This window comes from Acipenser ruthenus, chromosome 47 (assembly GCF_902713425.1).
Source record: "Acipenser ruthenus chromosome 47, fAciRut3.2 maternal haplotype, whole genome shotgun sequence".
NCBI classification, from domain to species: Eukaryota; Metazoa; Chordata; class Actinopteri; order Acipenseriformes; family Acipenseridae; genus Acipenser; species Acipenser ruthenus.
The window spans coordinates 5,035,684-5,097,500 of NC_081235.1; the positions used below are offsets into that span (position 1 = coordinate 5,035,684).

General features: G+C 42.4%; 8 protein-coding genes across 13 annotated transcripts in view; 3 read left to right on the forward strand and 5 right to left on the reverse strand.

Annotated features, from left to right (window-relative positions):
• Window positions 1-2,199: 2,199 nt before the first annotated feature.
• On the reverse strand, window positions 2,200-6,682 carry LOC117966169 (uncharacterized). The gene is made up of 7 exons (XM_059014141.1): window positions 6,579-6,682; window positions 5,516-5,599; window positions 4,416-4,641; window positions 3,666-3,811; window positions 3,273-3,407; window positions 3,050-3,104; window positions 2,200-2,777 (listed from the first exon to the last, which is right to left on the reverse strand). The coding sequence occupies exons 1-6, from the start codon at window positions 6,636-6,638 to the stop codon at window positions 3,054-3,056; spliced, it is 702 nt and encodes a 233-aa protein (XP_058870124.1). The 5' UTR covers window positions 6,639-6,682; the 3' UTR covers window positions 2,200-2,777; window positions 3,050-3,053.
• Window positions 6,683-15,818: 9,136 nt separating this feature from the next.
• Window positions 15,819-21,900, reverse strand: LOC117401354 (hydroxysteroid 11-beta-dehydrogenase 1-like protein). The gene is made up of 7 exons (XM_034001962.3): window positions 21,533-21,900; window positions 19,875-20,005; window positions 19,085-19,196; window positions 18,633-18,724; window positions 17,941-18,034; window positions 17,413-17,578; window positions 15,819-16,871 (listed from the first exon to the last, which is right to left on the reverse strand). The coding sequence occupies exons 1-7, from the start codon at window positions 21,621-21,623 to the stop codon at window positions 16,667-16,669; spliced, it is 891 nt and encodes a 296-aa protein (XP_033857853.1). The 5' UTR covers window positions 21,624-21,900; the 3' UTR covers window positions 15,819-16,666.
• Window positions 21,901-22,668: 768 nt separating this feature from the next.
• Window positions 22,669-26,554, forward strand: LOC117401437 (MICOS complex subunit MIC13-like). The gene is made up of 4 exons (XM_034002152.3): window positions 22,669-22,878; window positions 23,950-24,106; window positions 24,785-24,836; window positions 25,724-26,554. The coding sequence occupies exons 1-4, from the start codon at window positions 22,850-22,852 to the stop codon at window positions 25,819-25,821; spliced, it is 336 nt and encodes a 111-aa protein (XP_033858043.2). The 5' UTR covers window positions 22,669-22,849; the 3' UTR covers window positions 25,822-26,554.
• A 628-nt stretch (window positions 26,555-27,182) lies between these two features.
• Window positions 27,183-37,951, reverse strand: LOC117401435 (spindlin-W-like). Of its 6 annotated transcripts, none has more exons than XM_059014137.1 (5): window positions 37,828-37,951; window positions 33,451-33,492; window positions 32,844-33,091; window positions 31,439-31,672; window positions 27,183-30,444 (listed from the first exon to the last, which is right to left on the reverse strand). In XM_059014137.1, exons 2-5 carry the CDS (start codon window positions 33,468-33,470, stop codon window positions 30,239-30,241), a joined length of 708 nt encoding a protein of 235 aa, XP_058870120.1. In that variant the 5' UTR covers window positions 33,471-33,492; window positions 37,828-37,951; the 3' UTR covers window positions 27,183-30,238. The 6 variants fall into 6 exon arrangements, with proteins under 6 accessions (XP_058870120.1, XP_058870121.1, XP_058870123.1 ...); XM_059014138.1 differs by having other exon boundaries at window positions 37,860-37,949; XM_059014140.1 differs by having other exon boundaries at window positions 37,880-37,903.
• Window positions 37,952-39,589: 1,638 nt separating this feature from the next.
• Window positions 39,590-44,015, reverse strand: LOC131721056 (mast cell protease 1A-like). The gene is made up of 5 exons (XM_059014134.1): window positions 43,857-44,015; window positions 43,129-43,276; window positions 41,727-41,862; window positions 40,733-40,993; window positions 39,590-40,517 (listed from the first exon to the last, which is right to left on the reverse strand). Exons 1-5 carry the CDS (start codon window positions 43,909-43,911, stop codon window positions 40,365-40,367), a joined length of 753 nt encoding a protein of 250 aa, XP_058870117.1. The 5' UTR covers window positions 43,912-44,015; the 3' UTR covers window positions 39,590-40,364.
• A 1,864-nt stretch (window positions 44,016-45,879) lies between these two features.
• On the reverse strand, window positions 45,880-53,458 carry LOC117401270 (transmembrane protease serine 9-like). The gene is made up of 10 exons (XM_059013932.1): window positions 53,051-53,458; window positions 52,143-52,293; window positions 51,543-51,684; window positions 50,445-50,702; window positions 49,757-49,918; window positions 47,922-48,042; window positions 47,684-47,834; window positions 47,410-47,548; window positions 46,644-46,910; window positions 45,880-46,191 (listed from the first exon to the last, which is right to left on the reverse strand). Exons 1-10 carry the CDS (start codon window positions 53,109-53,111, stop codon window positions 46,033-46,035), a joined length of 1,611 nt encoding a protein of 536 aa, XP_058869915.1. The 5' UTR covers window positions 53,112-53,458; the 3' UTR covers window positions 45,880-46,032.
• Window positions 53,459-54,964: 1,506 nt separating this feature from the next.
• LOC117966222 (mast cell protease 1A-like) lies at window positions 54,965-58,385 on the forward strand. Its single transcript, XM_034911922.2, has 5 exons — window positions 54,965-55,118; window positions 55,228-55,387; window positions 56,072-56,201; window positions 57,145-57,399; window positions 57,923-58,385. The coding sequence occupies exons 1-5, from the start codon at window positions 55,064-55,066 to the stop codon at window positions 58,067-58,069; spliced, it is 747 nt and encodes a 248-aa protein (XP_034767813.2). The 5' UTR covers window positions 54,965-55,063; the 3' UTR covers window positions 58,070-58,385.
• Window positions 58,386-60,480: 2,095 nt separating this feature from the next.
• The window catches only part of LOC117428840 (mast cell protease 1A-like), a 5,973-nt gene continuing 4,636 nt past the window's right edge, over window positions 60,481-61,817 (forward strand). The window contains exon 1 of the mRNA XM_034911921.2: window positions 60,481-61,595. Within this exon, the coding sequence (XP_034767812.2) occupies window positions 61,520-61,595 (76 nt within the window). The 5' untranslated portion in view covers window positions 60,481-61,519. The remainder of the gene's footprint in view (window positions 61,596-61,817) is intronic.

The following is a 61,817-nucleotide window of genomic DNA, read 5'->3' on the forward strand; positions in this document are numbered from 1 at the left end:
CCAGATGGGTGGGTAGAGAAAAATGGTGCCTATCTCACTGAGCCACTGGATGCACTGCAGTACTTGATTCTCCATCACAGTGACGAGGCTTTTGAGAGTCAGCAAGATCAGACTCAGAGGAAGCGAACACTGGAAGATTAGTGCTGCGAGTCTGGCTTTCCCTGACCCAGAGTGGATGGGTGCTCTCCTCTCTGTCTGCCTGCCTACCTCCTGTCTAGTTCATGAATCAACGTGATGCACCGACACATGAACAGCAGCACAGGCCCTCAATAACCACCCACAATCCGCTTTCACTGAGAGGCAAGCGGTAGAGAGGAATAATGTAATTGCACTGCTTTGGTCTTGCATTCTTCTAGCACGTGCTATTGTTCAAGCCTTGCAGAGTCACTTTAGGGGAGCGTGGGTGGGCACAATAGCCACGGATATTACCACGATCATGCACCGATAGTTTAAATCGAGCAACGTGTTCTATTTGTTACCCTTCCAAAGCAACCAGAGGGAGCCAGTAAGCATTAAACACGAGTAAATATTCAATTTGGGGGTGGGATAAATGCACCACTAAAATATCTAGCATTGTGCTACTAATTATAAAGTGTCTCGCCTTGCTGATAACCTTGGTCTCCTGAATGATTATTTTTTAATAATGTGAAAAAAAAAAAGGAATAGAAATCAGGGCTGGATGTAATCCTCAGCACTGAATCATGCCGGATGTACAATAAAAGCGATGCTGTGTGTTCAGCAGAACAGGAAATCAAACAGAGACACTTCAACCCACCAGCATTAACGCAAATGAACTGATCGTCATCTAGTTAAGCCGTCACTAAACCTTGAACCGTGCTGCAGAGGCGCTTGATAAACAATGCGCGACATCGAATCAATCGGGAATGTTGTTTGCCCCACCATGTTTAATTCATGAACATGACAAAAGGACTTCCCACAAATGTCCTGCTGTTATTGTGCGTTCACAACAGAAAATGAAGTGTTTTACATGGGGCAGAAGGTACACTGCTATAATACTGTTCAACCGGCAGGAATAATGAGGAGTAATTTACACTGTTTCCTGTACATACGGTACTGAGGGAGAGGAATGGGCAGCACAGTAGATTAACCATGTTCTTTTGTTGGCCCCCGCGCAGTGGAATTTACTTACTTAACCTACATTTCCATATTTAGGGCAGAGGAGGGCACACTGTGATATTAACCTACTTTCTTTCCCCCGATGCTGGGAAGCCACTTGGGGCTCCGACTGACTTTGGGAAGTTGACGGTTCTTTGAAAAACATAAAAAGTTAATCGCGGTTTACCCTCTTGTTCCGCATTAGGGTCTCTCCTGGATAATGGGTATTCATTTATTTTTTTTGCATCTAGAAGGACCAAGTCGTAAAAAGCTTTGCCTGATCTTTTTTTCTAACGAGTAATGCAAATGCAAAGTACCACCACATGCATCGTGATGATACACGCAGTTTGTAATTTTCTTAAGCACCCTGCTGCTCTTCTAAATGAAAAGCACAACTGCTATGAACATTTTTAAGTAGGTTAATGTTACAAGTAGAAGTCTATATGCCCCATATCAGTTCCAGCAATGGAGAGAAAGATCTTACTGTAGATACACCAGAGCTTGTAACAAACTGTTTTTAGCCAAGCATAATAAAACCTGGAATAGATCAAACTGCTATGCAATGGGAGTCCTACCGCACCTGAATTCAAGAACATGCGTCACACAGAGGTCCTTCTCCCTGGTGGGAACTACCCACTGCTCATTTCCCTTCACCCGCATCGTTCAGTACATCCTACACCCGTGTCCGTTGTCCTTTTTTAGCCAAGCCCCGGAGCTGTAGTCTGGAACAATCTCACTGCCACCTTAACAGGGGCTAGGACTATGATTCAATGTCACTTTCACACAGCAAGACTAGCTTCAGGGGGAGGGAGAGCTGCTCAAACAAGCATGACTCATTCTCTACAGCTTTTAACTGTACTTCAAATTTCTCTCTCACACACACACACACTCTACAAGGCTTAAGTTTTGTTTTACTGCCTGCACTCCGAGATCATGCAGTTGTCCTTGTCGACTGCTATTGTGATTGTGTTAAATCCAGTAAATAAATGGTTGTTGATGTTTTTGAAATGTTCATGTGTGCCATTTCCCCATTTTGCAATCCCTTGGTCCCCAATAGAAACCCTTATATTTGTCTCCTTAAAATCCTAATGTATGAATCCTCCTAAAATAATAAGTTGAGCTATACTGTATTCATTAAACACCATATTCCGATATAAATTCAAGCATATCAGTGTGCAGATGCCCCCTTGCTTTCCTTTAGAACAAAGACAGTGCTACACTGCCCTCTAGAGGCAGCACTGTGCATTCTTCATTACTGATGGCAACTGCATTGGGAATCAATATGGAAAGGTATGCAGACCAGACAAACTCTACAAGAAAAAAAAAAAAAAAGAAGTAGTTTGCTTTACATAGGCTGAGCAATACCAATGTATTAAAGGTGCGACTAAGATAGTCTCCAAGGCTCTAGTTGCTGAACACTGTCTTTTACATCTACCTCCCCCCACCCCCCTTTTCTTTGTCAATAAATAAATTTAGACATGAAAATTGTTTATTATTGAAGCGTAATCTGCAAAACTGGGGGGGGGGGGGACGGGGACGACGACCCCCAAGACATTTCACACAATGGACTACATTAAGAAATCTTCTCTTCACATCAAATTCAAGGCACAACAGACAGGATGCAACAGAATTGGGGAGATGGAGTCGGTCAGACACAGCTCCTATAAATCGGGGGGAGGAGGAAATAATTACTTTTAAATAGGTGGGGGGGGGGGGGGGGGGGGGGTGCTTTTGGAATGTTGTCAGAACCAATAAAAGTAGAACACCAGTTACATCCTCATGGAGGGCTGAAAGTCCCTCTTTCAGTATTATATAAACACACTATTCCCACACCTAACATTCAAAATAAAGTGCCCCTCTGGGATTTTAGTCTGTAATTTCTGATTAAAACGTACTTAAGTGAAAGGAGCTATAGAAATGTAATTTGCTGCACCTGATCACGATTGCTGCTCTGAGTGTGCTCTGTTCTGTATCCCAGCAGAACCACCCTGAAACACAAGAGGGCAGTGTCACCACCAGCAACACTTTCCTACATACACCCAGAACACCAAAACAATTAAGATACATTTCAGGTTTACTTTATATGCCCATGTCTGCTCAGAGTTTGTTAAATGGCTTCATTTTTATTACATTTCTTTGTTAATTCTCGTCCCTACCTCGGTGGATGCTTTCTTAGCTGCGTCCAACTCTTTGATAATGGCTTTGCCCTCTTCTGCCACCTCCTCTATGTCACTCTCTGTATCATTGCGAGTCCTGTTCTCCTCGCTGTCACTCTCACCATCGCTGCTCGGCTGTTTAAAAGCCGTGTAATAAAGCAGACTCATCATACACACTACAGATGTTAATAGTTAACAGCTAATGCGTTAATCAAGTGTTTAGAATGTTGCATAAACGTTTGTTACAAATGTGTGTTTAATATAGGTTTTAGCCTTTGAGTATACATAGTTATGAGTGTTAGTCAATGTCATATTCAATATTCAGCTTTTTACAGATTCTATTAAAAGGCCGTAGACATACCAAACCCTTTCCGTCACATCCCGTACCCTTACCTCATAAGTGGGATCCCCCTCGCTGTCCTCATCCCCCAACTCCTTGTTCAGGGCCTCCACCCAGGACTGGTGTTCCTCCTCATCCACATCTTCCTGTTTACGCTTGTTACCCTTCCCAGAGGGCTTGGTGGGGGAGCAGCGCACTTCTGCAACAAAGCAGGGCTCTTTACACCAGGGTAGCATTGCACAAACAACCCCCACAAAGAAAATACAAACACACACCAAGAAATGGAACAGGCAAGAATTTCCCCAATGCTGATGGTAGTTCCTCATCTGTTTTTTTGTGGAACACACATTTAATCTTACACGACTAAAGACTGCACTATCATGACATGACTAAAGTTTAAATAAAAAAATAAAAAAAAAAACACAACAAAACAGTACTTGTTTGGTTGAAAGGAATGGATGGTTTATCCTCGTTTTCAGAGTACAGCACTTAATACTGACATTTAATTGCATGTATGTGTGTGTCATAAGGGCTGTTTCAAAATCTAAAATTTGTTTTTTTTCAAAAGGTTAAGTACCCATGTGGACAAGCCAAGATCATAAACAACGTTTCAACACTGCCCCCGCTTTCAGCGAGAACACTGTGAAATAATTGACAATGCTCATTATAAAACCACTGCATACAGGCACGGGGATGTGTCAAGTTGTTGACAACTCTGAATAAAACTAGCTAAGGCTTGCATTAAAAATAAATACATCTGGTTTACTGGCTGATGAGAACAAGCAACCACTCGGTCCCTTTACCTTCCGAGACGGCTGTCTTGCCGATGCTGCTGGGGACAGGGTAGCCGAGCACACTCTGTAGCCGGTAGGGGATATAGGAGAGCAGCACACGCGTGACTCTGCGCAGCCGCTTCTTCCCGGTGCGACAGTGCCGAACCAGGGCCGGCGTGTGGGCTTCGGCTGCGCCCAGATCCTCCACCGGACAAGAGAGACCCGCCAGCCACGACAGATTACGCAGCACACTCACCTACAGACAAAAACACAGAGCAGTCACCGCCAAACAAACAGGACTGCTTATAAACAATATAAAAACAAAAAGGGATATAAAACCAGCATGGCAACAATTGTTAAACACATACAGAACATAAGTAACAAAAAAAAAAAAAAAAAAGGTCTGAAATCAGATGAATCTACACACTGAAACCATGTAAAGAGAACAGAGGAGAATGTGGCCACGATATAATGAAACAGAGCAACCTCAATTTATTTTGTTAAGCCACTTTCACATTGGCGCTCCTACCCGGGTCCCAGCTACCACAGCCCCGACCCGGTTCTGGATACCCGGGTCACAATCCTGCGTAGTGTGAATCCATGTACCCAGGTTGACAGCAACCCACCTCAGGACGTGGGTCGACACACTTTGACCAGGGTTGAGCGAGACAAAATGCATGATGGCTATTCGTAAGCAACAAACAGCCATGCCTGCGTGAAGGCTTCACTCCCGTAAGAAACATTTCTGTTTAGCCATATTTTTGTTGACCGAGACACGCCGCGAGCCAGATTGCAACAGGAATGATGCATCTGCAACAAACTACTTCCAGGGCATTGCGTACGTGCATTTACCTGCTTAAATCACCTGGGTCAACCCGGCTAATTCAAAAAACAGTGTGAAATCTCGTAGCCGACCCTCATGATACTGGTTTGCGACCCGGGTAGAGCATGCCAGTGCGAAACGGGGCTTTAGTGTAACATTTCGGGACCCTACAGTTTCAAGTTGTTACACAGCTTTCTGTTGTGAAACAAACACAGCAGAGAGGGGACCAGCACATCACATTTATACTAAATTAATTGCAGCTTAATTACAAGAAAAAAAAAACAACAGAACACTCCCTCTCACTTACCATAAATTTCAGAGGACCAAAGTGCGAGAGCCGGATGAAGAACACTCTCAAAACACCTTTTTTCTTCTTTATCACTTGCTTGTCCTGTCAACAAAAACAACATCAGCGAACAAGGAGCGTTACCGTGATTTCAATGAACACCATCTATCACTAACTGGTATTCGTTTTTCATTTAGTTATTGTGTTACCCAGGAGTCTCCATCCTGCGGTTCACGGACAGTAAATCCCAGAACACTTTTTTTTTTTAAATTCTCAATACAAAAGGCACCTTGAATAAGCTGCCCGCTATCTAGGAGGCAAATTAAAATAATTAAAACAAACTGACACGCCTGATGTAACAATGTCATCATGTATTTTAATTATGTTGCAAATATTCTTAAGGAGTCAGAGACTTGTAGATCGCTTGATCTACTATGCACTGGACTTACCTGACCTACAGGTAAACACCACGTTACTGGATTCTCAGCTGATGCGCCATCCTTGCGCTATTACACTACTAAGTCAATAACTCACTGTAGTCCCAACTTGTTGCATCCTACTTTAGTAGTATTTGCACTTTCTGTAAAATAGACTATTTAAATATTAATCTTGCATTGTACTATCTGTAAGTTGCCTTGGATAAAACAGGCGTCTGCCAAATAAATAAATACTAATCATAGTAACTACATAACAAAATACACTGCATATAGCGATACACAGTTACCTTCAAAATCAATATTTTTTTAAATATGAACTTTATTAGGAAACAACAGCAGCGTCCTGTCCATAACAAAATTGATGACCACTACCCAACATTTTTTTATTAACCATTAATTTATTAATGATGAAAACGACCGCTAGAAAGAAACGCTTAACGTGGTTTCGATGCGTCTTTCACCTAGTCACACCCCCCCTCCTTAACTACAGACTTGACGTAAATACGCTGAACAAGTTCAAAAAAAGGTATGGTAACAATATAAAACAGCGACGGACCCGCTGTTTGTATGAAAAATCAACGTGTGGGTTTCTCGCCTGCCCCAGTACTACAATAATTACTTGTGTATATCTTTCTGTTTTTCTTTACCTCAGTCTTGTTTTCCCGCTCGCGGGTAACAACTGGCGCCTTCTCAGCCAGAGACTCCATTGTGTGGGCGGGCGGATAACGGCGAGCGTGCGAGGCTAGGCAGACAAGTAACCCGTCAGCCGCACAGCTGCGCCAATCAGGATGCGGCACTCAACCAATCGTCCAATTAAATTCAAATTAATTCAATAATCAGTTAACGCTCAATTTTCTTTAACCGAATTCCGGAATGGCGGACTGTAATGCGATGAAGTGCTGCCCACTTTGTAGTAAAAATTAAAGAAGTCCATTAAAATAAATAAATAAATAAATAAATAAATAAATAAATGTTTATGGTAAAGAAGTTTCAAAGCTTTTATATTTAATCGTGACGCGAGGGACCCAGTACCACTAGGCCAGTGTCTTGGTAAGCAAATTCTTATTTGTGTTTTTTAGTTAAGGTCAATTTGACCTCAAACATATATTAAATGTGTTTCTAAATATGTGTAAATTACTCAAAGTAGGGGGTGGAATTAATTTAGGTTAAGGTGGTTTAAATTGGCTAGTGAAATATATACAAACAGTATGTAGCATTGACTGTTAAAATTCAAATGAAATGTATAGAAATACATACTAATTACTTCATTAGTGTATTGTAGTTAGTCGATTTAATATTAAGCCTATGGTGTTTTGTTATACAGACAGTAGTCAATTGTTTTCTTTATCTGTTGCAAAGTTAATGAACTATTATGATCTGCTAGAAGAGAATATATGATATGCTAACATGTATACCACATACTGCCCTATGTCATTACAATTATTACAATTATTGCAGTTATTTGAAATAATCGGAATAGCAGCAATTGTACTTAAAAGGACAGTTTGTATATAGTTTCTAGTACAGTATTAAGTACCAATTCTGGTCCCATCTTGATAAAGGTTGAGTACCACTCAAATATTAGACATTTTCATGTCTTGTTACTAAATTTATGTTTAATTTATACAGGTCAAGGACTAGCTAAATATTTCCATGTACAGACTACAATTATGTGTGTTTTACTTACTGAATAGCTCAAGGTTATTGTGGTGTGCTGCAGCAATAAGTGCTCTTGTAAATAAAGAACACATCTCATTCCTTCTGAAACCTGGTAAATTCGTATGGCTGAATTCACTCTGCATTACCCATTGCCATGGAGACCAATCTGTGTAACCATGGGAGAGGCATTCAGAAATCACGACGCACACAACTAAAAAAAAAACCCAGAAACTTACAGAAAAATTCCACTTGCTATAGATGTGTTATATTTATAATTAATGTAGAAGGATTAATACATTGATTTATTTAGTACATTTTTTATGCATCAAATGCTAATGTCTCACAGGCCTGTTGAAACTGCAGTAGATTGTTGTTATTCTAAACAGATGAGAGCCTCTTAATCTTAATGGGAAGAAAAATGCAGACTTTATGACCAAAAAGTTTGTTGCTATAAAGAAAGAAAACGCTGTGGTTTTTTTGGCTTTTTTTCCCCTCCTGTTGGTATTTGTCTGTTTCAGTGTAAGCCACTGTAGAATGAGAGTTCTGGCCATCTGCAGTAAGGTAATGATTGCTGCTCTGTGCTGTGAAGGGCCGAGATACAGAAGAGATATTATACCAAGATTATTGAGAGTCAAGGGGAGAGGAATAAACAAAACAAAGAGACCAAGAGGAACAGGAGTAAAGTAGACAAAAGAGTTAACTAGATGGATATAATGAGAGACTGACAGACACACACAAACACTGACACACACAACCCCCCCACACACAAACCCCCCCACAATAACTAACAAACACACACCCACACGCACAGATTTCCAGTGTAAAGCCCATTCCGATCCTCGTCACTGATGCTGAGATAATGATGAGTGTCTCCTCTCGTCATCGTTGTAATCGGCTGCGTCAGGGGGCTTGCCGAAGCAAATCAGGCAGGGGCTGATAGTATAAATACTGTCTGTGCGAGTTCCCTTTTCAGACAGTGTGCATGCAGAGAGTGACAGAAACTGACAAGCCAACATGAACAGAATGATGAGCAACACAAGCAGCATGAGCAGCGACAGCAACCTCAGCATTAGCAGCTCCACTCCGGCTACCGAACAGGTGCCTGCCAGGAGAAACAGCATCCCTGGGATCAAGATGCCCATGTGGGGCAACACCAGGTCCCAGAGCAGCCCGGCGACAGCCAAAACAGGCAAGGACATCTTTACTTTCGTGGTGACCCCGGACCGCGTCCCGCAGTTCATTATCCCTCCTCTGGATATCCAGGAAGACCAGCGGTTCTTTAACAAGGAACGGGCAGCCGGCTGGCAGCAGCAGAAACAGCAGCACATCTGCTTTAGCCAGGAAGACAATTATACATCCCGAGTCGCACCCTCCTCTTCACTTGACTGTCCCCCAACGCAGAGCCGGAGAGCCCGCAGAAGCAGCTCGGATCCCTTTACCAAGGGCTATGGGCCACCCCGAAAGAACTCATTCCCCTGCCCTTTCCCCGAAACGGACATCCCAGATCCAGTCACAAGGGCTGCGCTGTCCCTGCCTCACCTCTCCAAGATCACAACCCCCTACGGCTTCCTAACCCTGGGGGAGAGCCCGCAAGTGACCAACCAAGAGGCTCTGTTCTTCCAGGGGCATGTCCCCCGGCCATGTGGGGAGGGAGAGGCCAGGGCAGAGGGGTTGGGGCGCAGGAGGAGCCGAGAGGAGCAAGGGGTAGGATGCTCTTCACTGGACCTGAAAAACAACAGCAGTCAGGGCAGGTCGATCCAAGAAGAGCCGTTGGGGGAGAAGCCCAGGAAGGGGGTTCTCAAACACAGCAGGTTCTATGGCATAGACAGGAGCGCCTGGTTAAGGGGTCTCCCTGACACGGAGATTGAGGAAGAGGCTTCAGAGAGCCAGCCCCCCACACCACAGAACCCAGACAATGGAGGTTCGTCCAAGGACCCCAGCCCTCCACAGAGGAGGTCCCGCAAGATCAGCTTCCGGGGGCTTCTCAAGAAGCACTTTGCCAGCCTAAAGGAGATGAGGTTTGGGCTTAGTCACCACTCGGCAGCCAGTAGACCCACTGCTTCCAGTCACTAAATTGCTCAAAATTTTTTTTTTGTTTTATGTACAGTAAATTGATCCTCTTAATATCAGAACTGCCCTGGTGGACATTGAGAAAAGTATATGGGAGCGTTTAGATGAAGGGGAGTTTTATTTTGGACAAAGGGGTGTCCAATAATGCTGTAAATATGTTTGGTTTTTTTAAACGTGGACTTCCATTGACTCTTTTTATAACCCTTTTTTCTCTTATTTGAGAACAATTGTATTCAAATACTTATTTTGTCTGTCTGAAAAGTACACAAGACAAGTGTATATGCCTTCAATACTTTTTTGAAATGAAATATATAATAAGCAACACAAACTATTTTTATTCCATAGATATATACTGTTTTAAAGAACAGTTGAAGTCATGACCCATTTGATCAACTTGAATGTTCTTGTACAATATGCTTAAAGGATGTATGCTTATGTATGTTTGCATGGAAAATAAAATTATATTATTAAAAACAAAAAAAAATTGTCAAATGTATTTCAGAGTGGTATATAAAGTGTTTACTTTTTACAGCGCCACTTTAAAAATGTGCTGTATGCTTGGACTCAGTAAAGTGTTATTCAAAGTAAAAGGTTAAACATGGTAAACATTGGAAAACTTATGAAAGTGTGGTAAACCATAGAAAACATGGCAAAGCCACATTACAGTTCATCGCTAACTTCAAAACACTCAAACGTTTGACTATTTGACTTTTTGATATAATGAAAATGTTTACCATGGGGCTAATTCTTTGCAATCTTGGGACATACAATATATGCACTCTGACTGGATGATGTGTATAGTTAACTGTTAATGGCAGTAGCTTTGCAAGGAATTAAATGGCATTGGTTGTCATCCCACACGCAAAAATCAATCCACTTCTCCATTAAGCTAAACAGCGCCACCACATTCAGAACACTGTTTGGAGATGCTGCTGTATCCACCAGGAAAGAACAGTAGCCTGGGGGGTGGGGGGGCATGGCAATTACACTGGGTGACAAAATGTAAATAAAGTCTTATTTTTTTGTTTAGCTTTGCCTACCCCGTGCCCAATCACATCACAGCATTGTTTCAGAACATGAAATATGGGGGCCGTAAGATTTATCTAAACAGTGGCGGATCTAAATATCGCCACTGTTTGAATACCCTGTATAGCACTGTAAGTGGTCGACCTCTGTTTAATTACGCACAACCTGATTGACTTCATCTTTACATGGTCACCGAGACAGTTGTTAGCATTAAAAAAGAATAGAAGTGAGATGCTTTTTCATCCCCCTCTACATTACCCAAACTGCTAGCAGCACAATAAGGTGGACCACTTGACAGTCTGTTATTATTAAGACGTGACTCTACAGGAACTACAATTGTTTAAGCAAAATGTGTTTAACAGAACACATGTTTATTTAGAGCAGGAGGGCTGCAGCGGGATTCCTTGAGAGAGAAAGACAAAACACAGAAAGAAACTCTCCTGAGGTCAAGGAAAACATAACACTGATGCCACAGCCACAGTTCACGTCAATTTACCCTAGTTTTTCTCTTACTTGTGCACGTGTCTCCCTTCCAACACAATGCTTGTACAGTCACTTTGGGACTAAGGCATTTGTGTCTTTTAGATCTTTAAAATAGACCCCAAGGTCTTAGTATACCAGAACCCAGAAGACACATTTAAAGATTCTAACAGTCTAGGACTAAGTCTTCCTCATTCAAATCGGATCATGCAATCATTCAACCTACTCTCTGTGTCTATCGGTATATGGAGAGTAGATGGGGCTTGCCTAGTTGAAAAGCAGAATTCAAGTCACATTTGCACAAATGCTTGACATGTTGCAGAGACCTAGAACCAGGAATTGACTAATCCCCCTTCTCCCTCTCTCCTCAAAGAATCCTGAGTGGCCACTTCCTGTACGCAAGCGACCGTAGTTTCGTAATGCCGCCACTTCGTGTGCGTGAGAGGTTAAGTGGCGTCCGATAGCGTAATCAGTGCGGCATACTTACGCATGACAAGACACAGCTGTGCGCACAGGCAGAACAACCTTGCCCCCCCCCCTCACTATCACCATTATCATCAAGGCTCGGTAAGTACCCTGCTTTAGTTAGTTAAATCAGAGGGGTAAAGCTTTGTTCAATGATCTTTATTGATAGGAGAAAAAGGATGCCGAGTGGGTGACATTTGCATAAGATGTAAACAGTTATTGTTGTTGCGTTGGTCCCATTTGCTGAACGGATCTGAGGTGATCTGTAATGATGCTGCTGGCATTTAAACGCACTCTCTTTCTCTCTGTGATGCAGAGACGAGGCAAGGACAGCCAGCCTCACATGTCTTCTGTCCATCTTTCTGCTGCTAGCTACAGAATCACACTTTTCTCCCAAGTTGTAACATCTAAGACACACTGGGGACTATTAAATTGATCCAAACTGTGGTAGATCTGAGTATAGCCACCGTTTTATATCAGTAGACGATGGGGAAATTTGTGAACACCAACGTCTCTAACTGTGTGAGGAGTGTTTTTTGAAGAGTGTTTATAAACATTCTTTTAGGTTAAGATGTCCTTTGAAAAAAGAGTATACATTTATTAACTAATCTTTAAAACCGTATAAAACAGGAACTACAATCTTTATTAAATTAAAACAGCCCTGAACAAAACATTCTTTAAAACAGTCCTTAAAGTTTTGTGATTAGGACCCAGTATTTTTAAAATGTACCACAATTGAGAGTGTTTTATAGTTCTGGTCGGTTGAAATATCTTTAGCAGTACAAGAAGAAAGGACTGCATCATTGCAGAGAAGGAGTCCGAGAGGAGGACATGTGTAATGTCGGGCACGTGAAAGCAGTGCACAGTGATTCAGAGATGAGTGGCATTGAAACTTAAAAGAGCGCTTTGCTTTATCATTGTTGTGAGTCAGAGACAGAAAGAGAGAGAGAGACAAACAAATCTCAAAGCTCATCTCCCTCCATTGTGATGGACCCTCAATTTGCTTTTAAGTCTACACTGGAATGCGTGCTCACGTGTAGGGGGGAGAGGTCAGGGGAAAAAAGAAGGAAGGCAAGGAAGGATCTTAATAAAATAAGATGATCCTTGCAGGTACACAGAGAAGGTCAGTCACATAGTTGCAGTAAATAATTCACAATAACAGACTGTACAGAGTTACTTGTATTCCTGATCATTTCAGCTGTAATAAAAGGCACTTGCAGAAAAGTACAATACTCAGCATCCCAAAATCATTCTTTAGGAGGGGTGTGACAGATGGAAGGGCAGAATAGTGTCACACAAACTAAGATACTTTTAAGCACAGGGTTGCACACTTTTATCTACAAACTTTTAAACAGACACAAAAACGTTTTGTTACAAAGCTATGCAAGGACACCACCTACTGCCTTCTCCTCATGAGTTCCCTCCCTGAACTTACTGTACCATAACAGTCAAACCCCAGTGCGTTTATATGTGTGGCCAGGTTAAATATGCAGTCAGTCATCCAATTTAATTAAATTCTCCACCAATTAAGTCAGGCCTCCCATTCAAAGCAACACGTTTTCACATGTTTGGTTGGCCTTTCCAATTGGGGCGGGGGGTGGGGGTCTTTGCTAAAACAATACAATACATACTGTACATTTGTTTGCAAAGGTAAATAAGTCAGCAAGAGAACTTGCCTGCAGACCCATGGGTTCTAACTAGTCTAAGATGATGTAACTGTGTCTTAGTAAAACTTTTTTTATATATTTTTTTAGAATCTTTTTTTTTTAGGAGTTACATAACGTATCGTGCGGCAATGTGATTTCAGTTTAGTAATAGCAGTACACCCACAGTTGCGTAGGCAGAAGTATTGAGTGCTCTTCATAACCAGTTTCATCTGGCTCTATGGCAGTGATAGCTGATATAGAAAAGAGAATAACTTGTACCAGGTTTATTTTCAAACAAGGAGATATTCTAAAGAAAATTGCAAGTATGCATTCAGATGGTCCTATGACGCATTCTATTATAGCAGACCCTCTGGATCAGTGGTCTAAAGATCTGGAACACCTGTTAATCTTGACTAATTAAGCCAATAATTGGTGCAATTAAGTAACTGAGAGCTCAGTTGAAATGAAAACCAGCAGACCCAGCAGATCTCCAGGACCAGGGTTGGATACCCCTACTCTGGATATTAAGAGACTTGGGTCATATGCCCACATACTGAACGACTGCCTCCCTCGACACCTTAGGGAAAGGGTGCTCCCTCCAGGCCTGGGCTAGCTTGAGGCATGGAGACTGTACTGTGCCATTGCACAAGTGGGCCTACAGAGTATTTAATACACATGGGAAATAGAAAAGAACGTGGCAATAGACAAGTTATACCCCCTATGGTAGTTCCATTAAAGGTGAAACAACTTACATTGTAATTATTAGATATGTTGATATCTCTTGTAGGCAAAACTCCCATCTAATAGACCCTTGTACTTTGCCATGGTTTAGGTTTGTAAGGGATGGAACAAGATAACCAGTATGGACTAAAACAGTGGTACTCAACTCTGGCCCTTGAGTTTGATTCCAGTCCTGGTCTTTATTCCAACCAGGTCCTAAAATAGTTAATTGCCTCATAACAGCTTCAGTTAATTACATTAGAACCTGCTTGGAGTAAAAATCTGAACTGGATTGGATCTTGAGGGCCAGAGTTGAGTACCACTGGGCTAAACTATAGTGTTGGAAGATGCAGTGCTTGGTAAAATCTCTACAGTAGAAATCAAATAGCCTTTTCAAGCCAGTAAAAAAGAAAGTTAATGCACAAACAATTTATCAAGCCATGGTTTGTTTTTTTTACATCAGGGTCATGACCTGTGCTGGAGTTGTGAGTCAGCAAATGAATCATCAGAATTAAAGGTATGAGAGCAGCTGTGAATTAATCCTTAACGACTCGTTTTTATAATATGTATAAATACGATATATAGCTATGTAAGAACATCTCTATAATCTCATAAATCATCCATGCGGAAACTTAATACAGTATATGGTGGGTATTATGGGACACAGAAAGGCAATGTTTTTTTTTCCAAGTAGCCTCTGGCTTGTTAAGTGGCCTTTTTAATGCAAGACGCTCGTCTGAAAGAGCGTTTGCCCTGTTACTTACCAAAATCCAGGGTCAGCCCCTCCAACAATGGTCCCAATCTGCAAATAATTCAAAACTAAATGCTGTCTAGGTAGGGAAGATGTGGGCTGTCTGGGGCTAATGACCTCTCAGACAAGCAATTGCCCATTAAATATGATAGAGAGGGTGACCATAAGGCTCACTAGGACAATAAGACAAGTTGTTTTTTTAACTCTTATCCCAATGCATATAGGTACCTAGCTACTGTGCTACAGCACATCATAACTAGGGATGCTAACCCTGCAAAAAATGGGAAATCCAAACAGAATCCCTGAATAAATTGAAGTTATGCTATGTGCTTTTTGCAGAAATACTGGGCTATAGATTTACCACGCTGTTTGCACCACTTTTCTTGAAAAAAAACAGCTTATTTTTAGAAGGCTTCTACTTTCATATGCGCTTAACTAGTGGAAAATGAACAGTTTTTTTTTAATCCCCTTTACAATAAGCGGGGGGAAACTTTGCGTTGGAACAATGGCTTAGTAAATCAGGAATCTTGTATCTTCGTTCATCTATTCAGGAAGCAAAAGTTTGTGCTCATCACACTGGCATTGTGCTGTTGCGCTCAGTGTGTCTGGAGGGAGGTGGGTGCAGCTGCTAAAGGATGTGGGCGATCTCTTACGCAAATGTCGTGCCACACATACAATTAGATTATTCTCAAGCCTTGTAGAGTCGTTTGTTCCAGAACAAACTTACCAAATTAGCCAAGGAGTCAAACTGATTTACGACGAGTTCAAAGTAGAAATTACTTACTGTATTGCTGATGAGTGCCTACATATTGAAAAAGTTTAATTAAAACTCTTATGTAATCACCAAAATGTGTCTGAAATGTGCCAATGCACGGGGTGGGGACCCTTGTGCAGTGCCATGCCATGCCACATGTGGCAGAAAATGAGGATTGTTTTGGAACATCAAAACACACCGACAGGTGGAAACTCCAAATAAAGGGAAAGTACTTCTCAGAGCATTGAATATTAATGAACCTGGCATTTACTGTGCATCATTAGGCTGTTCTCACCAGCAGGCACTGTGGGTGGAATTGTCAGCAGATCAGCAATGATGCATCCTGGCATTTTCCCCAGGTGGCGGAGCCCCCTAAGGAGATTAAAGGGAGGCATGGTGCTGTGGAAAGATCTCCTGCTTTGGGCATGGAATCCTCTCTGGGGTGGCCGTGGGTGGTCAGAGTAGCTGTGTGTGTGTGTGTGTGTGTGTGTGTGTGTGTTTGCGAGGGTGGGAGGCATACACAGTCTACTCCAGCGTGACTCAAGCGATTGTTAACTGCATTTCATACAGAGGTGGTTTTTAATGCGGAAAGGTCAGCGACTTGCGGGGGTGAGTGTTTAGACATAAGGGGGATCTGTTATTTGTTTGAATACACGCAACAAAATACTTTATAAACATTTTCAGCAAAAAAAGTAATGGGACAAAAATGGTTGTGAAAGAAAGCTTGGTAGAGCACAGGCAAGGGGTAAATTTGTGGTAAAGCATGGTAAAACAAAAAACATGATTAAGCCCATACGCTGCATTTCCAAAGTTTAAAAAAAAAACAACAAAAAAAAAAAACTTTTTATGTTTAACAGACTAGTACTTATAAGTTGTGTCTAGGCCCTTATAAAAATTCCCTAAGTACAACAAATTGTAATAAAAAATAATAAAGTTTAGATTAGCATTGAAAAGCCCAGAGAAGTATGTTGAAGCATATTTAAAAAAAACTACTGTAAAGGCATAGCAAATAGAGTCTCTTACTATAATACTATAATATATCATTTTGTACACTTTGACCAGCCAGAAGCCCTAAAAGCCAACGCACTACCTTATATAATACAGGCATGGAAAAAGTGGTGGTTAAAGATCATCTCTAACTAGAATAAAAGTCTGAAAGCTGTGCTATGTGGTTGTTGTTTGTGTAACTGCTTTGTAGTTGTAGGTGCTCTGTATGACTCTATCCCTCATGCCAGGAAACCAGTCCCTTATGAGACACACCGGCTGCCAGAAGCCTGGGTAATACACCTCCCTCTGCCTCGTCGCACCTCCCTTGATAATCGCAAGAGCTGCTTCGGAGGCTGGGTATGCCTTCGCCTCCACGATGCCCCTGCGGGAAAAAAAGCTTATGAGGGAATCGGATACGGACACAGAATTTTTATTTTTATTATTATTTACAATATCATTGTTCGCATTGTTATTATGTTTGTTATTTGTATTATTAGTAGTTGTAATATTAGCATTTTATCATTATCCTCATTATCATTATTATAACCCCGAAAACTGTTTTTTCAATTGTTACGGTCAAGACTGGTACAACAGTTGAACTGAACAACACAAACGTCCCTCTGGCTAGCTGTGCAAAGTTGGTGATCTTCACTGGGGATTTCACAGGTAGTGTCTCCTTTTCACGCTACAGTGGCCCTTAGTGGCCAGTAGCTCAACTACATTCGCGATCAAACTCCTGGGTGTAAGCAGACAACTGGCTTAGTCATGGGATCGGAGGACACCCACTGAGCATCAGTTCTCCTGAGCTGTTGTGAGAACATACTTGGATGCTCGTAATTCAAATTAGAGACAGAAGGGGGCTAAGTGCACCTCGTCGGTGTCCCAGTTGTACAGCCACACAGAGCAGCCAGAGGGAAGCTTACCTGACTTGACTCAAGGCAGAGTCGGTGTCGATCAGCCCCAGAATGCAGACTGTGATGGAGATGCTCTCCTGCTTCATCGACAGCTCCTGCCGCAGAATTCCGAAGAAGCCGCTGAGAGCAAACTTGGTCGCCGAGTAGGGAGCTGTGAATGGAGTGGGAATCATTCCTGTGGAGGCAAACAGGGTTCAGGAATCAGAGTCGTGGACAGAGCCGGTGGAAGACTGAGAAAGATCTCCAAAGACTTAGGAGTGTTTCAAATGTGAGTGTTAATCAAGGGATATGCCATTTTTATTTTTATATAAAAAAAAACAGTATGGAATGCAGTGAAAATATGACCTTTTCATAAATTCTTTTTATCCCTTAAAAATAAAATATTTCCCCACTATTGAAAAAGCATGGGCCCTGTTTTGCATTCAGTTTGCTCAGCTGCTATTTCAACCTCCCCCTTCCCTGCCATCACCCACAGAAGATAAACAAGGCATGAGGCATGCTTCCTGTCCATACATTAAGACAGCATATTGTACTGACCTGCAATGGAAGACACTACGACAATAGATCCGTTGCTTTGCTTCAGAAAGGGCATGGCTGAATTTGTCATCTCTATGTAACTCAAGTAATTCACCTCGGATTGCAAACAGAAGATGAATGTTACTCTCTGGAAAACCAGCAGAATTTTCCATTTCCCTTTTGAAAATCCCAATTTAAGTTATTCCCAGTTAAATTCCCAGTGAAAGAGGCATGCAATAAATAAATGTAATTCAAGAGCAAAAATGAATTTTATAGAAAGTTTGATAGTAGCATCATACCATTTATAGAAGTGCCGATGTCAGGAATTCTGTTACCTCTGATAAACCTCACACACAAATACAGTGGTGTGGGTTTAGCAGACATGATATTAGAAAAAGTTTTCCTGCAAGATAGCAATGTGGGTAAGACATGCTGGATCACTGTAAAGTTATCATTGAGAGCTGTAACCTGCAACTGAATAAAGAAAGAACCTGCTTGCAACCTTTGTGTCTCCTCCATTTCCATCTCCCAGCTCGGATCATGGATCAAGAGGATACCGTGCAACAGTAATAGAACATTCATATTATTCCCCTAAACAGAAGAAGCTAAACCATGCGGCACTCCTAACACACCAATCGCTTGGGTGACTAACGGGGGGCAGAACCACACTGAACCCATTTCACAGGGTGGGAGATTACCCCGATGAAAAGTACCTGCATGAGCCAGCGGGCATGATCCACATCTCCATTCCACATCTGGAAAGGGCTGGGTCCGATATGATTGAGCACAAGGTAATCCAAACCACCTGCAAAGGGAACACACAAAGCAAGGCTAGGCTACCAGTCCACCACTTTGATGTAACCGCAGGTCGTCAAGAGCTTTCAAGGCCATTGTAATAGAAACAATGTTATACTGACATCTTTTAATTTTATTAATTCAACCTGCTTCTGTACAATAGTGACGGGTTGAGAGGTCCCAACAGCATGTGAAGGTACCAGGAAGCAATGTATTATGAATAAACCACATGTACCTGAAGTTTGGGAAACAAGTCAGTTCATTGTTAATTATTATTTTATCTTGTTAAACATTATGCACAGTTTGTCCTGCATATTGTGATGTGTCTCACATCAGATCCTGAGCGTATCGTTACTCTCCTAATACTCACCCAAGCTCTTTGCTGCAAACTTGATCACTCTGTCAGGGTCTGTAGGCTCTGCCATGTCTGCAGCAATGTACAGCGCTTTCTCAGCGCCTAACTTCAAACACTTTTCTGCAACCTGGGGACAACAAACTGCACAGCTCAGGAATCTGACAAGAGTAAAACCTGTGCAAATAAAAATCGACCTTAACCTTTCGATCGCTGAGTAAATATACAGCAAGATAACTGAAGATGCGTGCTTATAGTCTGGAGTTCGCTTTCATAGAGTCCTGCACTGTACACTCCCCTCAAACAAATATCGGGACAGGTATTGACAGAATGTAGAATTACACACAAGCCCTGTTGCTCATTAAATATCCTGGTATCCCTGAAGAGATCATTACGCCGTCATCAAATGCAGGCAAATTATTTTAGTGAGCACTGGAGTCTGAATAAAATCTAGGTTTATGGTCGAGCCATGGCTGTACTTTATAATGGCTTTGCCGCTACTCAGCTTTAAAATATCTATTAGGCAATGGTTTAACTAAGCCTATCAGCAGAAGGCCATGCTTTGTATCAATACACAGTTGTCATTTCTAGGTTTTCAATTGTCCATTCACAAATCTTAAGTAAAATCATGTTCTGCTAAACATTGTGGCATTTGTCTTGATCTCCTGAATTCTGAATTAATCCCAGGCCTGGGTGTTGAGTTTCTGCAATGGAAACTGTCATTGGATTCAGGCACTGGCTGAAAGGTTTGCACCCTCCACCCCTGCGTAGGATACAAATGGCATTACGTGTCAAGACTCTCGCTCACCTGCTTCAGTACAGCTCCCCTCCGGGCTGTGATGACAACCTGCGCCCCGAACCGTGCATAATGATAGGCCATCTGCTCCCCTATCCCTGTGCTGGCTCCAGTGACTAGAACCCGGGCTCCCTTTAGCGAGTCTGACAACAAAGACACAAAATGCTTAAAAAACCAATACCCTCTCCCCATCCATACGACCTACAATGAGAAATGTGCGATCCATGCGCTGTGAAATCACGTGGTGGCTCTTCACTTCAAAGGTTTCATTAAAACTTCTCAAATTATTTAAATGCAGTTAAAAATATTGGTGTATAGTGCCCACTGGGGGGTTAACATAATAAATATAAAATATGATGTTAGCATTATAAATGAATAATATCAGGAATATGCTGACCTAGATCCGTGAAAATATCCTGATCAGTAAACACAGAGCTCTGCAGTAGGGAAAAGTGAAATAGAAGCTCAATCATATGCCACAGATTATGGACGCTTAGAAAATGAAGAATTGCCTGGAACAAATGCAGCCTGTCCTTTAATTTTTTTTTAATGCATGAAAAACAACTTCACACCAGATCAAAGCAATTACAAAACATATAAAAACTCCACTGGAAACTGAAACTAATTGTAGCTTGAACTTTATAAACTAACCAAACGAACCATTTGCGTTCGCGCCCACCACCATATATATAAAAAACGTTGTACCCTTTTTCAGGGTAAGGTTGCGCTGCACTGCACTACTGTACTGTACTCTGAAGCGATGTGCTTCCGTTCTGTGGTAGTCGAATGTACGCGGCAGTGTAGGCGCTGTCAAAATACTATTCATTTGAAATTCAATATTTGAAATATATAGTGAGAAATGTGGTATGTGTGTTTATGACTTGCAACTGTGAGTATACGCAATCCTTTCCCGGGGGCCCATGCAGGCTGTCGGTTTCCCCTTATATAATCCTGCACTGAGCTCGTTCGGGAGGCAGCATGTGTGAATAATAGCGTCAAAGCAGATCAGGAGATGAATTCTGAACTCGTCCACTGACCGTTCATCTTAACACGGAAGCTCTGTAAGATTGGAGTGTAAATGATTTCCAAACCGGTATTTCAGGCTGGGCTGGATTAACCCACCACTGGGCCCTTCTTTCCAATATGAATAACATGAAGCAGCCTACATGTACACACGTTTGCACTTAAAGACCAGGTTTACTAGTCTATATCGTTTGACATGTTTTAAATTTGTACAGCAGACACTTCTTTCCTCAGGGTTTTAGGATATTATTCATGGTTTTGAGCAGTATCTGTGAATTATGATTAATTCATTTTGATGAAACTTTCACCCACTGAGCTGAACTGAACGACTGAGCAAACCTGAGAGAGAAAGAAGCAGCTCCAGTGAAGACAGTGTGTTAAATACATTTGAAAATAAACTCGGAAATACCGCTTCTAATCCAGTACAGAAGCGGAGCTCGATAACCACGTTTCGCAATGCATTGACAGCCTGACCTGTGCCCGTCTCTCCCTAGCACACGCTAGTGCAAGGCCAGTGCATCAGCTGTGAATCCTGTAACGTGGTGTTTGGGTCAGGAGATCAGGTAGATCGAGCGATATGCAAATGCAGTCTGAACAGGGATTGTGTTGCATTGGAAAGGAAAGGAGGTGAAGGATTTTGCACATACCTGATTCAAACGTGTCCCTCCAGAGGTACCCAACCAGACCCGCAGACAATATAGTGCCAGCTAACAACATTTTGCGAACTCCTGGCAGCATGATTCGTTCCGTGTTTTTAAACTAATAAATATGCACCACAATTGCAATAAATTAACGACTCGCTTCAGGTGCCTCCCTCTCTCTGATCGGGGTGATGTTGGTTGTTTTTAGACTTAGTGCGTATCAGCAAAACTTATCTAACCCAGCCCAATGTCTGCGTTATTAATTTGTTGCGTCATTGTAAACTCTGGCTCACTTAGATAATTATTGTTTGCGAGAGAGAGAGAGAGAGAGCGAGAGCTGTACAGGTGTACAGGGAGCCTGCGAGTACCACCACTTTTTTTTCCATTTCAAGCACTGATATAAAAGATGTAAGCCTACATTTTCCCCTGTTTGGCAAATTGCCCCTCCTTAGTAACCGTGTATTACACGGACAGTTCGCCCACAGCGGGGAATCAGCCTCGTGATCTGTTATTAGGACTCTTGACCACTCTCTGTTCCTTATAAACGTTGTTATTTGATTTATAAATCTGACAGCAAATCAAACCTCAACTGCTTGAACACACTGATGTGCACACTTGTGATCTGATCAGCTGGATTCGAATCCATTACAGCGTCTCCTAGTGCCCTTAATTTCCAAATGTCGCTAATATAGTATATGACAGGCTACAGAGGGTAACCCAGTACATTCAGACAGGCTCCGCAATCACGTGGGATTAAAATCTGGTACAAATTTGCCTTTTAAATGAGTCCAGTGTTTCAGAGCAAAAGATTACAAGCCAGGCCGTTGCGAATGCATTTACCTGCACATACAGTGTGGTGTTTGAATGGTAAGAAATCACATAGCATGTTGTGCATTTCATGCTAATGGTTGTGTCCCTAAAGACACCCCTTAACTCAAGCAGAAAAAGACAATTCCAACGATCATGTGCCTAAGATCCTAATTTGCATAAACAATACGGAATTTGGATAAAAAAAAAAAAACTAAATGACTTTTAATGCGTTTGATGTTTAAATAGTCAAGAAAGACTACACTTCCCAGAAACCCGTTCTCTAACCAGCTGAGAGGTGACAGACGGGTAAGAAGTCAAGGTTCGCTTTTTTAAAAAATCTTTATTGACAACATTTCTAATATTACACCGAGAGAAGGGCCTGTTGTTTTGTCCTTGCAGCGATTTTTTGACTTTGAGATAACAAAATAAAAAATAAAAAATAAAAAAATAGCGTGTTGCAACATTTCCGCAGGGAAACTATTGTATTTGATCTGGAGTTAGCTCATCGGATTCATGGCACCCCGGATTTTCCCATTAGTCAAGTGAGTTTAGTCGTGCTTGGGCTTCTGTCTGTACTGTTTAACTTTACGAGTTCAGAAAGCATGAAACGGATTTATCATAGATAACATGTATTTAGTATAAACGGCCAGCTGTCCAGCTCACCGTAATAAAACGGCTACGCAACTATAAAATAAACTACAGTTTAGCAGGACGTTTCGAGAGCTTTGTCAGTATTATTTTTAAGGGACATTTGAGATAAATGAAAGTTATCTACGTTGGTTTAATTTAATTTAGCCAGGAGACGTGTTTATAGTCAAATTAACTTTATGTCAATGTCATATATAAGTTACAGTGCTGATTAGACCGGGCAGGGCCGATGGAAGTACAGTAAATGAAGGTCTGCCTATTTGCTATAGCCTCTAGCCAAAGTCATTCCAGCTCAAGTGGACCAGATTCTGGGGAGGTGCTGGTTCCTTCATCCGTGGTTGATGATGAGGATGCTACTGATGAAGAACGGGGGTTACAGAGTGGGTGTTGTGTGCATGCACGTATGGAAATAAGACCCATTGCATAGCAGTTTGATCCATTCCTGATTTTACTATGGGTTCAATAAGACACACCTGAGCTTGTTACCTTTACGCTCGTAGTAAAACCTGGAATTGGTGAAACTGCTGTGTAATAGGAGTCTTATTGCCATCCCTGAATTGGCTGACGCGTTGACGTCAGGAACGGAGCAAACCCCACCCTGCTCCACCTTGAGCTGGACTAACCCTCGCATGAGTCTGAAGAAGCTGAGCCACACTGCGTCCAGCACAGGGCCAGGAGGGAACCGCAAGTGCAGCACTCTGCTTCCCTGGCACCCTGGACTGCGTTTACATGCAGCAGGTTCGGATCCTCTTGTAATGGGACTGCTTTGAATCCGAAAGCCAGCGTGCAGAGTTTACGCTGCAGAACTCCGCGGGGTTCGGGAGTGAATCGGTGCACCTGAACCCCCAGCCCAGCTCACATGCAGAATAGGTAGAGGCTGTAGCGTGAATCTGATTCGACTGTGCACGGGGTCTTCGGGGGGAACGTGGGCTAACGTGATGGGACCCGGCTGCTCTGTTTTGCAGGGTGCTGACAAAGGTGGGCGTGGCTGGAGGTGCCGTGTACGTTGCCTATGACCAGGGGCTGCTGGGCAGTGGCGAGAAGGGGTCTGAAGTGCTGAGCAAGGCCAAAGCAGCCATCCCCCCTGCAGTGGACGAGTGGATGAAGTATTTTGGCTGGGAGGTATGGGGCAGAACCGCACAACATGGAATTCTTGCTTGCAACCTTGAGGCTGGCTTGGCTGAACTACAGTGACTAAGCTAGTTTATACACAGATAGCAGAAGCAGTAGCAATGTGAGCTTCTACGGAGAGCAGGGATGGAAATAAGACTCCTATTGCATAGCGGTTTCACCCCTTCCAGGTTTTAATACGAGCTTGTTAGCCACAGTGTGTAGGTAACAAGCTGAGGTGTTAATAATAAAACCAGGAATGGATCAAACTGCTATGCAGTGGGAGTCTTATTTCCATCCTGTATAGCGCGCTTGCAATCCATGCCCATAAAATCCTGGCTTAGCAGCAAAAGCTCAGTTGTCATTGTAACAGCTCCATGTGGACTTTGTTGAGAACATACATTTCATTGCACTAGAGTACCCAGACCTCCAAGATAAAAGATTGTTCCACAGCCACATTAAGAAGCATTTTTAATGAATCACTGCAACATGCCTTTGTATCTAATACTGTATGTGTACATGGTGTCTAGAAAAGACTTGGAAGAAATACTGTATATGAAATAAATGTCTCGCACTGTGCACTTACTACTATGTTAACACTAAGGATAACACCTGTGTGTCTCTGCATTCTTTTTTGACAATGGTTTTATGTATTATTGGTGTGTCCGCATCCTCTGCTTTATTTTCCAGCTTCCTGCGCCCCCCAAAATCGAATTCTCACCCTCTCAGGCCTGGAACTCTGGTAAGGGCTGTTCATGGCAAAGTTAACATCTTGTACTTCTGTTTAGAAAGCTCTGGGGCGTGACTGTGTAATGCACGCCCAGAGGCAAGATTTTCTTTTCTGCCGTCAAATTGGTTGATATTTAATTGGAGATTTGATTATGTGGTAACAGCACAGTTGGAAAGAGCTTCAAAGTTAATCTCTAACCTGATTATCCGCTGAACAGGTTTCCCAAGAGAAGCACCAAGGTCAAGTCCAAGATTCGCAGTTATTGTTGGCTTTTGTAATGCGGCAAACGTTCCATTTTCTAGTTAAACGTTTGCACGCTAGGGCTGGAACCACAATCTATTGAAATATTATTAAAGATAATCGTATTATAGGCCCAAATCATGTTTCTGACATTTAAACGAAAGAAATGCAAAAGCTATATGAAATGTTAAACTGAAATCGCAAGATGTGCAATACTGTAATTAACTAATTGTTAAAGGGATTCTTGTGTAAGGGTTTTCACTTTGCTGTTGCATTGTTCTGACTGTTTGGTTGACTAATTGGCGGTTTTCTGTGGATTTGTAGCACAAACTGTGCTATGAATCAGCAATATATCTGCCCCACACTCCCCTTCTCTTCACAGCCACTTTTAGTTAGAAGATACATAGAACTAATCAATCAAAAGATCACAGAAATGTTTTAAGAGATTGTTTAGTGCCACGGAATTAAACAGTACAGCTTTGTTTCAGAAAGACAGCAAGCGAAACGCAGACTGCTAAAAAAAACAGGCTACAAAATGAGAGTCAAAACATGGTTCAAGCTGAGCATGATGATTGTGATAACATTCAATTTAACATTTTACTGCACTCTTCACGCTGGAGCAGAAACTTCATAATCCTGACCTTGGGGTCTTCTTGCAGGAGTTCAGACCACCATGTCCGCCCTGTCTGTGGCCCCCTGCAGAGCTCAGGAGTACACCCACCGAGGATGGCAGTACGTCAAGGACCTGACCAAGTGAGGGAGGCACGCTCCCACCACGCCGGCTTCAGCCCAGACCAGGTTTTCATTCCAACCCACACAAACTTGCGCCAGGAGTATCCCTGAAAGTCAAGTGGTCCCATGGTTCTGTAGTTACTAAGCAACTGTACATAAAATAAATACATCGTTTAATGGAATAGAAACCTGTTCCCCTGAACCATAGAAACACTTGGTGTTCTGAGTCCATCAGCCCATTAAAAAACACACACACAAATCTTACCATTGGGCCCAAAAGTATTTAACTTATTTATACCTAGAAAACCTGGAGTGGAATAAACCTGCAGGACCTGCTCACTTCTGTTCTGCAGTCTCTGAGACTGCGCTCCTGGTTGGAAATAATTCCTATTCCATAGCAGCGAAAGTCCACTTCAGGTTTTACTGTGATCTCAATTAAGGCACACCAGATCTCCATTGGGAACAGATACACAGAAGTGAGCCAAATTGAGCTCAAAAACTGCTCTGCAACAAAAGCTTCACTTCCAGGGCTGCTGACTTTTCTCCTGCACTTAAATCTTTCCGTCCTGCTGAAATGAAAGCCTGGTCTGTTGGGGCTGTCCTGGAGCCTGGAGTCGAGAACGAATGCCTGGCTCCCCTTTCATACTGAAATGAAGACTGTCATTATTTGTAAATACTACTGATGTAAAGTTTCATTCCAGTGTTATCCATCTTCAGAAATACAAAGAGGAATAAAATCCACTTAATATGTGCACGTGCTGCTGGCTTTTGAGGTTTTGTTTTGTAACTCAAACAAGCGTTTGTAAACCCGATTTATCTTGGGTACATGTGCAAGGCGCAGTAGATGAAGGTCTTACACAGTCTTATTTTTAGTGCAGTTCCACTGTAACAAGAGATGCAGTCAGAACTACTATCGAATGTACAGCTATTGCCAGAAGATTTGCATTACCTAGAACTGAGACAGAATAAAAAACAAAACATATAAACAGAAATATGAAAAACTACAAAGCGGTATGTTATTCAATATGTTTTAACGTAACATTATTCAGCAGGTTTCGATCAACTTTATGAAGCAACATTTGTTAATTCTAGAGGGTGATGCAAAACTTTTAACCATAACTGTACAGCAGCACTGGGGGGTGGAGGGGTCAGTGAAAATAATGCTTCATTTCTTCATGAGGGTTTTAATGGAACACCATTCAAGGCAGGGACATTTCTTAGGACATTCACTGTGCTTCTATCCCCACCTAGTGGTCAACCATGGCAGATGCACCTAGCTGGGAATTGTTCGGTATATTGGGATGTTTGTTTCTTACATAAGGACCAGCATGGCTTATTCTATATAAGACATTGCTCATTTTATAGAAGAACACAACTGAGACAAACTGCAAAAAAATATCTCTTTTATTCTTAACGACAGCTTCATAATACAATAACATATTAAATGGTGAATGCAAGACTTTACAAACTACCCCAAATACAGCTTTGGTGAAGCAGCGAAAAGAGAAAGTGTTAATTAGAGGTGTGCCGATACTCATACTCGGAATTGACTTCAAGATGTGTTTAACACCCATTCAGTGTTGATTTCAAAACAAGAAAAGCGGTCCTTCCCTCACTTTTACAATCGACTACCAATCAACGACAATTCACTTCCGCAGGGAGTGTTTTAAAGCCGTCTGGAAGCGAATTTTCCTCTCACGCGGGGCGCTGACATTTAACAGTGCGACTGTCGGCACAGCCCTAGTATTAAAAACCCTTAAAGAATAAACAGCTTCAAACACCGGTTTAAAGTTTATCTTTTCTTCCGTAACCTTCCCTGGTTATGGACTTCCAGAACACGCAGACACAAGGAAAGATAATGACATGTAAATGTAAACATGATGTTTGAAACTACGTACTCTTAAGATGTGAGCATCTCGATGCTTTCAAATCTCTGCAAGCCGATACACAACACTGCAGTGCAGAAACATCACAAAAACCCCACGAATGGATGGTCTGTCCCGGTATGCCATACTGCTGTATACAAAACTGGTTTGTGGGTGCTTTCTTTTCAAAGTCAGATCTCAAGTGTATACCAGCAACTTACCTTCAGATTAATTATATTCAGTGTTGAAATATTTGTTTAGACACATATTTTGTGTTAACTCCATACCTTAGGAGAAAGTGTTTATATTATTATTATTATTATTATTATTATTATTATTATTATTATTATTATTAAACTTTTAAAATCCTGAGATTTTAATTTTTGGAAACGTCTACCTTATTGAAAAAGCACTGGTTATTTTTTTTATTATTTAAGTTGTAAGCTTTTTTTTAGCGTGCAGTTAAAAAAAACTGTCACTGTCAATAATGTAGGTGACTTCTCACACAAGCTGAGCGAGAGTGTGACCAGTTTGATTGTGGAGCTCAGGCAAACGAATCCATGCTTTACACAGTGCTGTACTAAAGGGATCCGAGTTCAAGTCGGAGCTGCTAACGCAGTTCCTCCTGCTTTGATGCGACTATACCTTTCCAGGTGGATCATATATTCAAATCCCACTGAGGACAGTGGGAATTCTGTTTTCCCAGGATCTTGATAATTAACTTGTGACGGATATTACGATATCAGATATAGTCTTTGAAAAAATAAATCATTAAGTTACCAGACTGATAGGCTTCTGAACCTCACCTGGCATTAAGCAACATAAATAATAAATACAAAAGCTTTACTACACACAGGCAGAACCAAGACAAAGGCTGCTCAATTATTTTTCGTTTTTTTCCTTCCCGTTAGTTAAAGCGATAACTAATATACCAACAGGCAGCGTGTTCAGCTTTTCTAGACGAGATCTAGGGAGCCCAGTGGATTATAGAAGATGACCTAGGCTTTAATCACCATGCTAATTAGAGGTCATCCATGGTGTTTTAAAGGCTTGGTGAACACTATCAAACTGTCTGTAACAGCACAGGCTGTGGGAGCTGCACTACTCCCCTTTCACACCAGGGGGCGCTACTTAACAAGTGGGGTTAACAAGTCTTGCAACAGGAAAAACTTCCATAAATACTAAACTAGAAAAGAATATATATATATAACGAAGAAGTATTTATAACATTGGATCCTGATTCTCCTTGGATATGGAGCCGTTTGCTATTCTCTCTCTCTCAATATATATAACTCATGGGCGTTTTAACAGACCCTGATTCAAACGAATATTGGGCTACCTTACTGTACCTAAGGTAGCATTAGGTAGTCCAAGATTACTTCTAATCTGGGTTTTGACTGGTGCACAAGGTAAAAGCACAGCGAAGGCAGCACTGCACGAAACGCGTGTCTGCTTTATAGCTTCACCGCATGTGTTTCTATCCTTTCAGGACCCTATTACACCTACTTCAGAACGCACTGGCTTCGTGCTTGTCGTCCAGCCAGCTGGACAATTAAACTAGAAGCATGCTTCATTATCCGAACCGCGCCCCGGGAACCACTTTTAACAGGCACGGCTCCAAAGCCTCCCCCTTCTGTAAAGCAGCTTCATTCAGGACTCAGTCTGAGCACACAGCAGGGCTGCAAGCAGGAACAGAGGTACAAGGCTGAGAATCGGGGGGACAGCAGCTTTATCTGAAAAGGGCCGCTACTGGTTTAACACGAAGAATTTAGAGGGCGTGTTTGCCGGTGAGACTGTCCATCGTTTCCGAACCAGAGCTCTGCTTCAAAGTTATTTAAGTGCTTGCTTTCTTTCTTTCTAAACAAACATGCCAAACAAATGAAATTAAAAAAAAAGGTTGACTTCGCTTGCCAGGGCCAGGAACCAGTTCTCTTACAAACCGCAGCCCTACTACTGTACATAAGCACATCGTTAAGAAAACATTTTGAAAGCTAGAATTGTACACAACTCCCTGCGACTAAATCTTCACGCTACTCCAAATATATAAATAAATTATTTCCGTAAAGCCAATATAAAATGCCAGAGAGCTGAACAGATACTCAGTTTGCCTGTTAAACTTTCTTTTTTGAAGTTTACTATACTGTCCCACTTCATACTGAAATCCCTTCCTAGCATTATATTCACAAAAAAAAAACAAAAAAAAACAGAGAGTTATACAATTATTGTATAATCTAAAAACAGTAGCTTTTTTTTTTCTCGGAGTGGAGGTTAACAGCATGCTTCTTACTCTGATTACAAGAAGAAAACATATATAGAGTTAGTGGTAACTGCACTGTTACTAAGCTGCAAAATCCCCATCTACTTTCATTGATCAGGGAAAGCAATCCTGGGCCGGCTAGACTTTAGTGGGGGGGGGGGAACAGAACTCAAAGGCTGTTGCTGGGGCAACCAGATTCTACTGGCGGAACCCTCCAGTGTTCTACAGCTCAGTGCCTTTCTTTAGGAGCACTCCCCAGGGGCGTGGGTAGGGGGGTAGGGAGGTCTAAACCAATGGGGAAAGTGCAGCTTGGAATCCCTTTAGGAAGTCTTGACCAGGTCGTACACGTGGATGTGGAAATCGTCATCGTATTTGATGTAGTAGACGGAGGGCTTGGCCGGCACTTGGAAGATGACCAGCCCGGTCCTCTTCACGCCCTTGTCAGTGACGTACTCCACCTGCTTACCCACCAGGCTCTCCGGCTCCTCCCCGGGCTTGCGGTCCGCTGGCAGCAGGTGCCTGTTTTCTGTGACAGGAGACAGCCGCACAGCAGCGTTTCAGCGATTGCTGCCTAATGCATGTTACAGGGCTGATTACCTCTAACCTGGTGCTGCCTTACTTCATGTAACATTAGGAAGTAATGGGGGGACTACAGCTATGACCAAAAGTTTAGCATCACCCTGTATAATGAACTAATTTAATTTAATGAAGTCTAATGAAACCTGCTGTATAATGTTACATTAACTTATTATAACATACTGCTTTGTAGTTTTCCATATACTTAATGAAAAATGGACAAATTGCAAAATGTGATATTTTTAAATCTAACATGAAATACTGTGCTATTATTATGACTTCCGGTAGTTTTTTTGCGATATCGTTTTATAGATTACATAATGTGAAATAAAATATCTAAATTAAGTTCATAGTTTGTTTTGTTTTTTTAAATGTCTCAATCCCACAATTCTCGGTGATGCTAAACCTTTGGCCCTAGCTGTGCGTGTTTATCCTGTAATGACCTTTCAACTCTATCAGCCCCACTTACTGTACAGGTACAGCATTTAAGATTCACCAGACAAACTCAAAGCATGTTAAAACCAGGTGGAGATGAAACCCCAACGATTGCAAACATCTTAACATAGTAAGGGAAATAGTATTATTATTATTATTATTATAAATGAATTGAAGCTAGCTTCTCTTTCCTATGGTTTACATACCCTGATTAAGTCTAATCTTGAACTGTCTAATGTTAGGTAAGGTAATCCAAGATTAGAGCTAATCAGGGTCTTTGAAACCAGAGCTTTAACACACGTCATTAGTCAGTGAGAGAGTCACGGACAGAAATAAGTCCACTCCTATTGCATATTGATCCATTCCTGGTTTTACTCTGAGTTTAATAAGGCACACCTGAGCTTGTTACCTATACCGTGGCTAATCAAGCTCATATTAGAACGGGTAAGCTGCTATGCGACGGGAGTCTTACTCCCCTCCCCGGGGTGAGCGAGCGAGTGTGGGGGTACCTGCTTCGGGCAGGATGCGCAGGTCTCCGTCCTCGTAGTCGTCCCACAGCTGGTACATGTAGAGCACGGGGTCCTTCTCGTAGGTGATGTAGTACCAGTTTGTCATGATGGGCGCCCGGGACAGCACCATGCCCCTCCACTCGTTCTTCTCACCGTCCTCCTTCTCGAAGAGGTGCTCCACTGCCTTCCCCACCAGCTCCTCCGCATCCTCAGGGACCTTGATCTTCGTATTCACTGCCCAGAGAGAAAGGGAAACTCAGACGACTGTAGCAAACCAGATCCAACCCTCGTCCCTGTTACACACTTCAGATACTGCACATGGGACCCCCAGTGCTTACTGAACCTTTACTTAACCAGGAAAGTCCCGTCGAGATTCAAATCTCTTTTTCAAGGGAGACCTGATCAGGAAGGTGGCATGTAATACAAACCAAAAAACTCCACTCAAATTCAAACAAGTTTATCAAATTACAAGAGGCAATTCAGCAGCACCAGCCAAAACAAATTCCGTACGAACACTGGGAACGAATTGTTCTGTACAGTGAAAGACATGTTACAGCAAACGTGTATTTTCATTTCTTCTTGTTTTTACATATATCCGGTACTACATTATGAGAAAGAAGTTCTCGGTTTCCACACGTTCCTCTCTCTCTCATCCTTCCTGGTTCGTTTCACCTCTGCAGGGTCTTCAGGGTCAAAGCATGAATTCTTCTTATAATAATAATAATAATAATAATAATCATAATAATATATTAATAATAAGTTTATGGATCCTCTTATAAAAGTTTACTATGATCTTTTTGCACATGTCCCATGCTTTTCCCATGGTTATACTATGCATTTACCATAGTTTGCCATGTTTTTTTAATATGCTTTACCATACATCTCTGTCTTTTACAATGCTAACCTATGCTTCACCAGGCTTTCACAGTGCTTTACTAACACTTTGTTTTACTGTGGGAAACTTTTATAAGGGTCAAACCGATGTGCGGATGTTCCTGCAGCATTAGACTCACTGGATTCCCTGCAGGTCCCCTCCACTCCCCCACTGGATTCCCCGCAGGTCCCCTCCACTCCCCCACTGGATTCCCCGCAGGTCTCCGCCACTCCCCCACTGGATTCCCCGCAGGTCCCCTCCACTCCCCCACTGGATTCCCCGCAGGTCCCCTCCACTCCCCCACTGGATTCCCCGCAGGTCCCCTCCACTCCCCCACTGGATTCCCCGCAGATCCCCTCCACTCCCCCACTGGATTCCCCGCAGATCCCCTCCACTCCCCCACTGGATTCCCCGCAGATCCCCTCCACTCCCCCACTGGATTCCCCGCAGGTCCCCTCCACTCCCCCACTGGATTCCCCGCAGGTCCCCTCCACTCCCCCACTGGATTCCCCGCAGGTCCCCTCCACTCACCCACTTTCTCGCTCAGGACCTGGAGCTGCGAGACCCGCTCGTCTTTGAAAAGCTCGATGCCGTAGATGCAGTCGAAGCCGTCGTACTTCACCATGAAGAGCGAGGGGTTGACGGTCAGCCGGTCCAGGACCGTCCCCTTCCACTTGGTCAGCGCCCCCTTCTCCCGCCAGGTGTGCTGGATCCGCAAGCCCAGGATGCTGCCTGGGTCGGGGGTCACCGAGTCGCTCAGCTCCCCGCTACTGCGCTTCCTGGAGCGGGACGACAACGACCACGAAACGCAGTTTCATCATCTTTCTCTGTCTGGTTTTAAAGATCGTATTTGGGGAATTCTCAGAGCCTCTCAGGTGCTGTTGAAGGAATGCTAGGCTTGGTTTTGAAATCTGTTTCCTTACCTGCTTATTAGCAGCATCAACATTATCACTCTGCCCCACGCTTTTCTGCACTTTAATTAATTTGTTTTTCAAATTTGAACATGCAGTTACATCAAAAGACAGCTAACGTCAAAAGGCACCAAGGAACTGAAAATGATCTACACAATACAACATTAATAAGGCTAGCAAGAGGGTTTAAAGTGGTTTCTTTGCCAAGTCCACCCAATCAAACTTACCTGCCCTTTTTCTTTGACATGTTCCCATATATTCAAGCAGCGCTGCGGACAGAGAGAAACAAGCATGTATCAGGAGAGCTTTACCCCTTTAAGACGTGCTAAACTATATGTCTGTGTGGTACTGTTGCCCTTCCAGAGTTTCAAAACATTTATACTGTCAGTAGCAAATGCAGGCAGTTTGAGAGCAAGACAAATTTGCTTAAACAAATTATTATTCTGAATAAAAAAAAAGGTTGGTGTGGTGTAAGCTATCCAATCAGAATGCACTGTGTGCGTGTGTGTGCGCGTGCATGTGTGTGTGCATGTGTGTGTGTACATGCTAGCATGTCTGTCTTCATCCATTCATACAGGGTTTTATTTTTGGATCTTTAAGCTACTTTACCATTTCCTGTGGAAACTTCTACCTCGTAATTAACGTACAGGCAGCTGTGGAGATAGGGTTACCCCAGGCGAGTCTGCAGGAGCACAGCACGCTGATATCGTGCATTAGCAGCGCTACCAATACTATTGCAGTAAACACAGTGTCAGCTTCACCCAGCGGCTATGCAACAAAACACAGTGCTTCAGCTTTCAGTCTCTCTGCTGGGGAAAGCAGTGAATGCCGATTCTCACCCAGCTCCACTTACGAGACCCTAATCATCACGAAACCGATCAGTGCTCTGCCCTCGAAATGTGGAGCACAGTCTAGATTCGTGTGTACCACCTCGCCAGCACAAGCTACCTGAGAAACGTCATGTAAAACAGGAGGACTGACTGACAGCCTCCATGTACCCCCAGATTCCTGTTTACCACCTCGCCAGCACAAGCTACCTGAGAAACTCCATGTGAAAGAGGAGGACTGACTGACAGCCTCCATGTACCCCCAGATTCCTGTTTACCACCTCGCCAGCTCAAGCTACCTGAGAAACTCCATGTGAAAGAGGAGGACTGACTGACAGCCTCCATGTACCCCCAGATTCCTGTTTACCACCTCGCCAGCTCAAGCTACCTGAGAAACTCCATGTGAAAGAGGAGGACTGACTGACAGCCTCCATGTACCCCCAGATTCCTGTTTACCACCTCGCCAGCACAAGCTACCTGAGAAACTCCATGTGAAAGAGGAGGACTGACTGACAGCCTCCATGTACCCCCAGATTCCTGTTTACCACCTCGCCAGCACAAGCTACCTGAGAAACTCCATGTGAAAGAGGAGGACTGACTGACAGCCTCCATGTACCCCCAGATTCCTGTTTACCACCTCGCCAGCACAAGCTACCTGAGAAACTCCATGTGAAAGAGGAGGACTGACTGACAGCCTCCATGTACCCCCAGATTCCTGTTTACCACCTCGCCAGCACAAGCTACCTGAGAAACGTCATGTAAAACAGGAGGACTGACTGACAGCCTCCATGTACCCCCAGATTCCTGTTTACCACCTCGCCAGCTCAAGCTACCTGAGAAACTCCATGTGAAAGAGGAGGACTGACTGACAGCCTCCATGTACCCCCAGATTCCTGTTTACCACCTCGCCAGCACAAGCTACCTGAGAAACGTCATGTAAAACAGGAGGACTGACTGACAGCCTCCATGTACCCCCAGATTCCTGTTTACCACCTCGCCAGCACAAGCTACCTGAGAAACGTCATGTAAAACAGGAGGACTGACTGACAGCCTCCATGTACCCCCAGATTCCTGTTTACCACCTCGCCAGCACAAGCTACCTGAGAAACTCCATGTGAAAGAGGAGGACTGACTGACAGCCTCCATGTACCCCCAGATTCCTGTTTACCACCTCGCCAGCACAAGCTATCTGAGAAACTCCATGTGAAAGAGGAGGACTGACTGACAGCCTCCATGTACCCCCAGATTCCTGTTTACCACCTCGCCAGCACAAGCTACCTGAGAAACTCCATGTGAAAGAGGAGGACTGACTGACAGCCTCCATGTACCCCCAGATTCCTGTTTACCACCTCGCCAGCACAAGCTACCTGAGAAACTCCATGTGAAAGAGGAGGACTGACTGACAGCCTCCATGTACCCCCAGATTCCTGTTTACCACCTCGCCAGCACAAGCTACCTGAGAAACTCCATGTGAAAGAGGGGGACTGACTGACAGCCTCCATGTACCCCCAGATTCCGCTACCCTCCATAACTTGTCCTGAACAAGTTTCAGAACCATCGGATATACAGATATATGTATTAAAGGCAGCTCCGTCCACACACTAGGTCACACTTTATATATATATATATATATATATATATATATATATATAATTTCATTAGCCTAACCCACCACAACATCGCCATAAGCACAACCTAATCGTTAGTATTAGTTATACCTGGCTAAAGAAGATCTCTCCAGACTGGCTTGTATTATTATATACAGTATAAGGGTAGCTTTGAACGCGCACCGCGGGGGGTGCTTGTCAAGCACAAAGATCATGTGTCACATTAACAACAATAAGACCCGGCCCACTGAGAACACCGGCTAGAAATCCGAGAACGTACCATTTTAAGAAATGGAAAATGCACACCTTAACTAAATATATTGACAACAAAACGTATATTTATTAAAGAAAATGAAGAGGTCCGCACAGGATTTTGAAACGACGAGCTAGTCAACAGCAGGGCTGTTGCGTATTTGTTTTTCTGGTTGCTGTTTATTTTCCTATAACATGTTACACTGGGTATATTATTAAAACCCACACACAGTCAGCGACTTCCTACCTTGATCCAAAGAAATAGCGAATATCACACGCCTGCTGAAAACCTAACAAACTACGGTAAGAGTGTCTCACGGGTTTGCATGGTGACCCTACAGCACGAAGAGAACGCATACAGCTCTCTGTGAGATATTTAACCGCTTTTGTGATCAGTAAAACACCGCAGGAAAAAAATTACAGCATCGCTTTAAAATGGCTGTATATTTGTGACATTTCCTGGTTTTGGTTTTGTTATCGTACTTTGGTTTCCAGAGCTCCCTGAAGAGGTCAGTAGCAGACGTCGTACTGTAGTGTCGTGCTGTTTGTTTACCATGGTACTGACAGGACGTGGGTAAGTTTGTGTCAAATTCATACACGCTTTTAAAACACAAACTGGTCTCATTAGCCGAATTCAATACACGAGTCGTGGACAACCACGACATTTTGTATTTATTTTATTTATTTTAACACAGAGGTCTAAACAAAATCTTATTATTATTATTATTATTATTATTATTATTATTATTAGCGATAACTAATACTTATGAGGCACATTCTAATTAGCTTTCAAAATAATGTTATTAAACAATTCTGCAAGTACGTTGGATAATGTGCAGTGTCACAGAGCCACTAAACTACGTCATTATTATTATTATTATTATTATTATTATTATTATTATTATTATATTCCTGTGAAATACACTGCACGCCGGTAGTTTTTTGTCGGGCTGTGTGCGGCGTAAAATATTGTTCTGAAGAAGTGTGTGCAGTGTGTATTTCTAAGGGTAACATGTAGGTGACACAGTTCCATCAGCTTCTGATGTATACTCCTGGCGCAACTGTCCTTTACGCAGCGATCCTTAATTCTGTGACCACGGTTCACGAATTTAAATACCGTACAGTGCATTCTGTACTGTGCATTACACACGTATACACACACACACGTTATATATATATATATATATATATATATATATATATATATATATATATATATATATATATATTAAGAATTGGAAGCCTACAGATGTATTCAATTTATGTCTACACGGCATACAGAATGGTAAAACAGTATCGCTTCTTCGCATTGTATTTCAGGAACATCACAGAACAACAACATCGTCGTCACCACCACACACACACACACACACACACACACACACATACACAGGCGTCAACGCTACGGCTTTCTCGAACATGCGCAACAGGCAAAACGGATCACTAACTAGAGCGTTAATTAAACAGCAGCTAGCGACGGAATTCCACCCGCCGCCCAAATGAAAACTTGCCCACCGGTGCGCGTTACCTGAGCACTGTTTTCATGCCTGTGTCTGATGTAAATCTCCCTGCAGTGTGCAGTCTCACAGTCACACCAGGCAGCCTGCACACACACGCAAAAAAAAAAACCCTCACAAATTCGCTGTGGGCAAAAGACTACAGCTCCCAAGGTGCTGTGCGCGACGGAGCCCGGTAAAGCGAAGGCTTTTGGAACCCTGTCTAAGCGCAGTATGTCATGGGAAATGAAGTCCATCGGCAACCCCTTTCGCGTTCGTCTCCGAACCTGTCTGGTACACAGAGCTACGCACGACTAACGGCTGGAGAGGGGAGATACAACCCAGTGCATAAGCGTATGTTTAATTTACTGCTAAACATCTCAACGCAAGCTGTTCGTGTGTGCACTGGGGTAAACGCGTACATTTTATAAGTACCACATTTCATTTTGCCCACCCGGAATCCCAAACTCAAACCGTTTTGTCGCCCTTCGCTCCCGTCAAGTATCCACAAGATGAAATAGTCCACCTTGTTATTTGAACTGCATTACCCATAATGCACCGAGGCACGAAACTACATCTGGTGGCGTTCTAGTGACGCAAATCCGTTTGGCACTTTAGTGGCATGGAAGTGGGCGTTGATTGACTTAGCCGCTTTTCTTGTCTGATAGTTGCCTGACTGCACATATTTTGTTCCCCTGGTAAGGTTGGGCTTTGGTTATTTTCTCTCTTTGGACAGATCGGTGTGAAATTGGATCCATTCCTGGTTTTACTATGAGTTTATAAACAGGGGTTCACATAACTGGTACGCATGCGCATCAATAAAATAAACCGCGAACTTCCATGTTGTTTTAATTCATAACAGGGTAGCATTTTTCATAAAGGCAGCGAGGGTGCATATAATGTGGCTGTGTGCCTAACCTCCCGATTTTCCATTGAGTCACAAGACCAAAATTAAATACCCGTCCCCATCTTGCTAGCGCTGTCATTGGCTGCTTCAAGGTTTATTTTTTTAATAACTGGAGAGCGATAGGTTGAAACTGAAGTTCGTAACGTCAATGATTTTCTTTTATTGGACACTTGAAGCAACCAATGATAGCAGGGATCTCAATTTAGCTGTCCATTCAGAGAAGAGGGATGTAGTTATGGGGCGTGGTTAGAGGTGTTGATGTTTGAGAGCCGTAATATTTCAACCTGAGTTTTTAAAAAAAAAAATAAAAAAATTCTTTAGGCGTTTTACTTAAAATAGAACTTCGTCTCCCTCAGTTATGTCCTTCTATAAATACCGTTATGCTAACGTGTTCAACAACACTAAAGTGAAGAAGTTTTTTGCTTTTGAATCCCCGGGCTGAAGTTTGGCGGTGGGCTATTGAAATAAACAGAGAATGCGTGATGATTTGTTCGTTGTAATAACCAGCAATCCGGACTCCTGCTTAAACATCAAAAATCTAGCTCCAAATTTGCACCATTTCATTCAGGAATTCTAGCATAATTTTCTTTCACTTTATATATACACAAAACTTTAAATATACCTATATTTATGAATGGATTCAATGCCCGAGCATGGAAACCAACTGCTCCCTAAAATCTATACCCTCCAGCATCCTGCAGTGCTGCAGAATTAAAAACTGCTTCATAGAATCAACTTCACAATACAGTAATAGAAAATGCTATTCCCTTTGCTGTGTTCAAGCAGTACAAGCAAACTGCTTAGGAAAGCGTGTCAGGTTTTTAAAATAAATCAATCTTTCCATTGTAAATCTGAATCCAGTACACTAGGCTGCACTGTTGGGTTTCTCTTATTGAAGTTATGTAGCAGTCAGCTCTGTTCAAAAGCCTGCTTTTGTAAAAAAAAAAAAAAAAGGTGTGGAAAGATAATTAAATAGAAATATAATTGTACCAGCAATGGTTTGACTGCAGTCTGCAGCACTTTTTCATTCACGGTACAGTTGATTTTTTAACATGTGCTTCGCCATGCTTTTGCTAGCTTTTCTTATGTAAAGTTTACAACACTTTCCTAAATAATTGCTCATGCAACACCGCATACACTGCTGCAGATGGAAATTGCAACTGTAAAAAAAACCATAGCCGTTAATTTAAAGAACAGAAGTCCGGTTCTGGGAGTTGAGGACACATCAGGTTGTGCAACGTTACTCCAGACTCTGCAATAATAACCGTCTTCAAAAGTGAAGCAACTCCTGCCTTTTTATTATCCAATTTAAACGATTTTATTATGTTTTTCACCTTTGTCTATGACTTTATATAAAACAATATATATAAAAAAAACTGCAGTGCATTGTTTCCTTTTTGGAAAAAAAATATACATTTACAAAAATAAAACATCCTTCACAACAAGAATCACATTCTGCTACCCCAGAAGTTTAAAAAAACAAAGTCAAGTGTACTGTATTGTAAACTACAGAGCAGCCACAAGTATCACGCTGTGATACATCAAAAATAAAACCACACAATAACAACACACTATGGGGGGTTTGATGAAACACAACCTCAGTATGGATCTAGGTGCAGATTGTCTTTCAGAGCCCAGATTCCAGGGCTGGAAGTAAGACCCCCATTGCATAGCATTTTGATCCATTCCTGTTTTTACTATTAGTTTGGTCAGACACACCTGAGCTTGTTACCTATACACTGGGACTAATCAAGCTTGTATTAAAACCTGGAATGGGTGAAGCTGCTATGCAATAGGAGTCTTATGTCCAACCCTGAAGTCTTTAGAACACTACCCCCTTTCTCTAAACTTAATGTCAAATAGTGTTAAATCGGGCACCTGATCTTAACCTCTAATGGTTACAGTTTGGGATATTTAATGGCCAACTAAATGTCAATTTTATGTAAAAAACAAACAAACAAAAAAAAAAACCGGAATATTACAGTTCTGATTGCGTGTAGTTAGACGCTGGCAGCGAGACGCACGGTGGTGAATGTTGTTCGTCTCCTCAGATTACTTTCTGCTCATCACTTTTTCAATCCAATTTCTGTAACTGGCGATCCGCGTGTAAACGTCCGGGAACGTGGGGTCTCCGCACTTCGCACCCGAAAAGGAAACCACGCCCACCGAAGCACCTCCACAAACCAGCGGCCCGCCGGAGTCCCCCTGGAAACAACACGGACACGTGGAGTCATTAGTAAATCAATTAATCCAGTGTCGACCACCTTGGTTTTTGTTGTGTGCCTAAATTAAACACTCACTGATGTTTAATGCAGAGTTTAGATGCAATTCCGTGCAAGTCCAGCAGGTGGCAATAAATCAGAATATAACGTGTTTTTTTGGGCTTCGAATCCCCATTACGGTTATATGGCATTACACACCGAGCAAAAGCCTTTGACAGAGCCCTGGTCTGTAGCGCAGGTCATGGTTTTGTCGATCCTGATATGTCTCATCCACCGTTTGCCGCACTCTTGCCTGCTCAGGGCGGTCGTCTGCACCTCTTGCAGTTTATCAGGGTAGGTATCGTCGCCGGTGACGTCGCCCCAGCCCGCAGTACTGCACGCCGTTCCCGCTGCCACGTCTCCGCGGCTCTTTACAGGGATCGGCTGCACGTAGCGGTTCAAAGTGGCGTTTCGATTCAGCTGTAAAAGAAATCCCTTTTCATCATGTACGTTTTTCTTAACAGTAAATATGCATGTAACTCTATACTATATATCTGTAATTATGTATTTTAAATTAATGTTTAATGTTTATATATATATATATATATATATATATATATATATATATATATATATATATATAAACATTAACAATAATTAACAAACATTAACAATAATGAATGTACCTATTCCTAATCTGTTTCTCTATATCTGTGCATGGACTTCCGCCCTGCCTACACTCTGGCAGAGGGGAAAGGTCACACTGTGTGGTCCAGTGGTTAAAGAAAAAGGCTTGTAACCAGGAGGTCCCCGGTTCAAATCCCACCTCAGCCACTGACTCATTGTGTGACCCTGAGCAAGTCACTTAACCTCCTTGTGCTCCGTCTTTCGGGTGAGACGTAGTTGTAAGTGACTCTGCAGCTGATGCATAGTTCACACACCCTAGTCTCTGTAAGTCACCTTGGATAAAGGCGTCTGCTAAATAAACAAATAATAATAATAACTGAAGAAACAGAACGTGGGACAACTCCGAATGATTAAAAACACCACAGCATAGTGAAGGGGGCGTGTAAGAAAGACATTGAAATGACATTGATTATAATCAAATTGCAAAACACAAAACAGAACCACTGACTAAACTCCTAGTATATTGGGCAGGTTTCCATTGTCCAGGATCTGCAGCTGATCCCTAGAGACCGGAATGAAGGCTTACCTTCAGCAGCATGATGTCATGCTTCAGAACGCCCTCTCTGTATTTCGGGGGCCTGTAGCACTTTTGCACACTGAATATCTGCTGAGACGCCTCTCTCTGTGTGACCGAATGAGCCCCCAGAACAACCGTGAGCCTCCTGCAATACAACGAAACACAGCGAAGAATTAGACAAAGCAGGTCTACTGCACAACCGTGAGCCTCCTGCAATACAACGAAACACAGCGAAGAATCAGACAAAGCAGGTCTACTGCACAACCGTGAGCCTCCTGCAATACAACGAAACACAGCGAAGAATTAGACAAAGCAGGTCTACTGCACAACCGTGAGCCTCCTGCAATACAACAAAACACAGCGAGGAATTAGACAAAGCAGGTCTACTGCACAACCGTGAGCCTCCTGCAATACAACGAAACACAGCGAAGAATTAGACAAAGCAGGTCTACTGGACAACCGTGAGCCTCCTGCAATACAACGAAACACAGCGAAGAATTATACAAAGCAGGTCTACTGCACAACCGTGAGCCTCCTGCAATACAACGAAACACAGCGAAGAATTAGACAAAGCAGGTCTACTGCACAACCGTGAGCCTCCTGCAATACAACGAAACACAGCGAAGAATTAGACAAAGCAGGTCTACTGCACAACCGTGAGCCTCCTGCAATACAACGAAACACAGCGAGGAATAAGACAAAGCAGGTCTACTGCACAACCGTGAGCCTCCTGCAATACAACGAAACACAGCGAAGAATTAGACAAAGCAGATCTACTGCACAACCGTGAGCCTCCTGCAATACAACGAAACACAGCAAAGAATTAGACAAAGCAGGTCTACTGCACAACCGTGAGCCTCCTGCAATACAACGAAACACAGCGAAGAATTAGACAAAGCAGGTCTACTGCACAACCGTGAGCCTCCTGCAATACAACGAAACACAGCGAAGAATTAGACAAAGCAGGTCTACTGCACAACCGTGAGCCTCCTGCAATACAACGAAACACAGAGAAGAATAAGACAAAGCAGGTCTACTGCACAACCGTGAGCCTCCTGCAATACAACGAAACACAGCGAAGAATTAGACAAAGCAGGTCTACTGCACACACCCACATTGCTTCCTTACAGTATCAGAAGTTACAATATCGAAAAAAGTTCAAGGGGAATGATCTCTTAAGTAAAATCATCAGGAACTAATAATAATAATAATAATAATAATAATAATAATAATAATAATAATAATAATTAATGCAGAAGTAGAAACGCTTCTGAAATTGCAGTGCTAAGTTGTAAACTTCACTTTGCCTCTTTGGGGCTCAGCATGGAGTGTACGTCTCAAGATCTGTGCTAAGAGAGCAGTCCTGTGCACTGATGGCAGGATCGCCGCCCCTGTGTTAGGCTGGGCTCACCCGGTGCAGTGTGCCGCTGTCAGCACAAAGTCCTCCCGCACCAGCACCCCCCCGCACTGGTGCACCTTATTAATCTGCAGCGACGCCATGTAGGGCCGGGAGTGTGGGGGGGCCTCGTGACCTCCAACTATGCTGTCCGGAACCGGCCCTGCGGGAGAGAACATAAACCGATACTTTAAATCATGGATCAGCTACTTTTTAAATAAAAAAACACTCAAACCAAAACTGTGACAATTGCTGCTAACCTCAATCACACTATTTAAGGCAGTAACTACAGCTGGGAGCATTGAGAGCGATAGCTGCTATGCTATTTTGTTTATCCAGACTGTACTCTGCTGTTCTGTGGCAGTGTAACAGGACTTGGAATCTGGTGAAAGAGGATGGGAGAGAGATTCCACTCACTGTAGAACTTGTGTTACAGGGCTGGTAGCTTTCATGGTCTTTCCTCTTAAATCCCTGGCCTAGGCAACATTCTTACAAACTTTGTGGTGAGTCAGCAGGCCTCCTGTGTCTAATGCTCAGGTCCTGAACAGCTCTCAGGCTTTTCCTGAAAACTCTTAAAGCTCTTTTTTTTGTGGGTCTGAAGGCATCCTCCTATCCCCTCTCCCCTATGTGAAAAGCTCAAGAAGCAAATTGAAAACAGTGACGCTTTGAAAAGCCTGGAGAAAACAGCTGCTGCAGCCAGTTCATTTAAAAAAAAGTTTCATCTTAATAAAAAGCATACTTACAGGAATATGCAGCCGACAGTAGCAACAGCGACCAAGCGAAGAGAGAAGGCTCCATGTTTTGTGTCCTTGCTTGGGCTCTCAGGAATGGATTTGCAGATGAAGAGATTCTTTTTATTCTGTGGTGTGGCCGTGAAGAGACGGGGAATCTTAACAGATGATGACACCTCCCAGTCCGACGCTTCACCCCCCCCCATCCTGATTTCACAACACTGCTGCTGGGGGGGGGGGGGGGGATGGAGGTTCGTTAGACCACAAGGCTGAGGGTCGATGGAATAGGAGAAATGTAGGGCAGCATATTTCTAAAATGCACTGCAACAAAAATGATCTTGGCACGATTCGTTTCCTGATTCCCGGCGATTTTATTTATGTTTTTTGGTTTGAATTGTAAAGCTAAAACGTCTTGTGTACCGTATATGTATGTCCTGTATTTTTCCCCACACCATTTCTTTGAAAACAATAACAATTTAAACCAAAATTATTCTCAGTGTTTCTCAGCATTTTATTTCCATTTCCTTGATAGTCCACAGCGCCTGCGCTGTACTTATCTATCAGTCATGATCAGATTCATGTTGCGTTAGCATAAGTGGACTTGTGGCCGCATCTTTGACCTTTGCGAAGGTGCACACGAACCTGCCTGTGACCATTCTACAGTACCTGCTGCAGCCTGAGATGGACACCACACTGAACTCCGAGAACGAGAAGGGGTGGTCTTCATGCTAACCAAGCCTTTAACCACATCAGAAAAACCGTTTCTTGTACATTCTAGCTTTTCATGAGGTTTTCTGCTCCAATGAAGTAATCTTTCTAGCACAGAAAGACTGACACAAAGTGAAAGAGTTCAAGGCAGTAGAGCTGTAATTATAATTTTGATCTCTTTTTTGTTCAGTAGTTTTACAGTGTTTGTAGCGTTTCACAGTACTGTATGTTTCGATTGTGACAGTGTGTGTGTGTGTGTGTGCGTGTGTGTGCGTGTGTGTGTGATGCTAATTAAATAATGAAATGGTACAGTTTTATTCCTATTTTTTAAATAAACTTCTTATTTAGGACTCAGTGGTTAAAGGATCTTTGTTTTTGGACTGTGTAATTTTCAGTGAAGCATCAATGATATTCAGCTAGCAGCTATTCAGTAGTTAAAAGAAACTGTAGGGTTTGATTCGATGAAACGCTACCCTGCTGGGATAAGCCACAGCTGGATTATTTCCGAGCAACCAGCATTGACCTCCAATGTGTGGTTTTCCTGGGAAACCCTCTGATCGCTGCAATCCTGGCTGATTCCCCAGAGTCATTGCAATAAAGTACGGTAGCTGTTGCAATACAAAAAGTATAATCCCTCCTGACTTGTGCTCCAGCAATCCCTTCCTAGAATAAAGCAAAGTCACAGCACATGTTTCTTTACCGGGACCCCAGCGAGCATCATTTCAGAAATTTCTGAAACATTCGTTTCCAGTAACAAGACTTCTGCATGTCTACAGGAATCTGACTAGCAAAAGGTTAGTTCAGTGTGTGAGTCTCATTGTGATGTGACAGACTTCGAGATTAGAGAGAAGTACTTTGTTCTCTGGATGTGGTTTTTCTGGTCAAACTACCAGCGTGTGATTATCATGCTGTCAGCATCTTCACACACGCATGAAGTTATCAGGCAACAAACTCCCCACCCGCAGCTGTGCAGCTTTCCTAGAAAAAGGAGAACATTTTGGGGGATCATCCTACTTGTGAGACATCTTGCTCATTAAAATATTGAGCATATTTTTAAAGATAAGGGCCTGAGTGAGGAAAAATAAGCAATACAATCTGCAGCCCTAGTCTTGCTGTGAATCATTTGTTGTTTCCAGACTTTGTATGTATGTATGCATGCATGTATGTAACCCTGTGGTTTGAGATACTTTGTATCTAGTGGATTGATTTCATTAACTTCATTAATGACATCGATTCAGATTGTATAATTGCCTTTATTTATTGATTTGCTGTATAATGACAAAACATTTTTCTTACAGAGGAACATTAACAGTTAACAAACTCCATATTAAGCTACATACAGAACAAAAGCAAACCACATTGTTGGCTGATTCGAAGCAGCTATAAAATAATAAAAACAAATCTAATTACTCAAAGATGCATTTTAATTTGCTGAACTTGCTCAAGCCAAAAGTTGTGCTCATGCACGCACTAGAGAACTTCAGTTTGCTTTTTTCAAAATCTTCTTGATCCAGGGCAGGTAGCTGGAAACGCTTGTGTAAACATTTGGAACATCTGGATAGAGACAGTTTCCATGACGATTAAATGAAACGATTCCTGTTGCCACGCCATTGCACATCAAAGGACCACCGGAATCCCCCTGCGATTAAAAGGACACAGTTAAAAGAAATATTGAACGAAGTGTGAATATTCAATCTAGAGTAAGCATCACTAGTTTTTTTTGTATTGTGAAAGGAAAACCTGCTAACAGTATAGAATCACAGATTTGCATGAAGGAGTTTCTTCCACTGGGTAAATGCTTTATGAATACAGCCATTATGTAGGGATGGAAATAAGACTCCCATTGCATAGCGGGTTGATCCGTTCCTGGTTTTATAATTAACTTAATAAAGACACTTGAGCTTGTTACCAATACACTGTGGCTAATCAAGCTCACAGTAAAACCTGGAATGGGTGACACTGCTATGCATTAGGAGTCTTATTTCCATCCCTGATTTTGTGCAATTCTTAAATTGGCTTCTGTATGATGTTTGTGCTCATTGTCTGTTTCTAAAGAAGAGTGTAATCAGTGAAGTATACTGCAGTACACACCTGACAGGCGCCATTGTCTGTATTATAGCCCCCAGCACAGATCATATTGGCCGTTATTTCTTTTTCGAATTTATTCCAGATATTTTTGCACTCTTCTTTGTCCACTACGGTCACATCGACGACCTGGAGGTTGGTGGTTGACGGTTTCTCAGTTTTGGTCGCACCCCATCCTGCTACTATGCATTTGGTTCCTTTCTTAAGCAACTTCTCTTTTTTTGGGAGCGTGGCCAGTTTCATCTTTTTATTCAGTTTAACCGGGGTTTTAAGCTGTTTGGAAACAAGAGTGAAAGCAATTTCTTTACAAATTCAACGAACGAAGCAGCAGCTCAGATAAATATTTGAAATAATGACATTTATTAGATGTAGTGTTTTATTGCAGCATTGTGGCCCAGCTTCTTGTCTTATGGCCGGTTGGAGCTGCCCTTTTTTGAGGTGAGCCTCTGACGGTACCATCAACCCCCTAAAGGGAGACACAACTGGGGTAGAGGAGGAGAAAGAAACTCCAAACGTTTGGAAAAAGGGAAGCGTTTGATAGGGAGGCGCTGTAGCCTCACCCCAAGAATCCCAGCCTCCCTCTAACTGAAATAGAAACAGATATACATATGTCCCTATATGAGGTCTCTGTGCATGAAAGGACTAAAGTAAAAAAGCTAAGAAACATGTGGCCCCATATGACAGCCCCTTGCTGTTTGCACCAATGTGTTCGTACTGTGTGCTAACAGTTTGTTAACAGGTGTACCAACATACAGGATGAGAAGTTTAGTACCTGAAGGAGCATGATGTCGTTTTGAAGAGATTTCCTACTGTACTTGTTGTGTCTGGTGATGGACGCCACAGAGAACCTCTGAGAATCCTGAACCTCATTGAGGTTATGGGAACCCAGAACAACAGTAAGACCCTTGCCACTGCAAAAACAATAATGTCTTGAATTGGATACTGCGTAAACTCTATCAATGAACTCTATCAGGGCAAGAAAACATGGCACCACTTTTTAAAAAGGCTTATCTGATCAAATGTACCGAGGGGGTAGTAATGCTTACCTGACGTTACAGTGGGCTGCAGTCATCACAAAGTTGTTTTTGACCAGAAATCCTCCACATTTGTGCTTTCCATTCATCTGTATAGATGCCATGTAACTCAGAGAATTACCCTGAGCCTTTTTTCCATTGATGATCCCTGAATCGAAAGATGCTGAAAGACAATTTCAATCCACAAGCTGTGTTAAAAAAAAAAAATGACCCCGTACCCAACCCATGAGGATGAGAGGTAATCCCTTACCGGCGCCGGTGAGAGAGTGCAGGAGAGCCGTGAAGCCCAGCAGGAGGGTCAGGGGCTTCATGTCGCTCTTCAGGCTGGGGCTGCAGTGATGCTCTGGGGGGACGGCAGGTCTGCAGGGGGGCTGATGAGAAGATGAGCCGGACCCGACCAGCCTTTATACACCCCTCACAGGAAGCTGTGGCTGCAGCATGATCATCATCTCCACACCGCTGCGTCCTGCCCAGCTCTTTGGTTTTACGCATTAGATACGACCCTCAGCAAACAGGTCTCCTCCAGGATGTGGCTACAATAACTTCAAATGCTTCCAGATCTATTAAGTTAACTTGTATAAGTTCATATGCAGGGTTCACTCTCAGGAGTCATCTTGTGAGCACTTTGCATGGGCAAGGAGAGAATGAGGCGAAGAAACAGGATCAGCAGCCTGGGTGTATGAACTTATTATAAATCATGTTTTATTTCAAATGAAAAGAACACACTACATAGCTCATGCTGTTACTCTTGTCTGCTGTGCAGGAGACAGCACTTGCAGTTACAGGTTGAAAAATACATTGTGCAGAAAGTGATGAGAAACCAGGAAGCAGCAGCACCACGTTTCTACCTATAATGTTGAGTTTGAAATATCAGTAAAGGAAAGTGCAGGTAAGCTTGCACAGCTCTCCAGCACCCCCTTGTGACCAGTTTTGTGTGGGGAAGTTCAAATTAAAACATCTATCTGTCTGATCCTGATGTGTAATAAAAACTGCTCACGGGTTTTCTTTTTGTTATTATTAGTTTATTTAGCAGACACCTTTATCCAAGGCGACTTACAGAGACTAGGGTGTGTGAACTATGCATCAGCTGCAGAGTCATTTACAACTACGTCTCTCCCGAAAGACAGAGCACAAGGAGGTTAAGTGACTTGCTCAGGGAGCCACAATGAGTCAGTGGCTGAGGTGGGATTTGAACCAGGGACCTACTGGTTACAAGCCCTTTTCTTTACCCACTGGACCACACAGCCTCCTTTAGTGAGGGCTTGTCTGTTTCTCACCTGTTTCCAGGACCCTTCCCCTCCTCCCTCTACGCAATGCCCCCTCACTCACTCTCTCTCTCACCCTGTGTGGAGGAGCACTTAGTCAACAACCATCTCCAAACGCGCTACGGGAGGTGTTACTTCTGCAAAGCAAGTGTGACTTTATTTCATGGTCTGTTAGGCAGTAAGTCAAAGATACTGCCAACACTACGCTGCAGGCCACACAGGTTTGTAATATATATGTGCAGAAATGTGTTACTCGTACTCGGAATTGCCTTTCAGAAGTATTTATCAATACATCTATTATTCATTTAATTGTCAGAAACTGTTCTTCCAACAATCTGCTTTTAAAACACTCAATGCAGAAGTTAATTGCCATTGATTTAACTGAATTGTATTGAATACCTGCCAGTAAATGCTTCTTAAAGGCAACAGTGTTGTGTCACAGTGGTTTTGCAGTAGTTTTCTGTCTTGTGTTACCATAAAACACCTACTGTTTCTATTGTCTAGTTTTATCACCCATCAAGTGTTAACAGGCATCATTTTAATACATCAAACAATGTGAAAATATTTCAATCACTTATACAAAAAGAAACCACACAAGGGCACGTCTATAGCGTGATTAAAAGTGCGACTTTATTTTTAAAACAGTTTATTTTTCAAATAGCTTTGTTATAACATTGCACAGATGCACTGAAGGAGTGAAAGCATGCATGTGATTGTCAACCAACTGGGAAAAAAGGTTAACACTGTGCAACTATACCCATTTGCAATGTGGAGAACTGCACACGGTTATTACACTGAGCGCCTGGCTGCTCTGTCAGTTTGTGCTTCCCATTATACACTTGATCCAGGGCAGGTACTTGGACACCTGTGTGTAGACGTTTGGTGTTTGTGGGTTGTCACAGGCTTTCAACTCATTGAATGAAACGATTCCTTCAGCTGTAGGTTTCTTGCTGTTGCACACCAGAGGGCCCCCTGAGTCCCCCTGAAAGAGCAAAGAGATCAGTTCACATATTCAGCCGAGCCAAGAGAGACACACACAGCTAGAACATTGCTTTATTCACAAACTAAATGTTCAGTAGTTCAGGACAAAAAAAACCCACAACACAGAAGTTTGAGTTTAAGGAAATGTTTTATTGATGATGCAGAAGAAACCATTTGGCATCAAACCTGCTTGTTTTGAGAGTCCACCGCCTGGCCGCCTGGACGAGCCAGGAACGTCTACATCCTGAGACCAGGTTGATCAAGAGAAAACGGAATTTGCCTGTGAAACGCGTTATTTGCTTGACAAGAGACCACAAAAAACACCAATATTTGGGACCCTGAAATATTGACCATTTACTATTCTGAATGTCCGTACCCGAGGGCTCTCTGGCTGACGGAAGCGCGGGCAATTTCAGATGAAACATGTTCGGTATACTGAACAAAAGGACAGAGGAGATTAAAAAGCAGCTCTATAGGTGGATTACAAAACCTAAAGTATCATACCGAGCAGGCTGTCCGGAACGTACCTGACAAAAGCCTCGTTTGCCAACGTTTCCTCCAGCACACATCATCCTTGGTGTTATCCAGCCCCTCCATGCAGTTTTGCAAACTTTCCTGTCTACCACGGTGACATTGACCGCTCGGAGTCTGGAGCTTGCCTCCCCCCCTGTTGTGGTCGCGCCCCATCCAGCTACAATGCACTCTGTATTTGGTTTCACATCTTTATCCTTCTTTGGAAGTGGAATGCACTGTATCCTGCTGCCCAGTTGAGCCTCTTTTTGAAGCTGTTCCAAAAATCAAAGAGTTACACTTCAGTTCTGTTCATGTGTTATAAGGGATGTTACAAACAAAGCTGCACAGTTATTAAGAACATAAGAACATAAAAAAGTTTGCAAACGAGAGGAGGCCATTCGGCCCATCTTACTCGTTTGGTTGTTAGTAGCTTATTGATCCCAGAATCTCATCAAGCACCTTCTTGAAGGATCCCAGGGTGTCAGCATCAACAACATTACTGGGGAGTTGGTTCCAGACCCTCCCAATTCTCTGTGTAAAAAAGTGCCTCCTATTTTCTGTTCTGAATGCCCCTTTATCTAATCTCCATTTGTGACCCCTGGTCCTTGTTTCTTTTTTCAGGTCAAAAAAGTCCCCTGGGTCGACATCGTCTATACCTTTCAGGATTTTGAATGTTTGAATCAGATCGCCGCGTAGTCTTTGTTCGACTGAATAGATTCAATTCTTTTAGCCTGTCTGCATACGACATGCCTTTTAAACCCGGGATAATTCTGGTTGCTCTTCTTTGCACTCTTTCTAGAGCAGCATGGAACAGCAGGCTGTTGCAATAGTGTTATAAACACATACGTAATGCATTTATAAGAGACCTTGCTGTAACACATCAGAAAGCTGTGCACCAGAAATGTGTCATTAAAATAATTGGTGTTTTAAACTGGCATTATCTTAAATAACACAGTTATAAATGTTTTATGAATGAGTCCTTTTAAATGACACTGTGCTCAACATGCTTTGGTGGCATTGCACTGTAATTACACACGCATTACATTGTAACACCACAAACCACTATATACAAATATATCTATTATCTATTGTAGCTTATTTAAGTGCTGTACCTGCAGTAGCATGATGTCATTCTGCAGAGTCTTGTTCTCATATCCAGGGTATAGGTGATAAAATCTCACAGCAATCCTCTGTGTTCTCTCAGTCCTATTAATGATGTCATGAGCCCCCAGAACCACAGTCATTTCCACGCCCCTGGAAAATATGACCAAAAACAAGACTCTAATACTCTGCAGCACTAACTCGCTGTGGTCTTCTGTTTGGTATCAGTATTAGTGTCTAGTTCCATAAATCTATGTCAGTTAGTGCTGGTATGAATATTAAGAGATTTAAACAAGCACTGCTTGAAACGTAATCAGAGGCAAACATTACAATGTTCGTATTCGTTCATATAGCAGAATATATAAACGACTGCATCAAAAAGATACCACATTGATTCTGGAATAAAGAAGATATTCTACTGCAGTCTGCTAACACATACTTTTATACTTTTTATTTATTTTTTTTAACTCCTGAAAAGTTGATACAAATTATACTTTTAGTTTCCAGCTGATTTGACATTAAAGAATATTGGCGTATTTTTTTCAGATTATATTGGAAGATGAAAAGCCCATGCTGGTCTCCGCACTGCTCAGAGTACTGCAGACCCCTACCTGGTAAAACAGTGAGCCGCCGTCATCACAAAGGATTTCCCCACGAGAAACCCTCCGCAAATATGGCTTCCCTTTATTTGCAACGAGGCCATGTACGGCTTTGAATGGGGCGTCACCTCGTGTCCATTTATAATCCTGGAGTCCACTGATGCTGAAATACAACGGAACACAACATGGTCCATGGCTCTTCCATTTTAGAATTTGAACACAGAGACAGGGTCCACGGCTCTTCCATTTTAGAATGGTGAACACAGAGACAGGGTCCATGGCTCTTCCATTTTAGAATGGTGAACACAGAGACAGGGTCCATGGCTCTTCCATTTTAGAATGATGAACACAGAGACAGGGTCCATGGCTCTTCCATTTTAGAATGGTGAACACAGAGACAGGGTCCATGGCTCTTCCATTTTAGAATGGTGAACACAGAGACAGGATCCATGGCTCTTCCATTTTAGAATGGTGAACACAGAGACAGGGTCCACGGCTCTTCCATTTTAGAATCGATCGCACAGTGCGAGTTGGATTCTCAAGGCTTTCTACTCCAAATCACCATTTGCACGTTTTTTTTTTTTCTGTAAAGGAAAAACTCAATAAGGATACCAAACGAGAAGCAAACGACTGGGCCATTTCATTTAGAGAAATCATTTTAAATTGTTTCTAGTTTGTTTTAGAATGATCTTCGATGTTTTTTGCTTTCAAAAAAAGTAATACATTGTGCTAATGATCCTTCCCACAGTCTGCACGTACTGTCTATGTAACAAATTGAGTTTCTTAGAAGTTTTCACACAGTTCTACTATTTTCTGTAGTTTCTGCAAGGTAATGACACACATTCTGTGCAATTAACTTCATAATGCATTGATAAAGATCAGTTTGCAAGCTGAAACGTGACTAGACTGTATCTCCTTACCGGCGCCTGTGAGAGAGTGCAGGAGAGCCGTGAAGCCCAGCAGGAGGGTCAGGGGCTTCATGTCGCTCTTCAGGCTGGGGCTGCAGTGATGCTCTGGGGGGACGGCAGGTCTGCAGGGGGGCTGATGAGAAGATGAGCCGGACCCGACCAGCCTTTATACACCCCTCACAGGAAGCTGTGGCTGCAGCATGATCATCATCTCCACACCGCTGCGTCCTGCACAGCTCTTTGGTTTCACACATGATCTTGCAAGATGCAGCTGCTCCTGCACCGTCTCAGGAACATTCGATTTGAAAACAAAAAATAACTTTTATGTTTATATCATTCAACCTGTATGGACTGCCAGACTGTCCGTGTTTAAGACCTTCACCCCCTAATGTTCTTTATTTGTACATAGCAAAGTGCAGCATGGTTAAAGCATAGCCATGTGTGAAGTTAACATGATTTAATGACACATTACTGGGAATATCCTCTGGTCTTCCAGTTAAGATAATTGTCTTGATACTTCTGATAGCTGTGGATTCGTCAGCAAAACCACAAGTTTTCATAATTGGAAAACAGTCAAATCTAAGACTGCAATTGTTTCTGAATGGATTTTGGTTCAATTGGAAATGTTTTAAAGTGTGGCTGATTAATTAATATGACAACATATTCGATTTTGTACAACAAAAACTTCTTCCAGTGTTACTGCAAAGACAGTCAACAAATACAAGCAGCTGTATAAACACAACACAAATATAGTTTTGAAGTGGCAAATATGTTATGTGGTCAGCAGAGCTGTAAGTAGAGCGGGGCAGCACCAGCCCCCCCCCCCGCGCCCCCCCCAACATAGTCTGAAGACCACATGCGCCTCTGCACTAGAAAAGGGAACGCGTCACTTCCTCAGCAACGATCACAGATTGACTCATTACTGAAAAGTGACAAGAACGAATATTCTTTTTGGAAATGCGATTTTATGTCTTTCTAGTTATGCTTCATGCCATTATGTCATTGCAGTATGGGTGGGAGGGAAAAAACGGGAGGGGGTGAGGGTGGAGGTGGTGTGGTGGGGGGGGCGCAAATATGCTTGCCTGCCCTGGGCACTAAAATGCCTCGTTACGACTCTAGTGGTCTGTTTGAAATTTGTTTTAACCCTCGACCGCAGGGGTATCCGACTCTGGCAACTGAAGGCTGTCTGCTGGTTTTCATTTCAGCCAATCTCTTAGTTACTTAATTGCACCAATTATTGGCTTAATTAATTCAGATTAACAGGTGTTCCAGATCTTTAGACATTGATGATATAAAGACACCTAGAAAACCTGCAGGAATGGGTTGGAGAGCCCTGCTGTACCGCATACAGCTGCTTTAAGGCAACAAAATATAACTTGATCATCTCCCCTGGATGATACCATTTCAGTTTCAATGCATGATGTTGCCAGTAAGCAACATATTTTACAATCCAGCGAGGACCAGGGATCAATATGATGCAATCACAAGAGGAGGCAGGACATGCTTTTAGGAAGCTGGACTTGTAAAGGGCAATGAGTTTTCTCTTTTTCTTTCAATGTGTTGATCGTTTCATAATTTAAAAAATTAATATGGATGCTTATCAATCACCAAGAACACATAACACAGAATTTGTATTGCTCCCTCTATTTTAATTTCCGAAATGTGATTGTGTTGCAAAAAGAGTTCATTTCAAACAAATGGAAAACGTTCTGTAGATAATCTTTTCGATAAATATAAGAGAAGAAGTGAGAAAAGGTAGAAAATTATTTTCTTCTTCTCAGAAACAAAATGTAATGCGGTAGAGGGTTAGAAATAGGTGCAAAACCTAATATCTTCATCAGCAAATGAGATCCCGAGCAGGTTTTCTAAAGTGTGAGATCAGTTTAATCTCGTGAATCTCATGCAAAAATGCAAAGGCTGGGTGGCTGGGTGTGAAGTAGATAAGCATCGGTCCTGCACGGTGACTCGCAGTCAGAGCTTAGACTAGCCTGCACAGAGAGATCGGGGAGAGCCACTGTCCACACAATGAAGGGCTGCTTCTGCTTGCTTGGGATTCTTGTCCTGTCTGTCAGGCTGGCAGGTAAATAAGTGAACCACAGTTTATTTGTAACTTCAACCTGTGTTTTATCTTTTCCATTGAAATTCTGACAGTCGTGAACATTACATTTTCTTTGCCATTGTTAACACAGATGTTTCTGGCGATGAGATCATTGGGGGTAAGGAGGCCATACCTCACAGCCGCCCCTACATGGTCTACTTGGCAATAAGCAGAGGGAGACGTCGCTGCGGCTGTGGTGGCTTCCTAATTCGGGAAGACTTTGTCTTGACTGCAGCGCACTGCAATGGAAAGTAAGTATTCATTACAAAGGACACGGGTCTGGAAGATGGGAATTCTGCCTGTAAGTGACAATCAAACAATGGAGTATTTACAATGGGATTTGTTTGACTTTTATTGGGTCTGCCATATGGGCTTCATGTGCAGAAAGGAACTTGTCCATGGCCACATTCTTACTGAAATCCTATGTAGACCCACATGTGCAATTCTGCTAATTTTTTAATTGCATCAGTTTTTTTTTTAAATGTTAGTTCAGTCTTCAGTATGTCTTTGAGATGGGATAAATATTAAAAGACGGTGGTCACTTTAAAAAATGGCTTAAAAGAACACAGTGTGCACAAAAGGGCCTACACAGGAAAAATAAGCGCCTTCTTTTGTTCAAGTTTCAGTTTAAGGTAAAGATGGTGAGTGTTCATTGCATTTGTGGGCAGCAGTGTGGACTCTTGACCGGAGGGTCGTGGGTTCAATCCCTGGTGGGGCACACTGCTGCTGTACCCTTGAGCAAGGTACTTTACCTAGATTGCTCCATTAAAAACCCAACTGTATAAATGGGTAATTGTATGTAGAAATAATGTAATTGTATGTAAAAATAATGTGATATCTTGTAACAATTGTAAGTCGCCCTGGATAAGGGCGTCTGCTAAGAAATAAATAATAATAATAATCAAATAATAATTTGTCCTCTTTGTGATCTGCAGAGAGATTAGAGCTGTTCTGGGAGCACATGCAATATTGGAGGAAGAAAATTCTCAGCAGTTTAGGCATGTGAAGAAGATCCTCCCTCACCCGCGATACTGCCAGACAAATCACGACATCATGTTACTGAAGGTACGCCTGGTGTTTTGTGATGTCGTGCAGCTTTTTTGTTATTTTGCAAATTAGTTTAATCCCGTGTCTGATGTAATTGGGATTGCAGGGTGGTGGGAGAGTTCTATTTTGCTTAAACTGTTACAAAAGTACCCCGAAATGCCCTTTTTATTTTAATAATACACAATTGCATGTGTGAATACAGTGCAATTACCAAGGCCGTTAGCTTACATTTTTAATTTTGTAAAAACACACCTGTCTGGGTAATAACCATGTTAGTACAATGTAAAAATGTGCAAACAGGAAACACTTCATCTACTGGAGGCAGTGGTTAAAGTCCAGGGCTTGTAGACAGAAGGTCACCGGTTCAAATCCCACCTCTGCCACTGACTGACACACTGTGCGACCCTGAGCAAGTCACTTAACCTCCTTGTGCTCCGTCCTGCGGATGAGATGTTAAATCAATGTCCTGTTGTAAGTGACTCTGCATATAATGCACAGTTCACAGCCTACCTCTGTAAAGCGCTTTGTGATGGGGGTCCGCTATGAAAGACGCTATATAAAAAAATATATGTTATTATTATTTATTATTATTACTGTAAAGCTGAGAGATATGTTTTAGCCAGGCGAATCAGAGTAACAGTTGTAATAGCTTTGAAGAGTTGATACTGCTTATTAAATATACTACATTATATAAACACTAGCTTTCAAGACCACACATACCTCTTCTTCAGGTGTAAGTGGAGATTTAAAGAAACAGGTCTTACTGCTCACCTTTGCATATCAGCTAATACATAATGTTCTTTTTATTTGTTACTATGCCAATGTAAATTCTTCTTAAGTTTTCACTTACAGCTGTTTGTAAATCTCATGGTTAATAATAACCCCAGCATGGACTCTTCAAATCTGTTATGTCATGTGTTACCACAGTCCTTCCTGGCCTCTGCTCATTTTCTGTTAACAGCTGGCAAGCAACGCCACCCTGAATGAGAACGTGAAAGTGGTGCCGTTGCCGCGGAAACTGGAGGTCGTTCTCCCTGGTACGGAGTGCTCTGTGGCGGGATGGGGGGCGATGAATGTAACAGGGACCGACTCTGCCAAAAAACTCATGGAGGTCGCTGTGACTGTGAGCAGCTGGCAACAGTGCAGAAGGAGGTGGGAGGAAAAATTCACAGAGTACATGATATGTGGAGGCACGGCAAACGACGGAGCTTGTAAGGTACGAAACCTGTTTATTATGGGGGGTGCTGGTACGCGTACCGAATTTCATTGTCAGTTTACAGCCTTGGTATGGCAGTATATCAGCTTCCAAACGGCTTTTAAAACACTCAGTTTAATTGCCATGGAGTGGTGCTCGATTGTAAAGGTGAGGGAAGGACAGCTTTTCTTCTTTTGAAATCAACTCGTTAGTGAATGGATTTGTTTAATAGCTGCCGATAAATGCTCTTTAAAGGCGATTACAAGTATCAGCACACCCATTATTAGATCTAACACCAGCTATCAGGACCTCCGTCTTGGAAGTTTCAGGAAACAAGAGGCGTGGACCCGTGACTCAATGCAAGCGAGCGTCTAAACCACTGTGCAAAAGAGCTGGGCTCGTCTGCATTTGTGCGTATAGAGCTTTTAACCTAACCGACAGGGGCCACAATCCGTAATGCGAGTGAATCACACACAGCACTGCAAGCTGCATTTACAGCAGAGGCATGGTGCTACTGTACTGCACGCTGTTCTCTGTGTTCCAGGGAGATTCCGGGGGACCCCTGGTGTGCAGAGGCGTGGCTCATGGAATCGTGTCCTTCGGGAGTAAGCCATGCAGCAAGAGGCCAGACGTGTACACAAAGATCTCCATGTACATGGACTGGATCCAAGAAACCCTGGCCAACAACTGAGAGCGTCCAGCTGGATCGCCATTGCAGTCAGCCTGCTAAGTGACCGCAGCTCCGCACGCTTTGCTAAAAGATCAAGAATCATTGGTTTCCTGCTTTACATGATATATATTGATTTCAAGCAGTGTGTATTCAAGTACTCCAGTATTATCTGAGCACTATTACTAATCCTAATCAGCAGCATTATGCATTTCGCTTGGTTTTGATTCTTGAATAGGAAACGTGGTTGAAAAGTGCTTTAGAAAGACATCTTCATTGCTGCATTAGCTTTACCTCTGTTGCCTTGTAAACTCGGCAGTGAATTAAAGAGTTGATCAAATGTGATTTTGTTCTGTAATTATTTGGGATAAACACACGACAAGTTATCATTACTTGATAACTACATTGTAAACGTTACCTTTAAAGTAATTGTAGCTAACACATTCGTTCTATAAATCTCCCCAATTCTGCACTCCGATTAGCTACGTAGGTGTCAAATGTTTTCAAAGAAACGCTTGTTGTCGCAAACGTGTATTTGCATCTTCAAACTAACATCGGAACTAATAATAGGTTAAACGAAGATCTCAGTTTGCTTGCTTTGCTTTCCAGGAAGTCTGTTGCTGATTTACTTCCTTGGTCATTTCACCCCAGCAGTGTCTTCTGGGTCAAAGCATGTTACTGGCTGAAAGCATGTAGGGGAAACATCTGATTGGTTATTAACAGAAAAGAAGCCAGCGATAGGGTGGGTTCAGGTGAAATGACCCAGAAAGTGCAAGACACTCTAAAAGAATGACTTGTAAAGAGAGATTTCTCTGCAAAATAACTGTTAGATATTTCAGGCATGTACCATGTTACTCTGTAACGTGAATCTGGGTTCAGCTACGAGTGTGATGTATAAAGCACTAGGATTCGGGTGACAATAATTACCAAGTATGTACACTGTATTTACTGCACTGAAAGATATGTCTGAATTCCTTTCACAGGGCTACCCTTATAAAAGCTGAACACGCTAAATTTGCACAGTCATTTTGCAGTTTTCCTGTGGTTATACCACGCATTTACCATAGTTTACGATGATCTGCCGTATTTCTAAATATGTTTTATTACACTGCTCTGGGCTTTACCATGCTTTCACACTGGTTTGCTGCTCTTACTAGGGGAAATGTTTATCAGGGTGGATGTGGCTGGGTATGTTGAGAACATGATAACATCAGTGAGAACAGTGGGTGGGGAGCGGGTTCTTGTAACTCCTCATATATTGAGGATGCAAGATAAATAGGGCTGCTGCAAGTGATACAGCAAAGATTCAGGTTAGTCTGTCAGCTACTGGGGTATGACAAAGCATTTCCATGGTAACCAGACAGAGCTCTACCTAAATGTCCTGATCTCAAAGCACACACAGGAATATACAGAGTTAGTGGCTCTAGGAGAGAGGATGGCTGTAAGGACCACGAAGGATGTTATTACAGCAACTTTAAAATCAATCCAGCAAACTCGATGGCAATCAATGCAAGGACCCCAGCATTGGAGTAATGTGTTGAGAAAGACGAGCGTGAGAAAGCAGCCTGGCTGCTGTGTTCTGGACAAGCTGAAGCCTGCTGAGTTTAGTGACAGGTACACCAACAAACAAGGAATTGCAAACGTCAAGACAAGAGGTTTCACGACGCAGTGATGTATCAATATCATGTTAAGACTCAGAGAAAGACTTCAGTGTGAAATATTTGGACAGTTCAGTTAATGTAGTTTTCATGTCGCACTAACAATATGCACAAGGAACACAGTTATACTCCCGACACAATCTTTATAATGCTGCTGACTGTGTCAGTGTATTTTTACTGAAATCATTTAACAGGTCATTTCTCAGTTCTTTTATTCATACTTGCAGACAGTGACGTTGCAGTGGTTTTTCAGACCCACTATAAAACTCTGAAGGCACTCTACGGCTTCTGTAGTAAAGAAAGTAAGTTGCATCTGAAACTGTCAATGAGGGGTTTTCACCACAAGATGTCACTGTTTACTTTTTTATTGTTTAAAAACTTTTTATATTTGAATGCATTGATTTTATCATCCAATTGATATAAGGTACTTTGGTGCAGGAAGTAAACCTTAGGGTTTCACAGCCACATTTAATAGAGCAGTTCAGTTAAGATTATGCGCTATATTGTTGAATTAATACCTTTGCCCAATCCACTGTAGGACTTTGTTTCAACCAGAGCCTTCAGTATTTAATTGACCTCCGTTGGATGAAGTATCAAACTGATACTTTGACAAACAACCCTCTCGTTCTAACCCAATTTAAATACAATTTATATTTATACCACCGACATTCCCTCGCGGTCATTTCTAAAACCAACAGCCTTACTTCTCAAATTCAGCTTCCAGGAGTCTTTCCAGAAGCAGTTTCACCGCCAGCTTGCTTTGTGTCTCTTTAGGACAACATTTTTATTAGATTAACATGTTCATCCCACAACAAACACAAAAAATGAATTTCACCTGCGATATGATGTGCAATGGACAGTTTATTCCAGTAGATGTCAATATTGTTCCAATTTACTGTGTTAAAAAACATGATTCAGACATTTTCATATCAGACTGAAGATGTTCTGTTTTTCGAAGCTGAACTCAAGTTTCTCACAGCGGTGTTGAATACAGTTGAGCAGTTTGCATAAAGAGCCAGAATGCTCCTAAATAAACCCTGTATCCCAGAATGCCTTGACGTCCATTATAGATTCCATCCTTTTAGCTTCCTGTCACATTTTCATTCCTCGTTCTGCATATTTGCAGTGGCTCACCCTTATTTGGTTGTCTGCTTCAATTACAGTGTTCCAGTGCTATTTCACGATCTGATAATGCAATTTATCAAATCGTGTACAGGGATGGAAATAAGACTCCTATTGCATAGCAGTTTCACCCATTCCAGGTTTTACAATCAGCTTGATTAGACACAGTGTGCACAGGTAACAATCTCAGGTGTGTCTTATTAAACTCATAGTAAAACCAGGAATGGATCAAACTGCTGTGCAATGGGGAGTCTTATTTCCATCCCTGGTGTACCTGCACCCTAGTGTTTTTAGTTTTCTTCATTGAGTTCCCATGTTTAAACTACACATTTACTATGCCTGCTATGGTTTTCACCCTGGTTTACCACGTGTGCACTGCTATGTTGCTAACACTTTGCTGTGCCGTCACCACGGTATACCACAGTAAACTCTCATAGGGGAGCAAACGTTGATTAAAAGAAATGGATAGGCTCACAACTGGGTACCGTACCTACACTTGACCACATATGTATGTTTATCTCTACCTTAGCCATGCCTTGGCAAATCTGGACAGTAACAGTCTTGCCTATACTGCTGTGGTTTCTCATTATAAGCCGATCTCTGATTAGTTAAACAGCGCTGGTGGGCAGTTTTGTGGTCGCGAGGTTGCTATAAGTTCATTCCCTGCATAACACTTTGCAGTTGACTTGGTTGCATGACAGCAGTTGCTAGCACCACAATGAAGGTCTTTTTCTTGATGGGGATTTTTGCTGTATCTATCGGGGCTGCAGGTAAATATGAGCTTCAGTAGTTTAGTATCGACTGTTTGATTCTGTAGCAACGAAAATGCAGCAGCCAATGATGATTTAACTTGGACCTGCTTACAAACAATATTATGATTGTGAATTGCAGGCAAGTCTACATAAATAAACACAATGGTAAATACAGAAAAATCATCATACAGTATATAGCAAATTTACTATGGAAAAATAAGATGATAATTGGTTGTTTAA

Excerpts from the sequence above, each read along its gene's own strand:
- LOC131721056 (XM_059014134.1), bottom strand. The coding sequence starts at position 43,911 with ATGGAGCCTTCTCTCTTCGCTTGGTCGCTGTTGCTACTGTCGGCTGCA. Across the intron at positions 41,863-43,128 it reads ACAGCGGCACACTGCACCGG|GAGGCTCACGGTTGTTCTGG; the intron begins GTGAGCCCAGCC and ends GTTGTATTGCAG. Across the intron at positions 40,994-41,726 it reads ATGACATCATGCTGCTGAAG|CTGAATCGAAACGCCACTTT; the intron begins GTAAGCCTTCAT and ends TTTCTTTTACAG.
- LOC117401435 (XM_059014137.1), bottom strand. The coding sequence starts at position 33,470 with ATGTCAAAGAAAAAGGGCAG. Across the intron at positions 31,673-32,843 it reads GGTCCTGAGCGAGAAAGTGG|TGAATACGAAGATCAAGGTC; the intron begins GTGAGTGGAGGG and ends CTCTCTGGGCAG. Across the intron at positions 30,445-31,438 it reads GCGCATCCTGCCCGAAGCAG|AAAACAGGCACCTGCTGCCA; the intron begins GTACCCCCACAC and ends CTCCTGTCACAG.
- LOC117401270 (XM_059013932.1), bottom strand. The coding sequence starts at position 53,111 with ATGAAGCCCCTGACCCTCCTGCTGGGCTTCACGGCTCTCCTGCACTCT. Across the intron at positions 52,294-53,050 it reads GCACTCTCTCACAGGCGCCG|CATCAGTGGACTCCAGGATT; the intron begins GTAAGGAGATAC and ends GTTGTATTTCAG. Across the intron at positions 49,919-50,444 it reads GCAAACGAGGCTTTTGTCAG|GGGGACTCAGGGGGCCCTCT; the intron begins GTACGTTCCGGA and ends TTGCTCTTTCAG.
- LOC117966169 (XM_059014141.1), bottom strand. The coding sequence starts at position 6,638 with ATGGAGTCTCTGGCTGAGAAGGCGCCAGTTGTTACCCGCGAGCGGGAA. Across the intron at positions 3,408-3,665 it reads AGGGGGATCCCACTTATGAG|CCGAGCAGCGATGGTGAGAG; the intron begins GTAAGGGTACGG and ends GCTTTTAAACAG. Across the intron at positions 3,105-3,272 it reads CTAAGAAAGCATCCACCGAG|GGTGGTTCTGCTGGGATACA; the intron begins GTAGGGACGAGA and ends CTTGTGTTTCAG.
- LOC117401354 (XM_034001962.3), bottom strand. The coding sequence starts at position 21,623 with ATGCTGCCAGGAGTTCGCAAAATGTTGTTAGCTGGCACTATATTGTCT. Across the intron at positions 17,579-17,940 it reads CGTAGTGTCTTCCATTGCAG|GAATGATTCCCACTCCATTC; the intron begins GTCAGTACAATA and ends TTGCCTCCACAG. Across the intron at positions 16,872-17,412 it reads TCTGCCTTGAGTCAAGTCAG|GGGCATCGTGGAGGCGAAGG; the intron begins GTAAGCTTCCCT and ends TTTTTCCCGCAG.
- LOC117966222 (XM_034911922.2), top strand. The coding sequence starts at position 55,064 with ATGAAGGGCTGCTTCTGCTTGCTTGGGATTCTTGTCCTGTCTGTCAGG. Across the intron at positions 55,388-56,071 it reads GCAGCGCACTGCAATGGAAA|AGAGATTAGAGCTGTTCTGG; the intron begins GTAAGTATTCAT and ends TGTGATCTGCAG. Across the intron at positions 57,400-57,922 it reads CAAACGACGGAGCTTGTAAG|GGAGATTCCGGGGGACCCCT; the intron begins GTACGAAACCTG and ends TCTGTGTTCCAG.
- LOC117401437 (XM_034002152.3), top strand. The coding sequence starts at position 22,850 with ATGGCACCCCGGATTTTCCCATTAGTCAA. Across the intron at positions 24,107-24,784 it reads TGAAGTATTTTGGCTGGGAG|CTTCCTGCGCCCCCCAAAAT; the intron begins GTATGGGGCAGA and ends TTTATTTTCCAG. Across the intron at positions 24,837-25,723 it reads CTCTCAGGCCTGGAACTCTG|GAGTTCAGACCACCATGTCC; the intron begins GTAAGGGCTGTT and ends GTCTTCTTGCAG.